The 71,139-nt window shown below is 49.0% G+C and overlaps 9 non-coding genes across 9 annotated transcripts; all 9 read left to right on the forward strand.

Moving 5' to 3' along the window:
- The first annotated feature begins 1,365 nt into the window (after window positions 1-1,365).
- On the forward strand, window positions 1,366-1,438 carry Trnat-ggu (transfer RNA threonine (anticodon GGU)). Its single transcript has one exon. It is a non-coding gene; the product is annotated as a tRNA-Thr (tRNA).
- A 3,634-nt stretch (window positions 1,439-5,072) lies between these two features.
- Window positions 5,073-5,145, forward strand: Trnat-agu (transfer RNA threonine (anticodon AGU)). The gene has a single exon. It is a non-coding gene; the product is annotated as a tRNA-Thr (tRNA).
- Window positions 5,146-5,535: 390 nt separating this feature from the next.
- On the forward strand, window positions 5,536-5,608 carry Trnan-guu (transfer RNA asparagine (anticodon GUU)). The gene has a single exon. It is a non-coding gene; the product is annotated as a tRNA-Asn (tRNA).
- Window positions 5,609-8,314: 2,706 nt separating this feature from the next.
- Window positions 8,315-8,387, forward strand: Trnat-agu (transfer RNA threonine (anticodon AGU)). Its single transcript has one exon. It is a non-coding gene; the product is annotated as a tRNA-Thr (tRNA).
- A 390-nt stretch (window positions 8,388-8,777) lies between these two features.
- Trnan-guu (transfer RNA asparagine (anticodon GUU)) lies at window positions 8,778-8,850 on the forward strand. Its single transcript has one exon. It is a non-coding gene; the product is annotated as a tRNA-Asn (tRNA).
- A 20,771-nt stretch (window positions 8,851-29,621) lies between these two features.
- Trnat-ggu (transfer RNA threonine (anticodon GGU)) lies at window positions 29,622-29,694 on the forward strand. Its single transcript has one exon. It is a non-coding gene; the product is annotated as a tRNA-Thr (tRNA).
- Window positions 29,695-33,331: 3,637 nt separating this feature from the next.
- Window positions 33,332-33,404, forward strand: Trnat-ggu (transfer RNA threonine (anticodon GGU)). Its single transcript has one exon. It is a non-coding gene; the product is annotated as a tRNA-Thr (tRNA).
- A 3,618-nt stretch (window positions 33,405-37,022) lies between these two features.
- Window positions 37,023-37,095, forward strand: Trnat-ggu (transfer RNA threonine (anticodon GGU)). The gene has a single exon. It is a non-coding gene; the product is annotated as a tRNA-Thr (tRNA).
- A 14,579-nt stretch (window positions 37,096-51,674) lies between these two features.
- Window positions 51,675-51,747, forward strand: Trnat-agu (transfer RNA threonine (anticodon AGU)). Its single transcript has one exon. It is a non-coding gene; the product is annotated as a tRNA-Thr (tRNA).
- Window positions 51,748-71,139: the final 19,392 nt, after the last annotated feature.

Below are 71,139 nucleotides of genomic sequence, written 5' to 3' on the forward strand. Positions count from 1 at the left end.
ACCAGACCAGTATTCTGGAGGTCATGGGTTCGGATGCCACCCGGCGGGCATTTGTTTACCACTTTCTTTTCGACTCAAAAAATTCTTCATCTCTTTCTATGACCCACCACAACCTCCCCTTTGCTTTCCGAGGTTTTCTTGACTGCCAAGCCTTATTTTCTGTCTTATTTCACGGAGCCCCTCATTTCCCATTTTCTGATTCGCTACATGCTTAGCGAGGGCCCCTGTTCTGGCAGTCTTGGTGCCAAAGGGAGCTTAAGAGGGTTCAACGCTGGTCGACCACTCTCGACATGTCGTAGACACTCGAGTCACGGCCCGGGGAATAAAAAGAAGGTTCCCTTCACCCCGACTGGTGCGAGTGGTGCTGGTACCACCCCCAAGTGCAGGAAACAAAAATACCTTAACATAAATACCCCAGAAAGTGCTGGGGAAACAGCCCCGTCAGTAGCATAGTGGTTATCGCACCAGACCGGTATTCTGGAGGTCGTGGGTTCGGATCCCACCCGGCGGGCATTTGTTCACCACTTTCTTTTCGACTCAAAATATTTTTCATCTCTTTCTATGACCCACCACAACCTCCCCTTTGCTTTCCGAGGTTTTCTTGACTGCCAACCCTTATTTTCTGTCTTTATTCACGGAGCCCCTCATTTCCCATTTTCTGATTCGCTACATGCTTAACGAGGGCCTCTGTTCTGGCAGTCTTGGTGCCAAAAGGAGCTTAAGAGGGTTCAACGCTGGTCGACCACCCTCGACATGTCGTAGACACTCGAGTCACGGCCCGGGGGTTAAAAAGAAGGTACCCTTCACCCCGAGTGGTCCGAGTGGCGCAGGCTACCACCCCCAAGTGCAGGAAACACAAATACCTTAACATAAATACACGAGAAAGTGATGGGGATACAGCCCCGCCGGTAGCGTAGTGGTTATCGCACCAGACCAGTATTCTGGAGGTCGCATGTTCGGATCCCACCCGGCGGGCATTTTTTCACCACTTGCTTTTCGACTCAAAAAATTCTTCATCTCTTTCTATGACCCACCACAACCTCCCCTTTGCTTTCCAAGGTTTTTTTGACTTCCAACCCCTATTTTCTGTCTTATTTCATGGAGCCCTCATTTCCCATTTTTTGATTCGCTACATGCTTAGCGAGGGCCTCTGTTTGGGCAGTCTTGGTGCCAAAGGGAGCTTAAGAAGGTTCAACACTGGTCGACCACTCTCGACATGTCGTAGACACTCGAGTCACGGCCTGGGGGTTAAAAAGAAGGTCCCCTTCACCCCGAGTGGTCCGAGTGGCGCAGGCTACCACCCCCAAGTGCAGGAAACAAAAATACCTTAACATAAATACCCCAGAAAGTGATTGGGAAACAGCCCCGCCGGTAGCGTAGTGGTTATCGCACCAGACCGGTATTCTGGAGGTCGTGGGTTCGGATCCCACCCGGCGGGCATTTTTTCACCACTTTCTTTCGACTCAAAAAAATTCTTCATCTCTTTCTATGACCAACCACAACCTCCGCTTTCCTTTCCGAGGTTTTCTTGAATGCCAACCCTTATTTTCTGTCTTATTTCACGGAGCGACTCATTTCCCATTTTCGGATTCGCTACATGCTTATGGAGGGCCTCTGTTCTGGCAGTCTGGGTGCCAAAGGGAGCTTAAGAGGGTTTAACGCTAGTCGAACACTCTCGACATGTCGTAGACACTCGAGTCACGGCCCGGGGGTTAAAAAGAAGGTCCCCTTCACCCCGAGCGGTCCGAATGGCGCTGGTTACAACCCCCAAGTGCAGGAAACAAAAATACTTTAACATAAATACCCGAGAAAGTGCTGGGAAAACAGCCCCGCTGGTAGCGTAGTGGTTATCGCACCAGACCGGTATTCTGGAGGTCGTGGGTTCGGATCCCACCCGGCGGGCTTTTGTTCACCACTTTCTTTTCGACTCAAAAAATTCTTCATCTCTTTCTATGACCCACCACAACCTCCCCTTTGCTTTCCGATGTTTTTTTGACTGCCAACCCTTATTTTCTGTCCTATTTCACGGATCCTCTCATTTCCCATTTTCTTATTCGCTACATGCTTAGCGAGGGCCTCTGTTCTTGCAGTCTTGGTGCCAAAGGGAGCTTAAGAGGGTTCAACACTGGTCGACCACTCTCGACATGTCGTAGACACTCGAGTCACGGCCCGGGCATTAAAAAAAAGGTTCCCTCCACCCCGACTGGTGCGAGTGGCGCTGGCTACCACCCCCAAGTGCAGGAAACAAAAATACCTTAACATAAATACCCGAGAAAGTGCTGGGGAAACAGCCCCGTCAGTAGCGTAGTGGTTATCGCACCAGACCGGTGTTCTGGAGGTCGTGGGGTCGGATCCCACCCGGCGGGCATTTGTTCACCACTTCCTTTTCGACTCAAAATATTTTTCATCTCTTTCGATGACCCACCACAACCTCCGCTTTGCTTTCCGAGGTTTTCTTGACTGCCAACCCTTATTTTGTGTCTTATTTCACGGAGCCCCTCATTTCCCATTTTCTGATTCACTACATGCTTACCGAGGGCCTCTGTTCTGGCAGTCTTGGTGCCAAAGGGAGCTTAAGAGAGTTCAACGCTGGTCGACCACCCTCGACATGTCGTAGACACTCGAGTCACGGCCCGGGGGTTAAAAAGAAGGTCCCCTTCACACCGAGTGGTCCGAGTGGCGCAGGCTACCACCCCCAAGTGCAGGAAACAAAAATTCCTTAACAATATTACTCGAGAAAATGCTGGGGAAACAGCCCCGTCAGTAGCGTAGTGGTTATCGCACCAGACCGGTATTCTGGATTTCGTGGGTTCGGATCCCACCCGGCGGGCATTTGTTCACCACTTTCTTTTCGACTCAAAACATTTTTCATCTCTTTCTATGACCCACCACAACCTCCCCTTTGCTTTCCCAGGTTTTCTTGACTGCCAAGCCTTATTTTCTGTCTTATTTCACGGAGCCCCTCATTTCCCATTTTCCGATTCGCTACATGCTTACCGAGGGCCTCTGTTCTGGCAGTCTTGGTGCCAAAGGGAGCTTAAGAGGGTTCAACGCTGGTCGACCACCCTCGACATGTCGTAGACACTCGAGTCACGGCCCGGGGGTTAAAAAGAAGGTACCCTTCACCCCGAGTGGTCCGAGTGGCGCAAGGTACCACCCCCAAGTGCAGGAAACAAAAATACCTTAACATAAATACACGAGAAAGTGATGGGGAAACAGCCCCGCCGGTAGCGTAGTGGTTATAGCACCAGACCGGTATTCTGGAGGTCGCGTGTTCGGATCCCACACGGCGGGCATTTTTTCACCACTTGCTTTTCGACTAAAAAAATTCTTCATCTCTTTCTATGACCCACCACAACCTCCCCTTTGCTTTCCGAGGTTTTTTTACTGCCAACCTTTATTTTCGGTCTTATTTCACGGAGCCCCTCATTTCCCATTTTTTGATTCGCTACATGCTTAGCGAGGGCCTCTGTTCTGGCCGTCTTGGTGCCAAAGGGAGCTTAAGAGGGTTCAACGCTGGTCGACCACTCTCGACATGTCGTAGACACTCGAGTCACGGCCCGCGGGTTAAAAAGAAGGTCCCCTTCACCCCGAGTGGTCCGAGTGGCGCAGGCTACCACCCCCAAGTGCAGGAAACAAAAATACCTTAACATAAATACCCGAGAAAATGCTGGGGAAACAGCCCCGTCAGTAGCGTAGTGGTTATCGCACCAGACCGGTATTCTGGAGGTCGTGGGTTCGGATCCCACCCGGCGGGCATTTGTTCACCACTTTCTTTTCGACTCAAAATATTTTTCATCTCTTTCTATGACCCACCACAACCTCCCCTTTGCTTTCTGAGGTTTTCTTGACTGCCAAGCCTTATTTTCTGTCTTATTTCACGGCGCCTCTCATTTCCCATTTTCTGATTCGCTACATGCTTAGCGAGGGCCTCTGTTCTGGCAGTCTTGGTGCCAAAGGGAGCTTAAGAGGGTTCAACGCTGGTCGACCACTCTCGACATGTCGTAGACACTCGAGTCACGGCCCGGGGGTTAAAAAGAAGGTCCCCTTCACCCCGAGTGGTCCGAATGGCGCTGGTTACCACCCCCAAGTGCAGGAAACAAAATACTTTAACATAAATACCCGAGAAAGTGCTGGGGAAACAGCCCCGCTGGTAGCGTAGTGGTTATCGCACCAGACCGGTATTCTGGAGGTAGTGGTTTCGGATCCCACCCGGCGGGCATTTTTTCACCACTTTCTTTCGACTCAAAAAATTCTTCATGTCTTTCTATGGCCCACCACAACCCCAGCTTTGCTTTCCGATGTTTTCTTGAATGCCAACCCTTATTTTCTGTCTTATTTCACGGAGCCACTCATTTCCCATTTTCTGATTCGCCACATGCTTAGCGAGGGACCCTGTTCTGGCAGTCTTGGTGCCAAAGGGAGCTTCAGAGGGTTCAACGCTGGTCGACCACTCTCGACAAGTCGTAGACACTCGAGTCACGGCCCGGGGGTTACAAAGAAGGTCCCCTGCACCCCGAGTGGTCTGACTGGCGCAGGCTACCACCCCCAAGTGCAGGAAACAAAAATACCTTAACATAAATTCCCGAGAAAGTGATGGGAAACAGCCCCGCCGGTAGCGTAGTGGTTATCGCGCCAGACCGGTATTCTGGAGGTCGTGGGATCGGATCCCACCCGGCGGGCATTTGTTCACCACTTTCTTTTTGACTCAAAAAATTTTTCATCTCTTTCTATGACCCACCACAACCTCCGCTTTGCTTTCCGAGGTTTTCTTGACTGCCAACCCTTATTTTCTGTCTTATTTCACGGAGCCACTCATTTCCCATTTTCTGATTCGGTACATGCTTAGCAAGGGCCTCTGTTCTGGCAGTCTTGGTGCCAAAGGGAGCTTAAGAGGGTTCAACGCTGGTCGACCACTCTCGACATGTCGTAGACACTCGAGTCACGGCCCGGGAGTTAAAAAGAAGGTCCCCTTCACCCCGAGCGGTCCGAATGGCGCTGGTTACCACCCCCAAGTGCAGGAAACAAAAATACTTTAACATAAATACCGAGAAAGTGCTGGGGAAACAGCCCCGCTGGTAGCGTAGTGGTTATCGCACCAGACCAGTATTCTGGAGGTCGTGGGTTCGGATGCCACCCGGCGGGTATTTGTTCACCACTTTCTTTTCGACTCAAAAAATTCTTCATCTCTTTCTATGACCCACCACAACCTCCCCTTTGCTTTCCGAGGTTTTCTTGACTGCCAAGCCTTATTTTCTGTTTTATTTCACGGAGCCCCTCATTTCCCATTTTCTGATTCGCTACATGCTTAGCGAGGGTCCCTGTTCTGGCAGTCTTGGTGCCAAAGGGAGCTTAAGAGGGTTCAACGCTGGTCGACCACTCTCGACATGTCGTAGACACTCGAGTCACGTCCCGGGGATTAAAAAGAAGGTTCCCTTCACCCCGACTGGTGCGAGTGGCGCTGGTACCACCCCCAAGTGCAGGAAACAAAAATACCTTAACATAAATACCCCAGAAAGTGCTGGGGAAACAGCCCCGTCAGTAGCGTAGTGGTTATCGCACCAGACCGTTATTCTGGAGGTCGTGGGTTCGGATCCCACCCGGCGGGCATTTGTTCACCACTTTCTTTTCGACTCAAAATATTTTTCATCTTTTTCTATGACCCACCACAACCTCCCCTTTCCTTTCCAAGGTTTTTTTTACTTCCAACCCTTATTTTGTGTCTTATTTCACGGAGCCCCTCATTTCCCATTTTCTGATTCACTACATGCTTACCGAGGGCCTCTGTTCTGGCAGTCTTGGTGCCAAAGGGAGCTTAAGAGAGTTCAACGCTGGTCGACCACCCTCGACATGTCGTAGACACTCGAGTCACGGCCCGGGGGTTAAAAAGAAGGTCCCCTTCACACCGAGTGGTCCGAGTGGCGCAGGCTACCACCCCCAAGTGCAGGAAACAAAAATTCCTTAACAATATTACTCGAGAAAATGCTGGGGAAACAGCCCCGTCAGTAGCGTAGTGGTTATCGCACCAGACCGGTATTCTGGAGTTCGTGGGTTCGGATCCCACCCGGCGGGCATTTGTTCACCACTTTCTTTTCGACTCAAAACATTTTTCATCTCTTTCTATGACCCACCACAACCTCCCCTTTGCTTTCCGAGGTTTTCTTGACTGCCAAGCCTTATTTTCTGTCTTATTTCACGGAGCCCCTCATTTCCCATTTTCTGATTCGCTACATGCTTACCGAGGGCCTCTGTTCTGGCAGTCTTGGTGCCAAAGGGAGCTTAAGAGGGTTCAACGCTGGTCGACCACCCTCGACATGTCGTAGACACTCGAGTCACGGCCCGGGGGTTAAAAAGAAGGTACCCTTTACCCCGAGTGGTCCGAGTGGCGCAAGGTACCACCCCCAAGTGCTGGAAACAAAAATACCTTAACATAAATACACGAGAAAGTGATGGGGAAACAGCCCCGCCGGTAGCGTAGTGGTTATAGCACCAGACCGGTATTCTGGAGGTCGCGTGTTCGGATCCCACACGGCGGGCATTTTTTCACCACTTGCTTTTCGACTCAAAAAATTCTTCATCTCTTTCTATGACCCACCACAACCTCCCCTTTGCTTTCCGAGGTTTTTTTACTGCCAACCTTTATTTTCGGTCTTATTTCACGGAGCCCCTCATTTCCCATTTTTTGATTCGCTACATGCTTAGCGAGGGCCTCTGTTCTGGCCGTCTTGGTGCCAAAGGGAGCTTAAGAGGGTTCAACGCTGGTCGACCACTCTCGACATGTCGTAGACACTCGAGTCACGGCCCGCGGGTTAAAAAGAAGGTCCCCTTCACCCCGAGTGGTCCGAGTGGCGCAGGCTACCACCCCCAAGTGCAGGAAACAAAAATACCTTAACATAAATACCCGAGAAAATGCTGGGGAAACAGCCCCGTCAGTAGCGTAGTGGTTATCGCACCAGACCGGTATTCTGGAGGTCGTGGGTTCGGATCCCACCCGGCGGGCATTTGTTCACCACTTTCTTTTCGACTCAAAATATTTTTCATCTCTTTCTATGACCCACCACAACCTCCCCTTTGCTTTCTGAGGTTTTCTTGACTGCCAAGCCTTATTTTCTGTCTTATTTCACGGCGCCTCTCATTTCCCATTTTCTGATTCGCTACATGCTTAGCGAGGGCCTCTGTTCTGGCAGTCTTGGTGCCAAAGGGAGCTTAAGAGGGTTCAACGCTGGTCGACCACTCTCGACATGTCGTAGACACTCGAGTCACGGCCCGGGGGTTAAAAAGAAGGTCCCCTTCACCCCGAGTGGTCCGAATGGCGCTGGTTACCACCCCCAAGTGCAGGAAACAAAATACTTTAACATAAATACCCGAGAAAGTGCTGGGGAAACAGCCCCGCTGGTAGCGTAGTGGTTATCGCACCAGACCGGTATTCTGGAGGTAGTGGTTTCGGATCCCACCCGGCGGGCATTTTTTCACCACTTTCTTTCGACTCAAAAAATTCTTCATGTCTTTCTATGGCCCACCACAACCCCAGCTTTGCTTTCCGATGTTTTCTTGAATGCCAACCCTTATTTTCTGTCTTATTTCACGGAGCCACTCATTTCCCATTTTCTGATTCGCCACATGCTTAGCGAGGGACCCTGTTCTGGCAGTCTTGGTGCCAAAGGGAGCTTCAGAGGGTTCAACGCTGGTCGACCACTCTCGACAAGTCGTAGACACTCGAGTCACGGCCCGGGGGTTACAAAGAAGGTTCCCTGCACCCCGAGTGGTCTGACTGGCGCAGGCTACCACCCCCAAGTGCAGGAAACAAAAATACCTTAACATAAATTCCCGAGAAAGTGATGGGAAACAGCCCCGCCGGTAGCGTAGTGGTTATCGCGCCAGACCGGTATTCTGGAGGTCGTGGGATCGGATCCCACCCGGCGGGCATTTGTTCACCACTTTCTTTTTGACTCTAAAAATTTTTCATCTCTTTCTATGACCCACCACAACCTCCGCTTTGCTTTCCGAGGTTTTCTTGACTGCCAACCCTTATTTTCTGTCTTATTTCACGGAGCCACTCATTTCCCATTTTCTGATTCGGTACATGCTTAGCAAGGGCCTCTGTTCTGGCAGTCTTGGTGCCAAAGGGAGCTTAAGAGGGTTCAACGCTGGTCGACCACTCTCGACATGTCGTAGACACTCGAGTCACGGCCCGGGAGTTAAAAAGAAGGTCCCCTTCACCCCGAGCGGTCCGAATGGCGCTGGTTACCACCCCCAAGTGCAGGAAACCAAAATACTTTAACATAAATACCGAGAAAGTGCTGGGGAAACAGCCCCGCTGGTAGCGTAGTGGTTATCGCACCAGACCAGTATTCTGGAGGTCGTGGGTTCGGATGCCACCCGGCGGGTATTTGTTCACCACTTTCTTTTCGACTCAAAAAATTCTTCATCTCTTTCTATGACCCACCACAACCTCCCCTTTGCTTTCCGAGGTTTTCTTGACTGCCAAGCCTTATTTTCTGTTTTATTTCACGGAGCCCCTCATTTCCCATTTTCTGATTCGCTACATGCTTAGCGAGGGTCCCTGTTCTGGCAGTCTTGGTGCCAAAGGGAGCTTAAGAGGGTTCAACGCTGGTCGACCACTCTCGACATGTCGTAGACACTCGAGTCACGTCCCGGGGATTAAAAAGAAGGTTCCCTTCACCCCGACTGGTGCGAGTGGCGCTGGTACCACCCCCAAGTGCAGGAAACAAAAATACCTTAACATAAATACCCCAGAAAGTGCTGGGGAAACAGCCCCGTCAGTAGCGTAGTGGTTATCGCACCAGACCGTTATTCTGGAGGTCGTGGGTTCGAATCCCACCCGGCGGGCATTTGTTCACCACTTTCTTTTCGACTCAAAATATTTTTCATCTCTTTCTATGACCCACCACAACCTCCCCTTTCCTTTCCAAGGTTTTTTTTACTTCCAACCCCTATTTTCTGTCTTATTTCATGGAGCCCCTCATTTCCCATTTTTTGATTCGCTACATGCTTAGCGAGGGCCTCTGTTTGGGCAGTCTTGGTGCCAAAGGGAGCTTAAGAAGGTTCAACACTGGTCGACCGCTCTCGACATGTCGTAGACACTCGAGTCACGGCCTGGGGGTTAAAAAGAAGGTCCCCTTCACCTCGAGTGGTCCGAGTGGCGCAGGCTACCACCCCCAAGTGCAGGAAACAAAAATACCTTAACATAAATACCCCAGAAAGTGATTGGGAAACAGCCCCGCCGGTAGCGTAGTGGTTATCGCAACAGACCGGTATTCTGGAGGTCGTGGGTTCGGATCCCACCTGGCGGGCATTTTTTCACCACTTTCTTTCGACTCAAAAATTTCTTCATCTCTTTCTATGACCCACCACAACCTCCGCTTTGCTTTCCGAGGTTTTCTTGACTGCCAAGCCTTATTTTCTGTCTTATTTCACGGAGCCACTCATTTCCCATTTTCGGATTCGCTACATGCTTATGGAGGGCCTCTGTTCTGGCAGTCTGGGTGCCAAAGGGAGCTTAAGAGGGTTTAACGCTGGTCGAACACTCTCGACATGTCGTAGACACTCGAGTCACGGCCCGGGGGTTAAAAAGGAGGTTCCCTTCACCCCGACTGGTGCAAGTGGTGCTGGCTACCACCCCCAAGTGCCGGAAACAAAAATACCTTAACATAAATACCGGAGAAAGTGCTGGGGAAACAGCCCCGTCAGTAGCGTAGTGGTTATCACCCCAGACCGGTATTCCGGAGGTCGTGGGTTCGAATCCCACCCGGCTGGCATTTGTTCACCACTTTCTTTTCGACTCAAAATATTTTTCATCTCTTTCTATGACCCACCACAACCTCTCCGTTGCTTTCCGAGGTTTTCTTGACTGCCAACCCTTATTTTCTGTGTTATTTTACGGAACCCCTCATTTCCCATTTTCTGATTCGCTACATGCTTAGCGAGGGCCTCTGTTCTGGTAGTCTTGGTGCCAAAGGGAGCGTAAGAGGGTTCAACGCTGGTCGACCACTCTCGACGTGTCGTAGACACTCGAGTCACGGCCCGGGGGTTAAAAAGAAGGTTCCCTTCACCCCGAGTGGTCCGAGTGGCGCAGGCCACCACCCCCAAGTGCAGGAAACAAAAATACCTTAACATAAATACCCGAGAAAATGATGGGGAAACAGCCCCGCCGGTAGAGTAGTGGTTATCACACCGGACCGGTATTCTGGAGGTCGTGGGTTCGGATCCCACCCGGCGGGCATTTTTTCACCACTTTCTTTCGACTCAAAAAATTCTTCATCTCTTTCTGTGACCCACCACAACCTCCGTTTTGCTTTGCGATGTTTTCTTGACTGCCAACCCTTATTTTCAATCATATTTCACGGAGCCACTCATTTCCCATTTTCTGATTCGCTACATGCTTAGCGAGGGACCCTGTTCTGGCAGTCTTGGTGCCAAAGGGAGCTTAAGAGGGTTCAACGCTGGTCGACCACCCTCGACATGTCGTAGACACTCGAGTCACGGACCGGGGGTTAAAAACAAGGTTCCTTCACCCCGAGTGGTCCGAGTGGCGCAGGCTACCACCCCCAAGTGCAGGAAACAAAAATACTTTAACATAAATACACGAGAAAGTGATGTGGAAACAGCCCCGCCGGTAGCGTAGTGGTTATCGCACCAGACCGGTATACTAGAGGTTGCGTGTTCGGATCCCACCCGGCGGGCATTTTTCACCACTTGCTTTTCGACTCCAAAAATTCTTCATCTCTTTCTATGACCCACCACAACCTCCCCTTTGCTTTACGAGGTTTTTTTGACTGCCAACCCTTATTTTCTGTCTTATTTCACGGAGCCCCTCATTTCCCATTTTCTGATTCGCTACATGCTTAGCTAGGGCCTCTGTTCTGGCAGTCTTGGTGCCAAAGGGAGCTTAAGAGGGTTCAACGCTGGTCGACCACTCTCGACATATCGTAGACACTCGAGTCACGGCCCGGGGGTTAAAAAGAAGGTCTCCTTCACCTAGAGTGGTCCGAGTGGCGCAGGCTACCACCCCCAAGTGCACGAAACAAAAATACCTTAACATATATACCCGAGAAAGTGATGGGGAAACAGCCCCGCCTGTAGCGTTGTGGTTATCGCACCAGACCGGTATTCTGGAGGTCGTGGGTTCTGATCCCACCCGGCGGGCATTTTTTCACCACTTTCTTTCGACTCAAAAATTTCTTCATCTCTTTCTATGACCCACCACAACCTCCGCTTTGCTTTCCGAGGTTTTCTTGACTGCCAAGCCTTATTTTCTGTCTTATTTCACGGAGCGCCTCATTTCCCATTTTCTGATTCGCTACATGCTTAGCGAGGGCCCCTGTTCTGGCAGTCTTGGTGCCAAAGGGAGCTTAAGAGGGTTCAAAGCTGGTCGACCACTCTCGACATGTCGTAGACACTCGAGTCACGGCCCGGGAGTTAAAAAGAAGGTCCCCTTCACCCCGAGTGGTCCGAGTGGCGCTGGCTACCACCCCCAAGTGCAGGAAACAAAAATACCTTAGCATAAATACCCGAGAAAGTGATGGGGAAACAGCCCCGCCGGTCACGTAGTGGTTATCGCACCAGACCGGTATTCTGGAGGTCGTGGGTTCGGATCCCACGCGGCGGGCATTTTTTCACCACTTTCTTTCGACTCAAAAAATTCTTCATCTGTTTCTGTGACCCACCACAACCTCCGCTTTGCTTTCCGTTGTTTTCTTGACTGCCAACCCTTATTTTCACTCATATTTCACGGAGCCACTCATTTCCCATTTTCTGATTCGCTACATGCTTAGCGAGGGACCCGGTTCTGGCAGTCTTGTTGCCAAAGGGAGCTTAAGAGAGTTCAACGCTGGTCGACCACTCTCGACATGTCGTAGACACTCGAGTCACGGCCCGGGGGTTAACAAGAAGGTCCCCTTCACCCCGAGTGGTCCGAGTGGCGCAGGCTACCACCCCCAAGTGCAGGAAACAAAAATACCTTAACATAAATACCCGAGAAAGTGATGGGGAAACAGCCCCGCCGGTAGCGTAGTGGTTATCGCACCAGACCGGTATTCTGGATGTCGTGGCTTCGGATCCCACACGGCGGGCATTTTTTCACCACTTTCTTTCGACTAAAAAAATTATTCATGTCTTTCTATGACCCACCACAACCTCCGCTTGGCTTTCCGATGTTTTCTTGACTGCCAACCCTTATTTTCTGTCTTACTTCACGGAGCCACTCATTTTCCATTTTCTGATTCGCCACATGCTTAGCGAGGGACCCTGTCTGGCAGTCTTGGTGCCAAAGGGAGCTTCAGAGGGTTCAACGCTGGTCGACCACTCTCGACATGTCGTAGACACTCGAGTCACGGCCCGGGGGTTACAAATAAGGTCCCCTGCACACCGAGTGGTCCGAGTGGCGCAGGCTACCACCCCCAAGTGCAGGAAACAAAAATACCTTAACATAAATACCCGAGAAAGTGATGGGAAACAGCCCCGCCGGTAGCGTAGTGGTTATCGCGCAGGACCGGTAATCTGGAGGTCGTGAGTTCGGATCCCACCCGGCGGGCATTTGTTCACCACTTCGTTTTTCACTCAAAAAATTTTTCATCTCTTTCTATGACCCACCACAACCTCCGCTTTGCTTTCCGAGGTTTTCTTGACTGCCAACCCCTATTTTCTGTCTCATTTCACGGAGCCACTCATTTCCCATTTTCTGATTCGCTACATGCTTAGCGAGGGCATCTGTTCTGGTAGTCTTGGTGCCAAAGGGAGCTTAAGAGGGTTCAACGCTGGTCGACCACTCTCGACAACTCGTAGACACTCGAGTCACGGCCCGGCGGTTAAAAAGAATGTCCCCTTCACCCCGAGTGGTCCGAGTGGCGCAGGCTACCACCCCCAAGTGCAGGAAACAAAAATACCTTAACATAAATACCCGAGAAAGTTATGGGGAAACAGCCCCGCCTGTAGCGTAGTGGTTATCGCACCAGACCGGTATTCTGGAGGTCGTGGGTTCTGATCCAACCCGGCGGGCATTTTTTCACCACTTTCTTTCGACTCAAAAATTTCTTCATCTCTTTCTATGACCCACCACAACCTCCGCTTTGCTTTCCGAGGTTTTCTTGACTGCCAAGCCTTATTTTCTGTCTTATTTCACGGAGCGCCTCATTTCCCATTTTCTGATTCGCTACATGCTTAGCGAGGGCCCCTGTTCTGGCAGTCTTGGTGCCAAAGGGAGCTTAAGAGGGTTCAAAGCTGGTCGACCACTCTCGACATGTCGTAGACACTCGAGTCACGGCCCGGGAGTTAAAAAGAAGGTCCCCTTCACCCCGAGTGGTCCCAGTGGCGCTGGCTACCACCCCCAAGTGCAGGAATCAAAAATACCTTAGCATAAATACCCGAGAAAGTGATGGGGAAACAGCCCCGCCGGTCACGTAGTGGTTATCGCACCAGACCGGTATTCTGGAGGTCGTGGGTTCGGATCCCACCCGGCGGGCATTTTTTCACCACTTTCTTTCGACTCAAAAAATTCTTCATCTGTTTCTGTGACCCACCACAACCTCCGCTTTGCTTTCCGTTGTTTTCTTGACTGCCAACCCTTATTTTCAATCATATTTCACGGAGCCACTCATTTGCCATTTTCTGATTCGCTACATGCTTAGCGAGGGACCCGGTTCTGGCAGTCTTGTTGCCAAAGGGAGCTTAAGAGAGTTCAACGCTGGTCGACCACTCTCGACATGTCGTAGACACTCGAGTCACGGCCCGGGGGTTAACAAGAAGGTCCCCTTCACCCCGAGTGGTCCGAGTGGCGCTGGCTACCACCCCCAAGTGCAGGAAACAAAAATACATTAACATAAATACCCGAGAAAGTGCTGGGGAAACAGCTCCGCCAGTAGCGTAGTGGTTATCGCACCAGACCGGTATTCTGGAGGTCGTGGGTTCGGATCCCACCCGGCGGGCATTTGTTCACCACTTTCTTTTCGAATCAAAAAATTTTTCATCTCTTTCTATGACCCACCACAACCTCCCCTTTGCTTTCCGAGGTTTTCTTGACTGCCAACCCTTATTTTCTGTCTTATTTCACGGAGCCCCTCATTTCCCATTTTCTGATTCGCTACATGCTTAGCGAGGGCCTCGGTTCTGGTAGTCTTGGTGCCAAAGGGAGCTTAAGAGGGTTCAACGCTGGTCAACCACTCTCGGCGTGTCGTAGACACTCGAGTCACGGCCCAGGGGTTAAAAAGAAGGTCCCCTTCACCCCGAGTGGTCCGAGTGGCGCAGGCTACCACCCCCAAGTGCAGGAAACAAAAATACCTTAACATAAATACCCGAGAAAGTGATGGGGAAACAGCCCCGCCGGTAGCGTAGTGGTTATCGCACCAGACCGGTATTCTGGATGTCGTGGCTTCGGATCCCACCCGGCGGGCATTTTTTCACCACTTTCTTTCGACTAAAAAAATTATTCATGTCTTTCTATGACCCACCACAACCTCCGCTTGGCTTTCCGATGTTTTCTTGACTGCCAACCCTTATTTTCTGTCTTACTTCACGGAGCCACTCATTTCCCATTTTCTGATTCGCCACATGCTTAGCGAGGGACCCTGTCTGGCAGTCTTGGTGCCAAAGGGAGCTTCAGAGGGTTCAACGCTGGTCGACCACTCTCGACATGTCGTAGACACTCGAGTCACGGCCCGGGGGTTACAAATAAAATCCCCTGCACACCGAGTGGTCCGAGTGGCGCAGGCTACCACCCCCAAGTGCAGGAAACAAAAATACCTTAACATAAATACCCGAGAAAGTGATGGGAAACAGCCCCGCCGGTAGCGTAGTGGTTATCGCGCAGGACCGGTAATCTGGAGGTCGTGAGTTCGGATCCCACCCGGCGGGCATTTGTTCACCACTTCGTTTTTTACTCAAAAAATTTTTCATCTCTTTCTATGACCCACCACAACCTCCGCTTTGCTTTCCGAGGTTTTCTTGACTGCCAACCCCTATTTTCTGTCTCATTTCACGGAGCCACTCATTTCCCATTTTCTGATTCGCTACATGCTTAGCGAGGGCATCTGTTCTGGTAGTCTTGGTGCCAAAGGGAGCTTAAGAGGGTTCAACGCTGGTCGACCACTCTCGACAACTCGTAGACACTCGAGTCACGGCCCGGCGGTTAAAAAGAATGTCCCCTTCACCCCGAGTGGTCCGAGTGGCGCAGGCTACCACCCCCAAGTGCAGGAAACAAAAATACCTTAACATAAATACCCGAGAAAGTTATGGGGAAACAGCCCCGCCTGTAGCGTAGTGGTTATCGCACCATACCGGTATTATGGAGGTCGTGGGTTCGGATTCCACCCGGCGGGCATTTTTTCACCACTTTCTTTCGACTCAAAAAATTCTTCATCTCTTTTTATGACCCACCACAACCTCCGCTTTGCTTTCCGAGGTTTTCTTGACTGCCAACCCTAATTTCTGTCTTATTTCACGGAGCAACTTATTTCCCATTTTCTGATTCGCTACATGCTTACCGAGGGCCTCTGTTCTGGCAGTCTTGGTGCCAAAGGGAGCTTAAGAGGGTTCAACGCTGGTCGACCGCCCTCGACATGTCGTAGACACTCGAGTCACGGCCCGGGGTAAAAAGAAGGTCCCCTTCACCCCGAGTGGTCCGAATGGCGCAGGCTACCACCCCCAAGTGCAGGAAACAAAAATACTTTATCATAAATACACGAGAAAGTGATGGGGGAAAAGCCCCGCCGGTAGCGTAGTGGTTATCGCACCAGACCAGTGTTCTGTAGGTCGCGTGTTCGGATCCCACCCGGCGGGCATTTTTTCACCACTTTCTTTCGACTCAAAAAAATTCTTCATCTCTTTCTATGACCCACCACAACCTCCCCTTTGCTTTCCGAGGTTTTCTTGACTGCCAACCCTTTTTTTCTGTCTTATTTCACGGAGCCCCTCATTTCCCACTTTCTGAATCGCTACATGCTTAGCGAGGGCCTCGGTTCTGGCAGTCTTGGTGCCAAAGGGAGCTTAAGAGGGTTCAACGCTGGTCGACCACTCTCGGCGTGTCGTAGACACTCGAGTCACGGCCCAGGGGTTAAAAAGAAGGTCCCCTTCACCCCGAGTGGTCCGAGTGGCGCAGGCTACCACCCCCAAGAGCAGGAAACAAAAATACCTTAACATAAATATTCGACATAGTGCTGGGGAAACAGCCCCGTCAGTAGCGTAGTGGTTATCACACCAGACCGGTATTCTGGAGGTCGTGGGTTCGGATGCCGCCCGGCGGGCATTTGTTCACCACTTTCTTTTCGACTCAAAATATTTTTCATCTCTTTCTATGACCCACCACAACCTCCCCTTTGCTTTCCAAGGTTTTTTGACTTCCAACCCTTATTTTCTGTCTTATTTTACGGAGCCCCTCATTTCCCATTTTCTGATTCGCTACATGCTTAGCGAGGGCCTCTGTTGGGGCAGTCTTGGTGCCAAAGGGAGCTTAAAAGGGTTCAACGCTGGTCAACCATTCTCGACATGTCGTAGACACTCGAGTCACTGCCCGGGGGTTAAAAAGGTCCCCTTCACCCCGAGTGGTCCGAGTGGCGCAGGCTACCACCCCCAAGTGCAGGAAACAAAAATACCTTAACATAAATACCCGAGAAAGTGATGGGGAAACAGCCCCGCCGGTAGCGTAGTGGTTATCGCACCAGACCGGTATTATGGAGGTCGCGTGTTCGGATCCCACGCGGCGGGCATTTTTTCACTACTTGCTTTTCGACTCAAAAAATTCTTCTTCTCTTTCTATGACCCACCACAACCTCCCCTTTGCTTTCCGAGGTTGTTTTTGACTGCCAACCCTTGTTTTCGGTCTTATTTCACGGAGCCCCTCATTTCCCATTTTTTGATTAGCTACATGCTTAGCGAGGCCTCTTTTCTGGCAGTCTTGGTGCCAAAGGGAGCTTAAGAGGGTTCAACTCTGGTCGACCACTCTCGACATGTCGTAGACACTCGAGTCACGGCCCGGTGATTAAAAAGAAGGTTCCCTTCACCCCGACTGGTGCGAGTGGCGCTGGCTACCACCCTCAAGTGCAAGAAACAAAAATACCTTAACATAAATACCCGAGAAAGTGCTGGGGAAACAGCCCCGTCAGTAGCGTAGTCGTTATCGCACCAGACCGGTATTATGGAGGTCGTGGGTTCGGATGCCGCCCGGCGGGCATTTGTTCACCACTTTCTTTTCGACTCAAAATATTTTTCATCTCTTTCTATGACCCACCACAACCTCTCCTTTGCTTTCCGAGGTTTTCTTGACTGCCAACCCTTATTTTCTGTCTTATTTCACGGAGCCCCTCATTTCCCATTTTCTGATTCGCTACATGTTTACCGAGGGCCTCTGTTCTGGCATTCTTGGTGCCAAAGGGAGCTTAAGAGGGTTCAACGCTGGTCGACCACCCTCGACATGTCGTAGACACTCGAGTCATTGCCCGGGGGTTAAAAAGAAGGTCCCCTTCACCTAGAGTGGTCCGAGTGGCGCAGGCTACCACCCCCAAGTGCAGGAAACAAAAATACCTTAACATAAATACACGAGAAAGTGATGGGGAAACAGCCCCGCCGGTAGCGTAGTGGTTATCGCACCAGACCGGTATTCTGGAGGTTGCGTGTTCGGATCCCACCCGGAGGGCATTTTTCACCACTTGCTTTTCGACTCAAAAAATTCTTCATTACTTTCTATGACCCACCACAACCTCCCCTTTGCTTTCCGAGGTTTTTTTGACTGCCAACCCTTATTTTCTGTCTTATTTCACGGAGCCCCTCATTTCCCATTTTCTGATTCGCTACATGCTTAGCGAGGGCCTCTGTTCTGGCAGTCTTGGTGCCAAAGGGAGCTTAAGAGGGTTCAACGCTGGTCGACCACTCTCGACATGTCGTAGACACTCGAGTCACGGCCCAGGGGTTAAAAAGAAGGTCCCCTTCACCCCGAGTGATCCGAGTGACGCAGGCTACCACCCCCAAGTGCAGGAAACAAAAATACCTTAACATAAATACCCGAGAAAGTGAGGGGGAAACAGCCCCGCCAGTAGCGTAGTGGTTATCGCACCAGACCGGTATTCTGGAGGTCGTGCTTTCGGATCCCACCCGGCGGGCATTTTTTCACCACTTTCTTTCGACTCAAAAAATTCTTCATCTCTTTCTATGACCCACCACAACCTCCGCTTTGCTTTCCGTGGTTTTCTTGACTGCCAACCCTTATTTTCTGTCTTATTTCACGGAGCCCCTCATTTCCCATTTTCTGATTCGCTACATGCTTAGCGAGGGCCTCTGTTGGGGCAGTCTTGGTGCCAAAGGGAGCTTAAAAGGGTTCAACGCTGGTCAACCATTCTCGACATGTCGTAGACACTCGAGTCACTGCCCGGGGGTTAAAAAGAAGGTCCCCTTCACCGCGAGTGGTCCGAGTGGCGCAGGCCACTACCCCCAAGTGCAGGAAACCAAAATACCTTAACATAAATACCCGAGAAAGTGATTGGGAAACAGCCCCGCCGGTAGCGTAGTGGTTGTCGCACCAGACCGGTATTATGGAGGTCGTGGGTTCGGATCCTACCCGGCGGGCATTTTTTCACCACTTTCTTTCGACTCAAAAAAATTCTTCATCTCTTTCTATGACCCACCACAACCTCCGCTTTGCTTTCCGAGGTTTTCTTGAATGCCAACCCTTATTTTCTGTCTTATTTCACGGAGCCACTCATTTCCTATTTTCGGATTCGCTACATGCTTAGCGAGGGCCTCTGTTCTGCAGTCTTGGTGCCAAAGGGAGCTTAAGAGGTTTCAACGCTTGTCGAACACTCTCGACATGTCGTAGACACTCCAGTCACGGCCCGGGATTTAAAAAGAAGGTCCCCTTCACCACGAGCGGTCCGAATGGCGCTGGTTACCACCCAGAAGTACAGGAAACAAAAATACTTTAACATAAATACCCGAGAAAGTGCTGGGGAAACAGCCCCGTCAGTAGCGAAGTCGTTATCGCACCAGACCGGTATTCTGGAGGTCGTGGGTTCGGATCCCACCCGGCGGGCATTTGTTCACCACTTTCTTTCGACTCAAAAAAATTCTTCATCTCTTTCTATGACCCACCACAACCTCCGCTTTACTTTCCGAGGTTTTCTTGACTGCCAACCCTTATTTTCTGTCTTATTTCTTGGAGCCACTCATTTCCTATTTTCGGATTCGCTACATGCTTAGCGAGGGCCTCTGTTCTGGCAGTCTTGGTGCCAAAGAGAGCTTAAGAGGTTTCAACGCTGGTCGAACACTCTCGACATGTCGTAGACACTCGAGTCACGGCCCGGGGGTTAAAAAGAAGGTTCCCTTCACCCCGACTGGTGCAAGTGGCGCTGACTACCACCCTCAAGTGCAGGAAACAAAAATACCTTAACATAAATACCCGAGAAAGTGCTGGGGAAACAGCCCCGTCAGTAGCGTAGTCGTTATCGCACCAGACCGGTATTATGGAGGTCGTGGGTTCGGATCCTACCCGGCGGGCATTTTTTCACCACTTTCTTTCGACTCAAAAAAATTCTTCATCTCTTTCTATGACCCACCACAACCTCCGCTTTGCTTTCCGAGGTTTTCTTGACTGCCAACCCTTATTTTCTGTCTTATTTCACGGAGCCCCTCATTTCCCATTTTCTGATTCGCTACATGTTTACCGAGGGCCTCTGTTCTGGCATTCTTGGTGCCAAAGGGAGCTTAAGAGGGTTCAACGCTGGTCGACCACCCTCGACATGTCGTAGACACTCGAGTCACGGCCCGGGGGTTAAAAAGAAGGTCCCCTTCACCTAGAGTGGTCCGAGTGGCGCAGGCTACCACCCCCAAGTGCAGGAAACAAAAATACCTTAACATAAATACCCGAGAAAGTGATGGGGAAACAGCCCCGCCAGTAGCGTAGTGGTTATCGCACCAGACCGGTATTCTGGAAGTCGTGCTTTCGGATCCCACCCGGCGGGCATTTTTTCACCACTTTCTTTCGACTCAAAAAATTCTACATCTCTTTCTATGACCCACCACAACCTCCGCTTTGCTTTCCGAGGTTTTCTTGACTGCCAACCCTTATTTTCTGTCTTATTTAACGGAGCCCCTCATTTCCCATTTTCTGATTCGCTACATGCTTAGCGAGGGCCTCTGTTGGGGCAGTCTTGGTGCCAAAGGGAGCTTAAGAGGTTTCAACGCTGGTCAACCATTCTCGACATGTCGTAGACACTCGAGTCACTGCCCGGGGGTTAAAAAGAAGGTCCCCTTCACCGCGAGTGGTCCGAGTGGTGCAGGCTACCACCCCCAAGTGCAGGAAACAAAAATACCTTAACATAAATACCCGAGAAAGTGATTGCGAAACAGCCCCGCTGGTAGCGTAGTGGTTATCGCACCAGACCGGTATGATGGAGGTCGTGGGTTCGGATCCTACCCGGCGGGCATTTTTTCACCACTTTCTTTCGACTCAAAAAAATTCTTCATCTCTTTCTATGACCCACCACAACCTCCGCTTTACTTTCCGAGGTTTTCTTGACAGCCAACCCTTATTTTGTGTCTTATTTTACGGAGCCCCTCATTTCCCATTTTCTGATTCGCTACATGCTTAGCGAGGGCCTCTGTTCTGGTAGTCTTGGTGCCAAAGGGAGCGTAAGAGGGTTCAACGCTGGTCGACCACTCTCGACGTGTCGTAGACACTCGAGTCACGGCCCGGGGGTTAAAAAGAAGGTCCCCTTCACCCCGAGTGGTCCGAGTGGCGCAGGCCACCACCCCCAAGTGCAGGAAACAAAAATACCTTAGCATAAATACCCGAGAAAATGATGGGGAAACAGCCCCGCCGGTAGCGTAGTGGTTATCGCACCAGAACGGTATTCTGGAGGTCGTGGGTTCGGATCCCACCCGGCGGGCATTTTTTCACCACTTTCTTTCGACTCAAAAAATTTTTCATCTCTTTCTGTGACCCACCACAACCTCCGTTTTGCTTTCCGATGTTTTTATCACTGCCAACCCTTATTTTCAATCATATTTCACGGAGCCACTCATTTCCCATTTTCTGATTCGCTACATGCTTAGCGAGGGACCCTGTTCTGGCAGTCTTGGTGCTAAAGGGAGCTTAAAAGGGTTCAACGCTAGTCGACCACCCTCGACATGTCGTAGACACTCGAGTCACGGCCCGGGGGTTAAAAACAAGGTCCCCTTCACCCCGAGTGGTCCGAGTGGCGCAGGCTACCACCCCCAAGTGCAGGAAACAAAAATACCTTAATATAAATACCCGAGAAAGTGCTGGGGAAACAGCCCCGTCAGTAGCATAGTGGTTATCACCCCAGACCGGTATTCCGGGGGTCGTGGGTTCGGATCCCACCCGGCTGGCATTTGTTCACCACTTTCTTTTCGACTCAAAATATTTTTCATCTCTTTCTATGACCCACCACAAGCTCTCCGTTGCTTTCCGAGGTTTTCTTAACTGCCAACCCTTATTTTCTGTCTTATTTCACGGAGCCCCTCATTTCCCATTTTCTGATTCGCTACATGTTTACCGAGGGCCTCTGTTCTGGCATTCTTGGTGCCAAAGGGAGCTTAAGAGGGTTCAACGCTGGTCGACCACCCTCGACATGTCGTAGACACTCGAGTCACGGCCCGGGGGTTAAAAAGAAGGTCCCCTTCACCTAGAGTGGTCCGAGTGGCGCAGGCTACCACCCCCAAGTGCAGGAAACAAAAATACCTTAACATAAATACACGAGAAAGTGATGGGGAAACAGCCCCGCCGGTAGCGTAGTGGTTATCGCACCAGACCGGTATTCTGGAGGCCGCGTGTTCGGATCCCACGCGGCGGGCATTTTTTCACTACTTGCTTTTCGACTCAAAAAATCCTTCATCTCTTTCTATGACCCACCACAACCTCCCCTTTTCTTTCCGAGGTTTTTTTGACTGCCAACCAATATTTTCGGTCTTATTTCACGGAGCCCCTCATTTCCCATTTTTTGATTAGCTACATGCTTAGCGAGGGCCTCTTTTCTGGCAGTCTTGGTGCCAAAGGGAGCTTAAGAGGGTTCAACGCTGGTCGACCACTCTCGACATGTCGTAGACACTCGAATCACGGCCCGGTGGTTAAAAAGAAGGTTCCCTACACCCCGACTGGTGCGAGTGGCGCTGGCTACCACCCTCAAGTGCAGGAAACAAAAATACCTTAACATAAATACCCGAGAAAGTGCTGGGGAAACAGCCCCGTCAGTAGCGTAGTCGTTATCGCACCAGACCGGTATTATGGAGGTCGTGGGTTCGGATCCTACCCGGCGGGCATTTTTTCACCACTTTCTTTCGACTCAAAAAAATTCTTCATCTCTTTCTATGACCCACCACAACCTCCGCTTTGCTTTCCGAGGTTTTCTTGACTGCCAACCCTTATTTTCTGTCTTATTTCACGGAGCCACTCATTTCCTATTTTCGGATTCGCTACATGCTTAGCGAGGGCCTCTGTTCTGCAGTCTTGGTGCCAAAGGGAGCTTAAGAGGTTTCAACGCTGGTCGAACACTCTCGACATGTCGTAGACACTCCAGTCACGGCCCGGGGGTTAAAAAGAAGGTCCCCTTCACCACGAGCAGTCCGAATGGCGGTGGTTACCACCCAGAAGTACAGGAAACAAAAATACTTTAACATAAATACCCTAGAAAGTGCTGGGGAAACAGCCCCGCTGGTAGCGTTGTGGTTATCGCACCAGACCGGTATTCTGGAGGTCGTGGGTTCCGATGCCGCCCGGCGGGAATTTGTTCACCACTTTCTTTTGGACTCAAAATATTTTTCATCTCTTTCTATGACCCACCACAACCTCCGCTTTGCTTTCCGAGGTTTTCTTGACTGCCAACCCTTATTTTCTGTCTTATTTCACGGAGCCACTCATTTCCCATTTTCTGATTCGCTACATGCTTAGCGAGGGCCTCTGTTCTGGCAGTATTGGTGCCAAAGGGAGCTTAAGAGGGTTCAACGCTGGTCGACCACTCTCGACATGTCGTAGACACTGGAGTCACGGCCCGGGGGTTAAAAATAAGGTCCCCTTCACCCCGAGCGGTCGGAATGGCGCTGGTTACCACCCCCAAGTGCAGGAAACAGAAATACTTTAACATAAATACCCGAGAAAGTGCTGGGGAAACAGCCCCGCTGGCAGCATAGTGGTTATCGCACTAGACCGCTATTCTGGAGGTCGTGGGTTCGGATCCCACCCGGCGGGCATTTGTTGACCACTTTCTTTTCGACTCAAAAAATTTTTCATCTTTTTCTATGACCCACCACAACCTCCCCTTTGCTTTCCGAGGTTTTCTTGACAGCCAACCCTTATTTTGTGTCTTATTTTACGGAGCCCCTCATTTCCCATTTTCTGATTCGCTACATGCTTAGCGAGGGCCTCTGTTCTGGTAGTCTTGGTGCCAAAGGGAGCGTAAGAGGGTTCAACGCTGGTCGACCACTCTCGACGTGTCGTAGACACTCGAGTCACGGCCCGGGGGTTAAAAAGAAGGTCCCCTTCACCCCGAGTGGTCCGAGTGGCGCAGGCCACCACCCCCAAGTGCAGGAAACAAAAATACCTTAACATAAATACCCGAGAAAATGATGGGGAAACAGCCCCGCCGGTAGCGTAGTGGTTATCGCACCAGAACGGTATTCTGGAGGTCGTGGGTTCGGATCCCACCCGGCGGGCATTTTTTCACCACTTTCTTTCGACTCAAAAAATTTTTCATCTCTTTCTGTGACCCACCACAACCTCCGTTTTGCTTTCCGATGTTTTCTTCACTGCCAACCCTTATTTTCAATCATATTTCACGGAGCCACTCATTTCCCATTTTCTGATTCGCTACATGCTTAGCGAGGGACCCTGTTCTGGCAGTCTTGGTGCTAAAGGGAGCTTAAGAGGGTTCAACGCTAGTCGACCACCCTCGACATGTCGTAGACACTCGAGTCACGGCCCGGGGGTTAAAAACAAGGTCCCCTTCACCCCGAGTGGTCCGAGTGGCGCAGGCTACCACCCCCAAGTGCAGGAAACAAAAATACCTTAATATAAATACCCGAGAAAGTGCTGGGGAAACAGCCCCGTCAGTAGCGTAGTGGTTATCACCCCAGACCGGTATTCCGGGGGTCGTGGGTTCGGATCCCACCCGGCTGGCATTTGTTCACCACTTTCTTTTCGACTCAAAATATTTTTCATCTCTTTCTATGACCCACCACAAGCTCTCCGTTGCTTTCCGAGGTTTTCTTAACTGCCAACCCTTATTTTCTGTCTTATTTCACGGAGCCCCTCATTTCCCATTTTCTGATTCGCTACATGTTTACCGAGGGCCTCTGTTCTGGCATTCTTGGTGCCAAAGGGAGCTTAAGAGGGTTCAACGCTGGTCGACCACCCTCGACATGTCGTAGACACTCGAGTCACGGCCCGGGGGTTAAAAAGAAGGTCCCCTTCACCTAGAGTGGTCCGAGTGGCGCAGGCTACCACCCCCAAGTGCAGGAAACAAAAATACCTTAACATAAATACACGAGAAAGTGATGGGGAAACAGCCCCGCCGGTAGCGTAGTGGTTATCGCACCAGACCGGTATTCTGGAGGCCGCGTGTTCGGATCCCACGCGGCGGGCATTTTTTCACTACTTGCTTTTCGACTCAAAAAATCCTTCATCTCTTTCTATGACCCACCACAACCTCCCCTTTTCTTTCCGAGGTTTTTTTGACTGCCAACCAATATTTTCGGTCTTATTTCACGGAGCCCCTCATTTCCCATTTTTTGATTAGCTACATGCTTAGCGAGGGCCTCTTTTCTGGCAGTCTTGGTGCCAAAGGGAGCTTAAGAGGGTTCAACGCTGGTCGACCACTCTCGACATGTCGTAGACACTCGAATCACGGCCCGGTGGTTAAAAAGAAGGTTCCCTACACCCCGACTGGTGCGAGTGGCGCTGGCTACCACCCTCAAGTGCAGGAAACAAAAATACCTTAACATAAATACCCGAGAAAGTGCTGGGGAAACAGCCCCGTCAGTAGCGTAGTCGTTATCGCACCAGACCGGTATTATGGAGGTCGTGGGTTCGGATCCTACCCGGCGGGCATTTTTTCACCACTTTCTTTCGACTCAAAAAAATTCTTCATCTCTTTCTATGACCCACCACAACCTCCGCTTTGCTTTCCGAGGTTTTCTTGACTGCCAACCCTTATTTACTGTCTTATTTCACGGAGCCACTCATTTCCTATTTTCGGATTCGCTACATGCTTAGCGAGGGCCTCTGTTCTGCAGTCTTGGTGCCAAAGGGAGCTTAAGAGGTTTCAACGCTGGTCGAACACTCTCGACATGTCGTAGACACTCCAGTCACGGCCCGGGGGTTAAAAAGAAGGTCCCCTTCACCACGAGCGGTCCGAATGGCGGTGGTTACCACCCAGAAGTACAGGAAACAAAAATACTTTAACATAAATACCCTAGAAAGTGCTGGGGAAACAGCCCCGCTGGTAGCGTTGTGGTTATCGCACCAGACCGGTATTCTGGAGGACGTGGGTTCCGATGCCGCCCGGCGGGAATTTGTTCACCACTTTCTTTTCGACTCAAAATATTTTTCATCTCTTTCTATGACCCACCACAACCTCTCCTTTGCTTTCCGAGGTTTTCTTGACTGCCAACCCTTATTTTCTGTCTTATTTCACGGAGCCCCTCATTTCCCATTTTCTGATTCGCTACATGCTTAGCGAGGGCCTCTGTTCTGGCAGTCTTGGTGCCAAAGGGAGCTTAAGAGGGTTCAACGCTGGTCGACCACTCTCGACATGTCGTAGACACTCGATTCACGGCCCAGGGGTTAAAAAGAAGGTCCCCTTCACCCCGAGTGATCCGAGTGACGCAGGCTACCACCCCCAAGTGCAGGAAACAAAAATACCTTAACATAAATACCCGAGAAAGTGATTGGGAAACAGCCCCGCCGGTAGCGTAGTGGTTATCGCACCAGACCGGTATTATGGAGGTCGTGGGTTCGGATCCTACCCGGCGGGCATTTTTTCACCACTTTCTTTCGACTCAAAAAAATTCTTCATCTCTTTCTATGACCCACCACAACCTCCGCTTTGCTTTCCGAGGTTTTCTTGAATGCCAACCCTTATTTTCTGTCTTATTTCACGGAGCCACTCATTTCCTATTTTCGGATTCGCTACATGCTTAGCGAGGGCCTCTGTTCTGCAGTCTTGGTGCCAAAGGGAGCTTAAGAGGTTTCAACGCTTGTCGAACACTCTCGACATGTCGTAGACACTCCAGTCACGGCTCGGGATTTAAAAGAAGGTCCCCTTCACCACGAGCGGTCCGAATGGCGCTGGTTACCACCCAGAAGTAAAGGAAACAAAAATACTTTAACATCAATACCCGAGAAAGTGCTGGGGAAACAGCCCCGTCAGTAGCGAAGTCGTTATCGCACCAGACCGGTATTCTGGAGGCCGTGGGTTCGGATCCCACCCGGCGGGCATTTGTTCACCACTTTCTTTCGACTCAAAAAAATTCATCTCTTTCTATGACCCACCACAACCTCCGCTTTACTTTCCGAGGTTTTCTTGACTGCCAACCCTTATTTTCTGTCTTATTTCTTGGAGCCACTGATTTCCTATTTTCGGATTCGCTACATGCTTAGCGAGGGCCTCTGTTCTGGCAGTCTTGGTGCCAAAGAGAGCTTAAGAGGTTTCATTGCTGGTCGAACACTCTCGACATGTCGTAGACACTCGAGTCACGGCCCGGGGGTTAAAAAGAAGGTTCCCTTCACCCCGACTGGTGCAAGTGGCGCTGGCTACCACCCCCAAGTGCAGGAAACAAAAATACCTTTACATAAATACCCGAGAAAGTGCTGGGGAAACAGCCCCGTCAGTAGCGTAGTGGTTATCACCCCAGACCGGTATTCCGGAGGTCGTGGGTTCGGATCCCACCCGGCTGGCATTTGTTCACCAACTTTCTTTTCGACTCAAAATATTTTTCATCTCTTTCTATGACCCACCACAAGCTCTCCGTTGCTTTCCGAGGTTTTCTTGACTGCCAACCCTTATTTTCTGTCTAATTTCACGGAGCCCCTCATTTCCCATTTTCTGATTCGCTACATGTTTACCGAGGGCCTCTGTTCTGGCATTCTTGGTGCCAAAGGGAGCTTAAGAGGGTTCAACGCTGGTCGACCACTCTCGACATGTCGTAGACACTCGAATCACGGCCCGGTGGTTAAAAAGAAGGTTCCCTTCACCCCGACTGGTGCGAGTGGCGCTGGCTACCACCCTCAAGTGCAGGAAACAAAAATACCTTAACATAAATACCCGAGAAAGTGCTGGGGAAACAGCCCCGTCAGTAGCGTAGTCGTTATCGCACCAGACCGGTATTATGGAGGTCGTGGGTTCAGATCCTACCCGGCGGGCATTTTTTCACCACTTTCTTTCGACTCAAAAAAATTCTTCATCTCTTTCTATGACCCACCACAACCTCCGCTTTGCTTTCCCAGGTTTTCTTGACTGCCAACCCTTATTTTCTGTCTTATTTCACGGAGCCACTCATTTCCTATTTTCGGATTCGCTACATGCTTAGCGAGGGCCTCTGTTCTGCAGTCTTGGTGCCAAAGGGAGCTTAAGAGGTTTCAACGCTGGTCGAACACTCTCGACATGTCGTAGACACTCCAGTCACGGCCCGGGGGTTAAAAAGAAGGTCCCCTCCACCTCGAGCGGTCCCAATGGCGGTGGTTACCACCCAGAAGTACAGGAAACAAAAATACTTTAACATAAATACCCGAGAAAGTGATTGGGAAACAGCCCCGCCGGTAGCGTTGTGGTTATCGCACCAGACCGGTATTATGGAGGTCGTGGGTTCGGATCCTACCCGGCGGGCATTTTTTCACCACTTTCTTTCGACTCAAAAAAATTCTTCATCTCTTTCTATGACCCACCACAACCTCTGCTTTGCTTTCCGAGGTTTTCTTGAATGCCAACCCTTATTTTCTGTCTTATTTCATGGAGCCCCTCATTTCCCATTTTCTGATTCGCTATATGTTTACCGAGGGCCTCTGTTCTGGCATTCTTGGTGCCAAAGGGAGCTTAAGAGGGTTCAACGCTGGTCGACCACCCTCGACATGTCGTAGACACTCGAGTCACGGCCCGGGGGTTAAAAAGAAGGTCCCCTTCACCTAGAGTGGTCCGAGTGGCGCAGGCTACCACCCCCAAGTGCAGGAAACAAAAATACCTTAACATAAATACCCGAGAAAGTGATGGGGAAACAGCCCCGCCAGTAGCGTAGTGGTTATCGCACCAGACCGGTATTCTGGAGGTCGTGCTTTCGGATCCCACCCGGCGGGCATTTTTTCACCACTTTCTTTCGACTCAAAAAATTCTACATCTCTTTCTATGACCCACCACAACCTCCGCTTTGCTTTCCGAGGTTTTCTTGACTGCCAACCCTTATTTTCTGTCTTATTTCACGGAGCCCCTCATTTCCCATTTTCTGATTCGCTACATGCTTAGCGAGGGCATCTGTTGGGGCAGTCTTGGTGCCAAAGGGAGCTTAAGAGGTTTCAACGCTGGTCAACCATTCTCGACATGTCGTAGACACTCGAGTCACTGCCCGGGGGTTAAAAAGAAGGTCCCCTTCACCGCGAGTGGTCCGAGTGGTGCAGGCTACCACCCCCAAGTGCAGGAAACAAAAATACTTTAACATAAATACCCGAGAAAGTGATTGGGAAACAGCCCCGCTAGTAGCGTAGTGGTTATCGCACCAGACCGGTATGATGGAGGTCGTGGGTTCGGATCCTACCCGGCGGGCATTTTTTCACCACTTTCTTTCGACTCAAAAAAATTCTTCATCTCTTTTAATGACCCACCACAACCTCCGCTTTACTTTCCGAGGTTTTCTTCACTGCCAACCCTTATTTTCTGTCTTATTTCACGGAGCCACTCATTTCCTATTTTCGGATTCGCTACATGCTTAGCGAGGGCCTCTGTTCTGGCAGTCTTGGTGCCAAAGGGAGCTTATGAGGTTTCAACGCTGGTCGAACACTCTCGACATGTCGTAGACACTCGAGTCACGGCCCGGGGGTTAAAAAGAAGGTTCCCTTCACCCCGACTGGTGCAAGTGGCGCTGGCTACCACCCCCAAGTGCAGGAAACAAAAATACCTTAACATAAATACCCGAGAAAGTGCTGGGGAAACAGCCCCGTCAGTAGCGTAGTGGTTATCACCCCAGACCGGTATTCCGGAGGTCGTGGGTTCGGATCCCACCCGGCTGGCATTTGTTCACCACTTTCTTTTCGACTCAAAATATTTTTCATCTCTTTCTATGACCCACCACAAGCTCTCCGTTGCTTTCCGAGGTTTTCTTGACTGCCAACCCTTATTTTCTGTCTTATTTCACGGAGCCCCTCATTTCCCATTTTCTGATTCGCTACATGTTTACCTAGGGCCTCTGTTCTGGCATTCTTGGTGCCAAAGGGAGCTTAAGAGGGTTCAACGCTGGTCGACCACCCTCGACATGTCGTAGACACTCGAGTCACGGCCCGGGGGTTAAAAAGAAGGTCCCCTTCACCCCGAGTGGTCCGAGTGGCGCAGGCCACCACCCCCAAGTGCAGGAAACAAAAATACCTTAACATAAATACCCGAGAAAATGATGGGGAAACAGCCCCGCCGGTAGCGTAGTGGTTATCGCACCAGACCGGTATTCTGGAGGTCGTGGGTTCGGATCCCACCCGGCGGGCATTTTTTCACCACTTTCTTTCGACTCAAAAAATTTTTCATCTCTTTCTGTGACCCACCACAACCTCCGTTTTGCTTTGCGATGTTTTCTTCACTGCCAACCCTTATTTTCAATCATATTTCACGGAGCCACTCATTTCCCATTTTCTGATTCGCTACATGCTTAGCGAGGGACCCTGTTCTGGCAGTCTTGGTGCTAAAGGGAGCTTAAGAGGGTTCAACGCTGGTCGACCACCCTCGACATGTCGTAGACACTCGAGTCACGGCCCGGGGGTTAAAAACAAGGTCCCCTTCACCCCGAGTGGTCCGAGTGGCGCAGGCTACCACCCCCAAGTGCAGGAAACAAAAATACCTTAATATAAATACCCGAGAAAGTGCTGGGGAAACAGCCCCGTCAGTAGCGTAGTGGTTATCACCCCAGACCGGTATTCCGGGGGTCGTGGGTTCGGATCCCACCCGGCTGGCATTTGTTCACCACTTTCTTTTCGACTCAAAATATTTTTCATCTCTTTCTATGACCCACCACAAGCTCTCCGTTCCTTTCCGAGGTTTTCTTGACTGCCAACCCTTATTTTCTGTCTTATTTCACGGAGCCCCTCATTTCCCATTTTCTGATTCGCTACATGTTTACCGAGGGCCTCTGTTCTGGCATTCTTGGTGCCAAAGGGAGCTTAAGAGGGTTCAACGCTGGTCGACCACCCTCGACATGTCGTAGACACTCGAGTCACGGCCCGGGGGTTAAAAAGAAGGTCCCCTTCATCTAGAGTGGTCCGAGTGGCGCAGGCTACCACCCCCAAGTGCAGGAAACAAAAATACCTTAACATAAATACCCGAGAAAGTGATGGGGAAACAGCCCCGCAAGTAGCGTAGTGGTTATCGCACCAGACCGGTATTCTGGAGGTCGTGCTTTCGGATCCCACCCGGCGGGCATTTTTTCACCACTTTCTTTCGACTTAAAAAATTCTACATCTCTTTCTATGACCCACCACAACCTCCGCTTTGCTTTCCGAGGTTTTCTTGACTGCCAACCCTTATTTTCTGTCTTATTTCACGGAGCCCCTCATTTCCCATTTTCTGATTCGCTACATGCTTAGCGAGGGCCTCTGTTGGGGCAGTCTTGGTGCCAAAGGGAGCTTAAGAGGTTTCAACGCTGGTCAACCATTCTCGACATGTCGTAGACACTCGAGTCACTGCCCGGGGGTTAAAAAGAAGGTCCCCTTCACCGCGAGTGGTCCGAGTGGTGCAGGCTACCACCCCCAAGTGCAGGAAACAAAAATACCTTAACATAAATACCCGAGAAAGTGATTGGGAAACAGCCCCGCTGGTAGCGTAGTGGTTATCGCACCAGACCGGTATGATGGAGGTCGTGGGTTCGGATCCTACCCGGCGGGCATTTTTTCACCACTTTCTTTCGACTCAAAAAAATTCTTCATCTCTTTCTATGACCCACTACAACCTCCGCTTTACTTTCCGAGGTTTTCTTGACTGCCAACCCTTATTTTCTGTCTTATTTCACAGAGCCACCCATTTCCCATTTTCTGATTCGCTACATGGTTAGCGAGGGACCCTGTTCTGGCAGTCTTGGTGCTAAAGGGAGCTTAAGAGGGTTCAACGCTGGTCGACCACCCTCGACATGTCGTAGACACTCGAGTCACGGCCCGGGGGTTAAAAACAAGGTCCCCTTCACCCCGAGTGGTCCGAGTGGCGCAGGCTACCACCCCCAAGTGCAGGAAACAAAAATACCTTAATATAAATACCCGAGAAAGTGCTGGGGAAACAGCCCCGTCAGTAGCGTAGTGGTTATCACCCCAGACCGGTATTCCGGGGGTCGTGGGTTCGGATCCCACCCGGCTGGCATTTGTTCACCACTTTCTTTTCGACTCAAAATATTTTTCATCTCTTTCTATGACCCACCACAAGCTCTCCGTTGCTTTCCGAGGTTTTCTTGACTGCCAACCCTTATTTTCTGTCTTATTTCACGGAGCCCCTCATTTCCCTTTTTCTGATTCGCTACATGTTTACCGAGGGCGTCTGTTCTGGCATTCTTGGTGCCAAAGGGAACTTAAGAGGGTTCAACGCTGGTCGACCACCCTCGACATGTCGTAGACACTCGAGTCACGGCCCGGGGGTTAAAAAGAAGGTCCCCTTCACCTAGAGTGGTCCGAGTGGCGCAGGCTACCACTCCCAAGTGCAGGAAACAAAAATACCTTAACATAAATACACGAGAAAGTGATGGGGAAACAGCCCCGCCGGTAGCGTAGTGGTTATCGCACCAGACCGGTATTCTGGAGGTCGCGTGTTCGGATCCCACGCGGCGGGCATTTTTTCACTACTTGCTTTTCGACTCAAAAAATTCTTCATCTCTTTCTATGACCCACCACAACCTCCCCTTTTCTTTCCGAGGTTTTTTTGACTGCCAACCATTATTTTCGGTCTTATTTCACGGAGCCCCTCATTTCCCATTTTTTGATTAGCTACATGCTTAGCGAGGGCCTCTTTTCTGGCAGTCTTGGTGCCAAAGGGAGCTTAAGAGAGTTCAACGCTGGTCGACCACTCTCGACATGTCGTAGATACTCGAGTCATGGCCCGGTGGTTAAAAAGAAGGTTCTCTTCACCCCGACTGGTGCGAGTGGCGCTGGCTACCACCCTCAAGTGCAGGAAACAAAAATACCTTAACATAAATACCCGAGAAAGTGCTGGGGAAACAGCCCCGTCAGTAGCGTAGTTGTTATCGCACCAGACCGGTATTCTGGAGGTCGTGGGTTCGGATGCCGCCCGGCGGGCATTTGTTCACCACTTCCTTTTCGACTCAAAATATTTTTCATCTCTTTCTATGACCCACCACAACCTCTCCTTTGCTTTCCGAGGTTTTCTTGACTGCCAACCCTTATTTTCTGTCTTATTTCACGGAGCCCCTCATTTCCCATTTTCTGATTCGCTACATGTTTACCGAGGGCCTCTGTTCTGGCATTCTTGGTGCCAAAGGGAGCTTAAGAGGGTTCAACGCTGGTCGACCACCCTCGACATGTCGTAGACACTCGAGTCACGGCCCGGGGGTTAAAAATAAGGTCCCCTTCACCCCGAGCGGTCGGAATGGCGCTGGTTACCACCCCCAAGTGCAGGAAACAGAAATACTTTAACATAAATACCCGAGAAAGTGCTGGGGAAACAGCCCCGCTGGCAGCATAGTGGTTATCGCACTAGACCGCTATTCTGGAGGTCGTGGGTTCGGATCCCACCCGGCGGGCATTTGTTGACCACTTTCTTTTCGACTCAAAAAATTTTTCATCTTTTTCTATGACCCACCACAACCTCCCCTTTGCTTTCCGAGGTTTTCTTGACAGCCAACCCTTATTTTGTGTCTTATTTTACGGAGCCCCTCATTTCCCATTTTCTGATTCGCTACATGCTTAGCGAGGGCCTCTGTTCTGGTAGTCTTGGTGCCAAATGAAGCGTAAGAGGGTTCAACGCTGGTCGACCACTCTCGACGTGTCGTAGACACTCGAGTCACGGCCCGGGGGTTAAAAAGAAGGTCCCCTTCACCCCGAGTGGTCCGAGTGGCGCAGGCCACCACCCCCAAGTGCAGGAAACAAAAATACCTTAACATAAATACCCGAGAAAATGATGGGGAAACAGCCCCGCCGGTAGCGTAGTGGTTATCGCACCAGACCGGTATTCTGGAGGTCGTGGGTTCGGATCCCACCCGGCGGGCATTTTTTCACCACTTTCTTTCGACTCAAAAAATTTTTCATCTCTTTCTGTGACCCACCACAACCTCCGTTTTGCTTTCCGATGTTTTCTTCACTGCCAACCCTTATTTTCAATCATATTTCACGGAGCCACTCATTTCCCATTTTCTGATTCGCTACATGCTTAGCGAGGGACCCTGTTCTGGCAGTCTTGGTGCTAAAGGGAGCTTAAGAGGGTTCAACGCTGGTCGACCACCCTCGACATGTCGGAGACACTCGAGTCACGGCCCGGGGGTTAAAAACAAGGTCCCCTTCACCCCGAGTGGTCCGAGTGGCGCAGGCTACCACCCCCAAGTGCAGGAAACAGAAATACTTTAACATAAACACCCGAGAAAGTGCTGGGGAAACAGCCCCGCTGGCAGCGTAGCGGTTATCGCACTAGACTGCTATTCTGGAGGTCGTGGGTTCGGATCTTACCCGGCGGGCATTTTTCACCACTTGCTTTTCGACTAAAAAAATTCTTCATCTCTTTCTATGACCCACCACAACCTCCCCTTTGCTTTCCGAGGTTTTTTGACTGCCAACCCTTATTTTCTGTCTTATTTCACGGAGCCCCTCATTTCCCATTTTCTGATTCGCTACATGCTTAGCGAGGGCCTCTGTTCTGGCAGTCTTGGTGCCAAAGGGAGCTTAAGAGGGTTCAACGCTGGTCGACCACTCTTGACATATCGTAGACACTCGAGTCATGGCCCGGGGGTTAAAAAGAAGGTCTCATTCACCTAGAGTGGTCCGAGTGGCGCAGGCTACCACCCCCAAGTGCACGAAACAAAAATACCTTAACATATATACCCGAGACAGTGATGGGGAAACAGCCCCGCCGGTAGCGTTGTGGTTATCGCACCAGACCGGTATTCTGGAAGTCGTGGGTTCTGATCCCACCCGGCGGGTATTTTTTCACCACTTTCTTTCGGCTCAAAAATTTTTTCATCTCTTTCCATGACCCACCACAACCTCCGCTTTGCTTTCCGAGGTTTTCTTGACTGCCAACCCTAATTTTCTGTCTTATTTCACGGAGCCACTCATTTCCCATTTTCTGATTCGCTACATGCTTAGCGAGGGCCTCTGTTCTGGCAGTCTTGGTGCCAAAGGGAGCTTAAGAGGGTTCAACGCAGGTCGACCACTCTCGACATGTCGTAGACACTCGAGTCACGGCCCGGGGGTTAAAAAGAAGGTCCCCTTCACCCCGACCGGTCCGAATGGCGCTGGTTACCACCCCCAAGTGCAGGAAGCAAAAATACTTTAACATAAATACCCGAGAAAGTGCTGGCGAAACAGCCCCGCTGGTAGAGTAGTGGTTATCGCACCAGACTGGTATTCTGGAGGTCGTGGGTTCGGATCCCACCCGGCGGGCATTTGTTCACCACTTTCTTTTCGACTCAAAAAATTCTTCATCTCTTTCTATGACCCACCACAACCTCCCCTTTGCTTTCCGAGGTTTTCTTGACTGCCAAGCCTTATTTTCTGTCTTATTTCACGGAGCGCCTCATTTCCCATTTTCTGATTCGCTACATGCTTAGCGAGGGCCCCTGTTCTGGCAGTCTTGGTGCCAAAGGGAGCTTAAGAGGGTTCAAAGCTGGTCGACCACTCTCGACATGTCGTAGACACTCGAGTCACGGCCCGGGGGTTAAAAAGAAGGTCCCCTTCACCCCGAGTGGTCCGAGTGGCGCTGGCTACCACCCCCAAGTGCAGGAAACAAAAATACCTTAGCATAAATACCCGAGAAAGTGATGGGGAAACAGCCCCGCCGGTCACGTAGTGGTTATCGCACCAGACCGGTATTCTGGAGGTCGTGGGTTCGGATCCCACCCGGCGGGCATTTTTTCACCACTTTCTTTCGACTAAAAAAATTATTCATGTCTTTCTATGACCCACCACAACCTCCGCTTGGCTTTCCGATGTTTTCTTGACTGCCAACCCTTATTTTCTGTCTTACTTCACGGAGCCACTCATTTCCCATTTTCTGATTCGCCACATGCTTAGCGAGGGACCCTGTCTGGCAGTCTTGGTGCCAAAGGGAGCTTCAGAGGGTTCAACGCTGGTCGACCACTCTCGACATGTCGTAGACTCTCGAGTCACGGCCCGGGGGTTACAAAGAAGGTCCCCTGCACACCGAGTGGTCCGAGTGGCGCAGGCTACCACCCCCAAGTGCAGGAAACATAAATACCCGAGAAAGTGATGGGAAACAGCCCCGCCGGTAGCGTAGTGGTTATCGCGCAGGACCGGTATTCTGGAGGTCGTGAGTTCGGATCCCACCCGGCGGGCATTTCTTCACCACTTTGTTTTTTACTCAAAAAATTTTTCATCTCTTTCTATGACCCACCACAACCTCCGCTTTGCTTTCCGAGGTTTTCTTGACGGCCAACCCCTATTTTCTGTCTCATTTCACGGAGCCACTCATTTCCCATTTTCTGATTCGCTACATGCTTAGCGAGGGCCTCTGTTCTGGCAGTCTTGGTGCCAAAGGGAGCTTAAGAGGGTTGAACGCTGGTCGGCCACTCTCGACATGTCGTTGACACTCGAGTCACGGCCCGGGGTTTAAAAAGAAGGTCCCCTTCACCCCGAGCGGTCCAAATGGCTCTGGTTACCACCCCCAAGTGCAGGAAACAAAAATACTTTAACATAAATACCCGAGAAAGTGCTGGGGAAACAGCCCCGCTGGTAGCGTAGTGGTTATCGCACCAGACCGGTATTCTGGAGGTCGTGGCTTCGGATCCCACCCTTCTGGCATTTGTTCACCACTTTCTTTTCGAATAAAAAAATTTTTCATCTCTTTCTATGACCCACCACAACCTCCCCTTTGCTTTCCGAGGTTTTCTTGACTGCCAACCCTTATTTTCCGTCTTATTTCACGGAGCCCCTCATTTCCCATTTTCTTATTCGCTACATGCTTAGCGAGGGCATCTGTTCTGGTAGTCTTGGTGCCAAAGGGAGCTTAAGAGGGTTCAACGCTGGTCGACCACTCTCGACATCTCGTAGACACTCGAGTCACGGCCCGGGGGTTAAAAAGAAGGTCCTCTTCACCCCCAGCGGTCCGAATGGCGCTGGTTACCACCCCCAAGTGCAGGAAACAAAAATACTTTAACATAAATACCCGAGAAAGTGCTGGGGAAACAGCCCCGCAAGTAGCGTAGTGGTTATCGCACCAGACCGGTATTCTGGAGGTCGTGGGTTCGGATCCCACTCGGCGGGCATTTGTTCACCACTTTCTTTTCGACTCAAAAAATTCTTCATCTCTTTCTATGACCCACCACAAACTCCCCTTTGCTTTCCGAGGTTTTCTTGACTGCCAACCCTTATTTTCTGTCTTATTTCACGGAGCCCCTCATTTCCCATTTTCTGATTCGCTACATGCTTAGCGAGGGCCTCTGTTCTGGTAGTCTTGGTGCCAAGGGGAGCTTAAGAGGGTTCAAAGCTGGTCGACCACTCTCGACATGTCGTAGACACTCGAATCACGGCCCGGGGGTTAAAAAGAAGGTCCCCTTCACCCCGAGTGGTCCGAGTGGCGCAGGCTACAGCCCCCAAGTGCAGGAAACAAAAATACCCTAACATAAATACCCGAGAACGTGATGGGGAAACAGCCCCGCCGGTAGCGTAGTGGTTATCGCACCAGACCGGTATTCTGGAGGTCGTGGGTTCGGATCCCACCCGGCGGGTATTTGTTCACCACTTTCTTTTCGACTCAAAAAATTCTTCATCTCTTTCTACGACCCAGTACAAACTCCCCTTTGCTTTCCGAGGTTTTCTTGACTGCCAAGCCTTATTTTCTGTCTTATTTGATGGAGCCCCTCATTTACCATTTTCTGATTCGCTACATGCTTAGCGAGGGCCCCTGTTCTGGCAGTCTTGGTGCCAAAAGGAGCTTAAGAGGGTTCAACGCTGGTCGACCACTCTCGACATGTCGTAGACACTCGAGTAATGGCCCGGGGGTTAAAAAGAAGGTCCCTTTCAGCCCGAGTGGTGCGAGTGGCGCTGGCTACCACCCCCAAGTGCAGGAAACAAAAATACCTTAACATAAATACCCGAGAAAGTGCTGGGGAAACAGCCCCGCTGGTAGCGTAGTGGTTATCGCACCAGACCGGTATTCTGGAGGTCGTGGGTTCGGATCCCACCCAGCGGGCATTTGTTCACCACTTTCTTTTCGACTCAAAAAATTTTCATATCTTTCTATGACCCACCACAACCTCCCCTTTGCTTTCCGAGGTTTTCTTGACTGCCAACCCTTATTTTCTGTCTTATTTCACGGAGCCCCTCATTTCCTATTTTCTGATTCGCTACATGCTCACCGAGGGCCTCTGTTCTGGCAGTCTTGGTGCCAAAGGGAGCTTAAGAGAGTTCAACGCTGGTCGACCACCCTAGGCATGTCGTAGACACTCGAGTCACGCCCCGGGGGTTAAAAAGAAGGTCCCCTTCACCCCGAGTGGTCCGAGTGGCGCAGGCTACCACCCCCAAGTGCAGGAAACAAAAATACCTTAACATAAGTACACGACAAAGTGTTGGGGAAACAGCCCCGCCGGTAGCTTAGTGGTTATCGCACCGGACCGGTTTTCTGGAGGTCGCGTGTTCGAATCCCACCAGGCGGGCATTTTTTCACCACCTGCTTTTCGACTCAAAAAATTCTTCATCTCTTTCTATGACCCACCACAGCCTCCCCTTTGCTTTCCAAGGTTTTTTTGACTGCCAACCCTTATTTTCTGTCTTATTTCACGGAGCCCCTCATTTCCGAATTTCTGATTCGCTACATGCTTAGCGAGGGCCTCTGTTCTGGTAGTCATGGTGGTAAAGGGAGCTTAAGAGGGTTCAACGCTGGTCGACCACTCTCGACATGTCGTAGACACTCGAGTCACGACCCGGAGGTTTAAAAGAAGTCCCCCTTCACCCCGAGCGGTCCGAACGGCGCTGGTTATAACCCCCAAGTGCAGGAAAAAAAAATACTTTAACATAAATAGCCGACAAAGTGCTGGGGAAAGAGCCCCGCTGGTAGCGTAGTGGTTATCGCACCAGACCGGTATTCTAGAGGTCGTGGGTTCGGATCCCACCCAGCGGGCATTTGTTCACCACTTTCTTTTCGACTCAAAAAATTCTTCATCTCTTTCTATGGCCCACCACAACCTCCCCTTTGCTTTCCGAGGTTTTCTTGACTGCCAAACCTTATTTTCTGTCTTATTTCATGGAGCCCCTCATTTCCCATTTTCTGATTCGCTACATGCTTACCGAGGGCCTCTGTTCTGGCAGTCTTGGTGCCAAAGGGAGCTTAAGAGGGTTCAACGCTGGTCGACCGCCCTCGACATGTCGTAGACACTCGAGTCACGGCCCGGGGGTTAAAAAGAAGGTCCCCTTCACCCCGAGTGGTCCGAGTGGCGCAGGCTACCACCCCCAAGTGCAGGAAACAAAAATACTTAACATAAGTACACGAGAAAGTGATGGGGAAACAGCCCCGCCGGTAGCATAGTGGTTATCGCACCGGACCGGTATTCTGGAGGTCGCGTTTTTGGATCCCACCCGGCGGGCATTTTTTCACCACCTGCTTTTCGACTAAAAAAATTCTTCATCTCTTTTTATGACCCACCACAGCCTCCCCTTTGCTTTCCAAAGTTTTTTTGACTGCCAACCCTTATTTTCTGTCTTATTTCACGGAGCCCCTCATTTCCCAATTTCTGATTCGCTACATGCTTAGCGAGGGCCTCTGTCCTGGTAGTCATGGTGGTAAAGGGAGCTTAAGAGGGTTCAACGCTGGTCGACCACTCTCGACATGTCGTAGACACTCGAGTCACGGCCCGGAGGTTTAAAACAAGTCCCCCTTCACCCCGAGCGATCCGAATGGCGCTGGTTACCACCCCCAAGTGCAGGAAACAAAAATACTTTAACATAAATACCCGAGAAAGTGCTGGGGAAACAGCCCCGCTGGTAGCGTAGTGGTTATCGCACCAGACCGGTATTCTAGAGGTCGTGGGTTCGGATCCGACCCAGCGGGCATTTGTTCACCACTTTCTTTTCGACTCAAAAAATTCTTCATCTCTTTCTAAGGCCCACCACAACCCCCCCTTTGCTTTCCGAGGTTTTCTTGACTGCCAAACCTTATTTTCTGTCTTATTTCATGGAGCCCCTCATTTCCCATTTTCTGATTCGCTACATGCTTACCGAGGGCCTCTGTTCTGGCAGTCTTGGTGCCAAAGGGAGCTTAAGAGGGTTCAACGCTGGTCGACCGCCCTCGACATGTCGTAGACACTCGAGTCACGGCCCGGGGGTTAAAAAGAAGGTCCCCTTCACCCCGAGTGGTCCGAGTGGCGCAGGCTACCAGCCCCAAGTGCAGGAAACAAGAATACCTTAACATAAATACCCGAGAAAGTGATGGGGAAACAGCCCCGCTGGTAGCGTAGTGGTTATCGCACCAGACCGGTATTCTGGAGGTCGTGGCTTCGGATCCCACCCGGTGGGCATTTGTTCACCACTTTCTTTTCGACTCAAAAAATTTTTCATCTCTTTCTATGACCCACCACAACCTCCCCTTTGCTTTCCGAGATTTTCTTGACTGCCAACCCTTATTTTCTGTCTTATTCCTCGGAGCCACTCATTTCCCATTTTCTGATTCGCTACATGCTTAGCGAGGGACCCTGTTCTGGCAGTCTTGGTGCCAAAGGGAGCTTAAGAGGGTTCAACGCTGGTCGATCACTCTCGACATGTCGTAGACACTCGAGTCACGGCCCGGGGGTTAAAAAGAAGTTCCCTTCACCCCGAGTGGTCCGAGTGGCGCTGGCTACCACCCACATGTGCAGGAAACAAAAATACCTTAACATAAATACCCGAGAAAGTGCTGGGGAAACAGCCCCGCCAGTAGCTTAGTGGTTTTCGCACCAGACCAGTATTCTGGAGGTCGTGGGTTCGGATCCCACCCGGCGGGTATTTGTTCACCACTTTCTTTTCGACTCAAAAAATTCTTCATCTCATTCTATGACCCAGTACAAACTCCCCTTTGCTTTCCGAGGTTTTCTTGACTGCCAAGCCTTATTTTCTGTCTTATTTGATAGAGCCCCTCATTTCCCATTTTCTGATTCGCTACATGCTTAGCGAGGGCCCCTGTTCTGGCAGTCTTGGTGCCAAAAGGAGCTTAAGAGGGTTCAACGCTGGTCGACCACTCTCGACATGTCGTAGACACTCGAGTAATGGCCCGGGGGTTAAAAAGAAGGTCCCTTTCAGCCCGAGTGGTGCGAGTGGCGCTGGCTACCACCCCCAAGTGCAGGAAACAAAAATACCTTAATATAAATACCCGAGAAAGTGCTGGGGAAACAGCCCCGCCAGTAGCGTAGTGGTTATCGCACCAGACCGGTATTCTGGAGGTCGTGCGTTCGGATCCCACCCAGCGGGCATTTGTTCACCACTTTCTTTTCGACTCAAAAAATTTTCATCTCTTTCTATGACCCACCACAACCTCCCCTTTGCTTTCCGAGGTTTTCTTGACTGCCAACGCTTATTTTCGTCTTATTCCTCGGAGCCACTCATTTCCCATTTTCTGATTCGCTACATGCTTACCGAGGGCCTCTGTTCTGGCAGTCTTGGTGCCAAAGGGAGCTTAAGAGGGTTCAACGCTGGTCGACCGCCCTCGACATGTCGTAGACACTCGAGTCACGGCCCGGGGGTTAAAAAGAAGGTCCCCTTCACCCCGAGCGGTCGGAACGGCGCTGGTTACCACCCCCAAGTGCAGGAAACAAAAATACTTTAGCATAAATACCCGAGAAAGTGCTGGGGAAACAGCCCCGCTGGTAGCGTAGTGGTTATCGCACCAGACCGGTATTCTAGAGGTCGTGGGTTCGGATCCCACCCAGCGGCCATTTGTTCACCACTTTCTTTTCGACTCAAAAAATTCTTCATCTCTTTCTATGGCCCACCACAACTTCCCCTTTGCTTTCCGAGGTTTTCTTGACTGCCAAACCTTATTTTCTGTCTTATTTCATGGAGCCCCTCATTTCCCATTTTCTGATTCGCTACATGCTTACCGAGGGCCTCTGTTCTGGCAGTCTTGGTGCCAAAGGGAGCTTAAGAGGGTTCAACGCTGGTCGACCGCCCTCGACATGTCGTAGACACTCGAGTCACGGCCCGGGGATTAAAAAGAAGGTCCCCTTCACCCCGAGTGGTCCGAGTGGCGCAGGCTACCACCCCCAAGTGCAGGAAACAAAAATACCTTAACATAAATACCCGAGAAAGTGATGGGGAAACAGCCCCGCTGGTAGCGTAGTGGTTATCGCACCAGACCGGTACTCTGGAGGTCGTGGCTTCGGATCCCACCCGGTGGGCATTTGTTCACCACTTTCTTTTCGACTCAAAAAATTTTTCATCTCTTTCTATGACCCACGACAACCTCCCCTTTGCTTTCCGAGATTTTCTTGACTGCCAACCCTTATTTTCTGTCTTATTCCTCGGAGCCACTCATTTCCCATTTTCTGATTCGCTACATGCTTAGCGAGGGCCTCTGTTCTGGCAGTCTTGGTGCCAAAGAGAGCTTAGGAGGGTTTATTTATTTGTTTATTTATTTATTAGAGTACCCTCACGGCCGTTACGGCGTTACAGAGGGGGTGGGTACAGTGCATGAAAAAAGGCAACAGTGTAGAAGTACAGGCAGTATGTAAACGCAAGCATATTTCCGGGAACCAGGTTACTGCATTACACGTACAGAAAGTGCGTTCTTGAATGATGCCGGATCTTCAATGGACACAATGTGGTGGGGAAGGTGGTTCCATTCCTATGACGTTTTGGGGAGAAATGAATCGGAGTATGCGTTGGTGCGGCCAGATGGAACGGCAACCTTGAACGGATGGTCGATGCGGGATGATATGTACGTGGGCCGTGAGAAAAGGTCGCGTCTCATAGATGGGTTGGAAATAGGTTTTGTGAAACAGAGAAAGTCGAGAAATTTTTCTGCGTTTGTGTAAACTTGGTAGAACCAGGTTATTTTTCATTAGTGAAACACTGGAGGTACGGGAGTAGTCGGAAAGTATAAATCGAGCTGAGCGGTTTTGTACAGATTCCAGAAGAGAAATTAGGTTTTGTTGAGCAGGGTCACAGATAGCCGAGGCATACTCTAGTTTAGGGCGGATTAGTGTCCGATAAAGTGTTAACCTAAGGGAAGATGAATCATGAGAGAAATTACGGCGAATATATCCTAAGGTACGGTTTGTGCTGCTGCAGACATAATTAATGTGTGTGTGCCATGTTAAGTCATTGCTGATATGAACACCAAGATACTTGTAGGATGTAACGTATTCGAGAGTGGCTCCGGAATTTTTGTAATTAAAGGGCTGCTGGGAATAACGTTTGCGCAGAACGGTCATGCTTTTGTATTTGTTTGTGTTAAGTGTCTTGTGCCATTTGCTGCACCATTTGGAGACAGTATCGAGGTCGGCTTGTAAATTAAAGTTGTCCGTTCGGTCACGAATTTCGCAATAAATTACGCAGTGTTCAGCGAATAATTTTATGGAGGAATTTATATCATTAGGAAGGTCGTTAATAAATATTAAAAAGAGCAGAGGACCTAACACCGAACCCTGCGGTACATCGGATTTAACATCAGTAGGGGGAGAATTGCATTCGTTAGCAGTCACGAATTGGGTGCGATTGGTCAGAAAGCATTCTATCCACTTAAACACATTAGCGTCAATGTTTAGGGTACTGAGCTTAAGTAATAATTGATGAGACACTTTGTCAAACGCTTTTTGAAAATCTACAAAAATGCAATCTACAGATGAACCGCGATTCAGAGCTGATGCAACGTCGTGTGTGAATGTTAGAAGCTGAGTTTCGCATGAGTAATTTTTTCGAAAGCCATGTTGAAATGGGCTGAAAAAGGAGTTGGATTCCAGGAATGATACAAGGTTAGAATAAATGACATGCTCTAAAAGTTTACAGGAAATAGACGTTAACGATATTGGCCGGTAATTTAATGGAGAGCTTTGGATACCGGAGTTGAAAACAGGGACGACCTTCCTCACCTTCCAATCAATTGGCACAGCATAGCACTGAAGGGGTTGAAAAAAGATGTGTGACAAGATTATTGACGAATAAACTTCGGTGTTTTTTAAGAACTTGGCATTATTTCGTCTACGCCACAACTGGAAGAAGGTTTTAGGTCACGAATCAGCTTCATAATTCCAACAGGGTCTACTAAAATAGGATCCATAGGAAAAAAGTTGTAATCACATAATTGCGGCACAACATCAGGAGGACAATTCGAAAACGACTTGGCGAACACTTGATTTAGAACGCGACAACATTCGTCACTGCGCATGACCTGGTTGTCAGCATATCTAAGCGATATAAGTTCTTTTTATTAGGTCTAATTGTCTTCCAAAATGTTTTTGGGTTACTTTGGAGAAGCGAGGGGAGAGTGTTTGTAAAAAAGACGTCCTTTGCTTTTTGTATGGCTGCACGATAAGCGTCGGAAATATTTTTGTAAGCAAACTAGCGGGATGTCTCATTTGTGCGTTTGGCTACACGAAATGAGCATTTCTTTCGGTTTTGCAGTCGTTTTAGATCATATGTAAACCAAGGTGAGCGTTGCTTGCCAGAGATAACAACTAAAGGAATATATTTGTTATTCAAATACGTAACTTTTTCTTTAAACAAGTGCCAATTGTGTTCAACCGTGCGATCAAAAAAGCCTACCATGTAGGTATCGATAAAACATTCGAGTTCTGTATTAATTGAAGCGTAGTCTCCTTTGGCGTAATTTCTGATTGTTTTGCTGTGTGTTAGCCGGCGCGAAACCTCAGCTTCTAAGGTAAAATGAATGAAACAATGATCGCGTAAACCAGGATGGAAAATTAGGTGCCGCACAAGATCTGGAACATTTTTCAGGACCAGATCTAGTATGTTAGCGGACGTCAGACCCACTCTGGTTGGTTTGTCAACTAGCTGAGTCAAATTAAAGTCGAGACACATGTTAAAAAATGTAGTACTATCTCCTGATAGATTACTGTAAGCAGAGCAGGGCACTGACCAGTTTATTTTGGGGAAGTTAAAGTCCCCGAGCAAGAACAACGGCGCATGGGGAAATTTCAAGACCAGGTTGTTAAGGACATCAAGTATTTTGTCACAAAAGTCAGATGTAGCATTCGGCGGACGATAACAGGCGCAAAACAGGGCAATTTGATTATTTAAGTGTACCGAAACACAGATAATTTCTAAGACTGACTTTGTTATCACCATACTGGAAGTGAGACAATCAGCTACAGCAATCAATACACCGCCCCCAGGTTGATTACAACGATCAGCTCGGTATACAACGTAATTTTTATCGCAACAAAACAGTTCCGAGTTTGCCGTTTCATTAGACAACCAAGTTTCCGTTACGACTACTATGTCTGCAGCGCAGTCATCAAAAAGGGAAGACAAGGCATCGCGCTTGTTAGTGACACTGCGCACATTTGAAAATTAGCTTCAACGCTGGTCGACCACTCTCGACATGTTGTAGACACTCGAGTCACGGCCCTGGGGTTAAAAAGAAGGTCCCCTTCACCCCGAGTGGTCCGAGTGGCGCAGCCTACCACCCCCAAGTGCAGGAAACAAAAATACCTTAACATAAGTACACGAGAAAGTGATGGGGAAACAGCCCCGCCGGTAGCATAGTGGTTATCGCACCGGACCGGTATTCTGGAGGTCGCGTTTTTGGATCCCACCCGGCGGGCATTTTTTCACCACCTGCTTTTCGACTCAAAAAATTCTTCATCTCTTTCTATGACCCACCACAGCCTCCCCTTTGCTTTCCAAAGTTTTTTTGACTGTCAAACCCTTATTTTCTGTCTTATTTCACGGAGCCCCTCATTTCCCAATTTCTGATTCGCTACATGCTTAGCGAGGGCCTCTGTTCTGGTAGTCATGGTGGTAAAGGGAGCTTAAGAGGGTTCAACGCTGGTCGACCACTCTCGACATGTCGTAGACACTCGAATCACGGCCCGGAGGTTTAAAACAAGTCCCCCTTCACCCCGAGCGGTCCGAATGGCGCTGGTTACCACCCCCAAGTGCAGGAAACAAAAATACTTTAACAAAAATACCCGAGAAAGTGCTGGGGAAACAGCCCCGCTGGTAGCGTAGTGGTTATCGCACCAGACCGGTATTCTAGAGGTCGTGGGTTCGGATTCCACCCAGCGGGCATTTGTTCACCACTTTCTTTTCGACTCAAAAAATTCTTCATCTCTTTCTAAGGCCCACCACAACCTCCCCTTTGCTTTCCGAGGTTTTCTTGACTGCCAAACCTTATTTTCTGTCTTATTTCATGGAGCCCCTCATTTCCCATTCTCTGATTCGCTACATGCTTACCGAGGGCCTCTGTTCTGGCAGTCTTGGTGCCAAAGGGAGCTTAAGAGGGTTCAACGCTGGTCGACCGCCCTCGACATGTCGTAGACACTCGAGTCACGGCCCGGGGGTTAAAAAGAAGGCCCCCTTCACCCCGAGTGGTCCGAGTGGCGCTGGCTACCACCCACAAGTGCAGGAAACAAAAATACCTTAACATAAATACCCGAGAAACTGCTGGGGAAACAGCCCCGCCAGTAGCTTAGTGGTTATCGCACCAGACTGGTATTCTGGAGGTCGTGGGTTCGGATCCCACCCGGCGGGTATTTGTTCACCACTTTCTTTTCGACTCAAAAAATTCTTCATCTCATTCTATGACAAACTCCCCTTTGCTTTCCGAGGTTTTCTTGACTGCCAAGCCTTATTTTCTGTCTTATTTGATGGAGCCCCTCATTTCCCATTTTCTGATTCGCTACATGCTTAGCGAGGGCCCCTGTTCTGGCAGTCTTGGTGCCAAAAGGAGCTTAAGAGGGTTCAACGCTGGTCGACCACTCTCGACATGTCGTAGACACTCGAGTAATGGCCCGGGGGTTAAAAAGAAGGTCCCTTTCAGCCCGAGTGGTGCGAGTGGCGCTGGCTACCACCCCCAAGTGCAGGAAACAAAAATACCTTAACATAAATACCCGAGAAAGTGCTGGGGAAACAGCCCCGCCAGTAGCGTAGTGGTTATCGCACCAGACCGGTATTCTGGAGGTCGTGGGTTCGGATCCCAACCAGCGGGCATTTGTTCACCACTTTCTTTTCGACTCAAAAAATTTTCATCTCTTTCTATGACCCACCACAACCTCCCCTTTGCTTTCCGAGGTTTTCTTGACTGCCAACCCTTATTTTCAGTCTTATTCCTCGGAGCCACTCATTTCCCATTTTCTGATTCACTACAGGCTTAGCGAGGGACCCTGTTCTGGCAGTCTTGGTGCCAAAGGGAGCTTAAGAGGGTTCAACGCTGGTCGATCACTCTCGACATGTCGTAGACACTCGAGTCACGGCCCGGGGGTTAAAAAGAATGCCCCCTTCACCCCGAGTGGTCCGAGTGGCGCTGGCTACCACCCACAAGTGCAGGAAACAAAAATACCTTAACATAAATACCCGAGAAAGAGCTGGGGAAACAGCCCCGCCAGTAGCTTAGTGGTTATCGCACCAGACCGGTATTCTGGAGGTCGTGGGTTCGGATCCCACCCGGCGGGTATTTGTTCACCCCTTTCTTTTCGACTCAAAAAATTCTTCATCTCTTTCTATGACCCAGTACAAACTCCCCTTTGCTTTCCGAGGTTTTCTTGACTGCCAAGCCTTATTTTCTGTCTTATTTGATGGAGCCCCTCATTTTCCATTTTCTGATTCGCTACATGCTTAGCGAGGGCCCCTGTTCTGGCAGTCTTGGTGCCAAAAGGAGCTTAAGAGGGTTCAACGCTGGTCGACCGCCCTCGACATGTCGTAGACACTCGAGTCACGGCCCGGGGGTTAAAAAGAAGGTCCCCTTCACCCCGAGCGGTCCGAACGGCGCTGGTTACCACCCCCAAGTGCAGGAAACAAAAATACTTTAGCATAAATACCCGAGAAAGTGCTGGGGAAACAGCCCCGCTGGTAGCGTAGTGGTTATCGCACCAGACCGGTATTCTAGAGGTCGTGGGTTCGGATCCCACCCAGCGGCCATTTGTTCACCACTTTCTTTTCGACTCAAAAAAATCTTCATCTCTTTCTATGGCCCACCACAACCTCCCCTTTGCTTTCCGAGGTTTTCTTGACTGCCAAACCTTATTTTCTGTCTTATTTCATGGAGCCCCTCATTTCCCATTTTCTGATTCGCTACATGCTTACCGAGGGCCTCTGTTCTGGCAGTCTTGGTGCCAAAGGGAGCTTAGGAGGGTTCAACGCTGGTCGACCACCCTCGACATGTCGTAGACACTCGAGTCACGGCCCGGGGATTAAAAAGAAGGTCCCCTTCACCCCGAGTGGTCCGAGTGGCGCAGGCTACCACCCCCAAGTGCAGGAAACAAAAATACCTTAACATAAATACCTGAGAAAGTGATGGGGAAACAGCCCCGCTGGTAGCGTAGTGGTTATCGCACCAGACCGGTACTCTGGAGGTCGTGGCTTCGGATCCCACCCGGTGGGCATTTGTTCACCACTTTCTTTTCGACTCAAAAAATTTTTCATCTCTTTCTATGACCCACGACAACCTCCCCTTTGCTTTCCGAGATTTTCTTGACTGCCAACCCTTATTTTCTGTCTTATTCCTCGGAGCCACTCTTTTTCCATTTTCTGATTCGCTACATGCTTAGCGAGGGCCTCTGCTCTGGCAGTCTTGGTGCCAAAGAGAGCTTAGGAGGGTTTATTTATTTATTTATTTATTTATTTATTAGAGTACCCTCACGGCCGTTACGGCGTTACAGAGGGGGTGGGTACAGTGCATGAAAAAAGGCAACAGTGTAGAAGTACAGGCAGTATGTAAACGCAAGCATATTTCCGGGAACCATGTTACTGCATTACACGTACAGAAAGTGCGTTCTTGAATGATGCCGGATCTTCAATGGACACAATGTGGTGGGGAAGGTGGTTCCATTCCTATGACGTTTTGGGGAGAAATGAATCGGAGTATGCGTTGGTGCGGCCAGATGGAACGGCAACCTTGAACGGATGGTCGATGCGGGATGATATGTACGTGGGCCGTGAGAAAAGGTCGCGTCTCATAGATGGGTTGGAAATAGATTTTGTGAAACAGAGAAAGTCGAGAAATTTTTCTGCGTTTGTGTAAACTTGGTAGAACCAGGTTATTTTTCATTAGTGAAACACTGGAGGTACGGGAGTAGTCGGAAAGTATAAATCGAGCTGAGCGGTTTTGTACAGATTCCAGAAGAGAAATTAGGTTTTGTTGAGCAGGGTCACAGATAGCCGAGGCATACTCTAGTTTAGGGCGGATTAGTGTCCGATAAAGTGTTAACCTAAGGGAAGATGAAGCATGAGAGAAATTACGGCGAATATATCCTAAGGAACGGTTTGTGCTGCTGCAGACATAATTAATGTGTGTGTGCCATGTTAAGTCATTGCTGATATGAACACCAAGATACTTGTAGGATGTAACGTATTCGAGAGTGGCTCCGGAATTTTTGTAATTAAAGGGCTGCTGGGAATAACGTTTGCGCAGAACGGTCATGCTTTTGTATTTGTTTGTGTTAAGTGTCTTGTGCCATTTGCTGCACCATTTGGAGACAGTGTCGAGGTCGGCTTGTAAATTAAAGTTGTCCATTCGGTCACGAATTTCGCAATAAATTACGCAGTGTTCTGCGAATAATTTTATGGAGGAATTTATATCATTAGGAGGGTCGTTAATAAATATTAAAAAGAGCAGAGGACCTAACACCGAACCCTGCGGTACATCGGATTTAACATCAGTAGGGGGAGAATTGCATTCGTTAGCAGTCACGAATTGGGTGCGATTGGTCAGAAAGCATTCTATCCACTTAAACACATTAGCGTCAATGTTTAGGGTACTGAGCTTAAGTAATAATTGATGAGACACTTTGTCAAACGCTTTTTGAAAATCTACAAAAATGCAATCTACAGATGAACTGCGATTCAGAGCTGATGCAACGTCGTGTGTGAATGTTAGAAGCTGAGTTTCGCATGAGTAATTTTTTCGAAAGCCATGTTGAAATGGGCTGAAAAAGGAGTTGGATTCCAGGAATGATACAAGGTTAGAATAAATGACATGCTCTAAAAGTTTACAGGAAATAGACGTTAACGATATTGGCCGGTAATTTAATGGAGAGCTTTGAATACCGGAGTTGAAAACAGGGACGACCTTCCTCACCTTCCAATCAATTGGCACAGCATAGCACTGAAGGGGTTGAAAAAAGATGTGTGACAAGATTATTGACGAATAAACTTCGGTGTTTTTTAAGAACTTGGCATTATTTCGTCTACGCCACAACTGGAAGAAGGTTTTAGGTCACGAATCAGCTTCATAATTCCAACAGGGTCTACTACAATAGGATCCATAGGAAAAAAGTTGTAATCACATAATTGCGGCACAACATCAGGAGGACAATTCGAAAACGACTTGGCGAATACTTGATTTAGAACGCGACAACATTCGTCACTGCGCATGACCTGGTTGTCAGCATATCTAAGCGATATAAGTTCTTTTTATTAGGTCTAATTGTCTTCCAAAATGTTTTTGGGTTACTTTGGAGAAGCGAGGGGAGAGTGTTTGTAAAAAAAACGTCCTTTGCTTTTTGTATGGCTGCACGATAAGCGTCGGAAATATTTTTGTAAGCAAACTAGCGGGATGTCTCATTTGTGCGTTTGGCTACACGAAATGAGCATTTCTTTCGGTTTTGCAGTCGTTTTAGATCATATGTAAACCAAGGTGAGCGTTGCTTGCCAGAGATAACAACTAAAGGAATATATTTGTTATTCAAATACGTAACTTTTTCTTTAAACAAGTGCCAATTGTGTTCAACCGTGCGATCAAAAAAGCCTACCATGTAGGTATCGATAAAACATTCGAGTTCTGTATTAATTGAAGCGTAGTCTCCTTTGGCGTAATTTCTGATTGTTTTGCTGTGTGTTAGCCGGCGCGAAACCTCAGCTTCTAAGGTAAAATGACTGAAACAATGATCGCGTAAACCAGGATGGAAAATTAGGTGCCGCACAAGATCTGGAACATTTTTCAGGACCAGATCTAGTATGTTAGCGGACGTCAGACCCACTCTGGTTGGTTTGTCAACTAGCTGAGTCAAATTAAAGTCGAGACACATGTTAAAAAATGTAGTACAATCTCCTGATAGATTACTGTAAGCAGAGCAGGGCACTGACCAGTTTATTTTGGGGAAGTTAAAGTCCCCGAGCAAGAACAACGGCGCATGGGGAAATTTCAAGACCAGGTTGTTAAGGACATCAAGTATTTTGTCACAAAAGTCAGATGTAGCATTCGGCGGACGATAACAGGCGCAAAACAGGGCAATTTGATTATTTAAGTGTACCGAAACACAGATCATTTCTAAGACTGAATTTGTTATCACCATACTGGAAGTGAGACAATCAGCTACAGCAATCAATACACCGCCCCCAGGTTGATTACAATGATCAGCTCGGTATACAACGTAATTTTTATCGCAACAAAACAGTTCCGAGTTTGCCGTTTCATTAGACAACCAAGTTTCCGTTACGACTACTATGTCTGCAGCGCAGTCATCAAAAAGGGAAGACAAGGCATCGCGCTTGTTAGTGACACTGCGCACATTTGAAAATTAGCTTCAACGCTGGTCGACCACTCTCGACATGTCGTAGACACTCGAGTCACGGCCCGGGGGTTAAAAAGAAGGTCCCCTTCACCCCCAGCGGTCCGAATGGCGCTGGTTACCACCCCCAAGTGCAGGAAACAAAAATACTTTAACATAAATACCCGAAAAGGTGCTGGGGAAACAGCCCCGCAGGTAGCGTAGTGGTTATCGCACCAGACCGGTATTCTGGAGGTCGTGGGTTCGGATCCCACTCGGCGGGCATTTGTTCACCACTTGCTTTACGACTCAAAAAATTCTTCATCTCTTTCTATGACCCACCAAAACCTCCGCTTTGCTTTCCGAGGTTTTCTTGACTGCCAACCCTCATTTTCTGTCTTATTTCACGGAGCCACTCATTTTCCATTTTCTGATTCGCTACATGCTTAGCGAGGGACCCTGTTCTGGCAGTCTTGGTGCCAAAGGGAGCTTAAGAGGGTTCAAAGCTGGTCGACCACTCTCGACATGTCGTAGACACTCGAGTCACGGCCCGGGAGTTAAAAAAAAGGTTCCCTTCACCCCGAGTGGTCCGAGTGGCGCAGGCTACCACCCTCAAGTGCAGGAAACAAAAATACCCTAACATGAATACCCGAGAACGTGATGGGGAAACAGCTTCGCCGGTAGCGTAGTGGTTATCGCAACAGACCAGTATTCTGGAGGTCGTGGGTTCGGATCCCACCCGGCGGGCATTTTTTCACCACTTGCTTTACGACTCAAAAAATTCTTCATATCTTTCTATGACCCACCAAAACCTCCGCTTTGCTTTCCGAGGTTTTCTTGACTGCCAACCCTCATTTTCTGTCTTATTTCACGGAGCCACTCATTTTCCATTTTCTGATTCGCTACATGCTTAGCGAGGGACCCTGTTCTGGCAGTCTTGGTGCCAAAGGGAGCTTAAGAGGGTTCAACGCTGGTCGATCACTCTCGACATGTCGTAGACACTCGAGTCACGGCCCGGGGGTTTAAAAGAAGTCCCCCTTCACCCCGAGCGGTCCGAATGGCGCTGGTTACCACCCCCAAGTGCAGGAAACAAAAATACTTTAACATAAATACCCGAGAAAGTGCTGGGGAAACAGCCCCGCTGGTAGCGTAGTGGTTATCGCACCAGACCGGTATTCTAGAGGTCGTGGGTTCGGATCCCACCCAGCGGGCATTTGTTCACCACTTTCTTTTCGACTCAAAAAATTCTTCATCTCTTCCTATGGCCCACCACAACCTCCCCTTTGCTTTCCGAGGTTTTCTTGACTGCCAAGCCTTATTTTCTGTCTTATTTCATGGAGCCCCTCATTTCCCATTTGCTGATTCGCTACATGCTTAGCGAGGGCCCCTGTTCCGGCAGTCTTGGTGCCAAAGGGAGCTTAAGAGGGTTCATCGCTGGTCGACCACTCTCGACATGTCGTAGACACTCGAGTCACGGCCCGGGGGTTAAAAAGGTCCCCTACACCACGAGTGGTGCGAGTGTCGCTAGCTACCACCCCCAAAAGCAGGAAACAAAAATACCTTAACATAAATACCCGAGAAAGTGCTGGGGAAACAGCCCCGCCAGTAGCGTAGTGGTTATCGCACCAGACCGGTATTCTGGAGGTCGTGGGTTTGGTTCCCACCCAGCGGGCATTTGTTCACCACTTTCTTTTGGACTCAAAAAATTTTTCATCTCTTTTTATAACCCACCACAACCTCCCCTTTGCTTTCCAAGGTTTTCTTGACTGCCAACCCTAACTTTCTGTCTTATTTCACGGAGCCCCTCAATTCCCATTTTCTGATTCGCTACATGCTTAACGAGGGCCTCGGTTCTGGCAGTCTTGGTGTCAAAGGGAGCTTAAGAGGGTTCAACGCTGGTCGACCACCCTCGACATGTCGTAGACACTCGAGTCAGGGCCCGGGGGTAAAAAGAAGGTTCCCTTCACCCCGAGTGGTCCGAGTGGCGCAGGCTACCACCCCCACGTGCAGGAAAGAAAAATACCTTAACATAAATACACGAGAAAGTGATGGGAAAACAGCCCCGCCGGTAGCGTAGTGGTTATCGCACCGGACTGGTATTCTGGAGGTCGCGTGTTCGGATCCCACCCGGCGGGCATTTTTTCACCACTTGCTTTTCGACTCAAAAAATTCTTCATCTCTTTCTATGACCCACCACAACCTCGCCTTTGCTTTCCGAGGTTTTGTTTACTGCCAACCCTTATTTTCTGTCTTATTTCACGGAGCCCCTCATTTCCCATTTTTTGATTCGCTACATGCTTACCGAGGGCCTCTGTTCTGGCAGTCTTGGTGCCAAAGGGAGCTTAAGAGGGTTCAACGCTGGTCGACCACCCTCGACATGTCGTAGACACTCCAGTCACGGCCCGGGGGTTAAAAACAAGGTCCCCTGCACCCCGAGTGGTCCGAGTGGTGTTGGCTACCACCCCCAAGTGCAGGAAACAAAAATACATTAACATAAATAACCGAGAAAGTGCTCGGGAAACAGCTCCGCCGATAGCGTAGTGGTTATCGCACGAGGCCCGTATTCTTGAGGTCGTTGGTTCGGATCCCACCCGGCGGGCATTTTCTCACCACTTTCTTTTCGACTCAAAAAATTCTTCATCTCTTTCTATGACCCACCACAACCTCCCCTTTGCTTTCCGAGGTTTTCTTGACTGCCAACCCTTATTTTCTGTCTATATATATATATATATAAATATATATATATATATATATATATATATATATATATATATATATATATATATATATATATATATATATATATATATATATATATATATATAAATATATATATATATATATATATATATATATATATATATATATATATATATATATATATATATATATACATATATATACATATATACATATATACATATTTATATATATATATAAATATATATATATATTGAGAGGCTTCTAGAGGCGCCATTCAGGAGACTTTATTCGTGCGGTCACAGCGCTAGGGAGACCCAGCATGATAGACGATGTCGATGACATTGTCGCCGCCGAGATGAAGGTGATGCGATGAGGATAGGGTGCACACCCAGAAGAGGGCGATTGTCCACATGCTAACAGATAGCCTATACCCCTTCTCACACTTATCCTGCCCCTTCGGAAAAAGCGGTCACTGGGCCGCTGCCTAGGGCGTCTCGGAACGATGAACGTATGGCTTTAACCGAGAAACGTGAACAATTTTAGTCCCGCAGCAGTGACGATCGGTGACGGCGTTGTTCGGAGCCACGCGATAATTGACCGGGGACGTTTGTTGAAGCACGGTATAAGAACGGGTGAATCGCGAATGCAGCTTTTCTGACACACCACGTTGGCGTACGGGCGTTCACAGCAAAACGTGGTCCCCTGGCTGAAAAGGGACACTGCGGTGAGTCGCATCGTAGTGAGACTTGCGGAGATTCTGACTAGCTTCAGTATTCGCCATGGCCAATTAACGGCAGTAGCAGCGCGAGTAACGAATTGTGCGGGAAAATTCGCTGTGCAGTCAACAGGTGCAAAAAAGAAAGTTGAATCTAGAACGGAAGGTGGTGGGCGCCCATAGAAAAGATAATACGGCGAAAAACCAGTGGTGCGTTGAACTGCAGAATTATATGCGTATGTCACAAAACGCAGAATAGTGTAACAATTGCTGTGATCTGGTCGGATGTAGGTAGAAAGCATATCAGAAAGTGTCCGATGAAAGCGCTGAGTCAACCCGTATGTTTGAGGGTGATAACTCGAGGTCGATTTATGGGCGGTTTCGGCGCACGAAGAATTTCCAAAACGATTGCTGTCAGAAACGTCTTCCCGCGGTCGCTTAGAAGAGTGCTTGGTGGACCATGGCACAAAAATAGGGACTGTAAGAAAAACTCGGCGACCTCTACAGCGCAACCGCTTCGCAGAGGGGCGGTTTCAGCATAGCGGGTGAGGTGGTCAACAGCAGTTACTGCCCACCGATGACCGGCTGGGGTAACGGGAAACGGGCGATATAAGTCGATGCCCACAACATCGAATGGTGCTGACAAACAAGGTAGTAGTTGTAGCAGTCCGGCAGGTGCTGTGGTTGGCCGTTTACGGTGCTGGCAGGGCGCGCAGGAAGCGACAAATTTGGAAACACTTCTAGAAAGCCCAGAGCAGAAGAAACGACTTTTGATCTGCTAGTAGGTCTTGTAAAAGCCTAAATGTCCGGCCGTAGCTTCGTCGTGAAAAACGCTCAGTATCTGTGGTTGAAGAGCTCGCGGAACGATGGGAACCCACTTGTCACCGGTAGGGTCGTAATTATAACGATGCAGGATACCACTAAAGAGACGAAACTTCTGAAGCTGACGACGTAAGCGGTTGTTCGACGGCTCTGCCAAACCGTTCACTTGATCGATGACCTTTCGACAATAATGGTCTGCCCGCTGAAGTGCAACCAAATCTTCGGGACAGTCTAGTTTCACGACGCCCAAAGGCGCCATTGGCTGGGTGACTTGAGCTGCAGGAGCTAATGAAAAACTTTGTGACAAGACAGGACAACGCAAAAGGGCGTCTGCATCCACACGCTTTTTGTCACATTGGTAAGTCACAGTGAAATCATACTGGTGCAGCCGCAAGACCCAGCAGCCGAGCCGTCCGATCAGATTCTAGAGCGACGAGAGCCAACATAAAGCATGGTGGTCAGTGACCACCGTAAAATGACGTCCGTACAGCTATGGACGAAATTTTTGTACTGCCAAAACAACTGCGAGACACTCTTGTTCTGTGTGTAGGATAGTGGTCACCGTTTGGTCAAAATGATTGAGCATCGGCGCAGAAGTGAGAGCTTTCTTTAGATTTTCGAACGCTGCTTCGCAGTCATCAGACCATGTGTAAGAGGTGCCAGATGCGAGAAGTTTATGGAGGAGTGAAGCAAGCGAGGCAAAGTTTCGTATGAAACGCCGGAAATACGAAGCTAAGCCAATGAAACTGCGGAGGTCTTTGAGAAGGGTCGGCCGGGAATAGTGTTGTACGGCATTATTTTGTCGGGGTCCGGGCGAATTCTGTCTTTGCTCACCGCGTGTCCGAGCACCTTGAAGGATTTGCTCGCGAATCGGAATTTTTTCGTGTTTAGTTGAAGTCCGGCGTTGGCAAGGAATGTAAGTACTTCATCTAGGCGGTGTAGGTGATCAGCAAAAGTGGAGAAAAAAACAACAATGTCATCCAGATAACATAGGTAGGTTCTCCATTTAAGGCCACGAACGGTGGTGTCAATCATTCGATCAAATGTGGCCAGAACATTAAACAGCCTGAATGGCATCACGTTGAAATCGTAAAGACCATCGGGAATGGCGAAAGCTGTTTTTCTCTTTATCGGCTTCGTGCCTGGGAACCTGCAAATATCCAGAGCAAAGATCGAGGCTTGTAAAGTACTCGACACCTTGCAAAGTGTCCAGGGCGTCATCAATGCGGGGCATCGGGTAGGCGTCTTTACGAGCTATTTTGTTCAGCGCCCGATAGTCGACGCAAAAGCATACGAAACCGTCCTTTTTTGCACTAACACAACAGCCGAAGACCAGGGACTCGATGTAGGACGAATGATATTCCGCTTGAGCATATCGTTGACGTTATCTTGTATAACCCTCCGTTCGGATGAGAAACGCGGTATGGGCGGCGGCGAACAATAGACTATGCATCTGTATCGATGCGATGTTCCGCAGCAGATGTCCTTCCCAGAACAGACAAAAAAACGTCGAAGGAACGCGGGTGTTTTCATAGAAAGACTTGTAATGCTTGCTTCTGCTCTTGTGGGCGATCAGAACTTATTGCCGTGTCGCAAGCAGAGGCTGGGGTTGGTGACTTGGAGGCTTGTTGATCTGTCGAAAGTGTAGACAGTGGGAGCACAGACACTGCCTCATCGTCAAAAACGGAAGCGACCGTGGCACTTTGCGGTAGCAAAATTGTTTCGGCAGGCGTATTTACCTGCAGCAAGGAGAGCTGAACCAGACGAAAACCAGACCAGGCAAGAAGGTATGAACTGCAATAAGGTACGCATTTGGGCTGGTTGGTTTATGATTACGAGTGAAAAAACAGCGCTAAACAGACAGGACAAGAAAGAACACAGGACCACGGCGCTGACTAACAACCAAATGTGTTTTATTTCTACACCTTTCTACGCCTTTCTACGCCTTTTATTCTACGCCTTTCAAAATAAAATTCCCAGCTTGTTCAATCAACACATCACCGCCAGTGACTGTGGTCGAGGAGACGGACAAAATTGTTTCCTCACCTCGGGACAATATATAATCTGTCCTCGCTACTAAGCGGCGTTGCTTCGGTTTTTCGGAAACACTGGCAATAGAGGTATCGGCGATATGAATGGGGGGTAGTCGACAGGTGATGACCGCTGAGGCCGATGATAGAAAATCTCAACCCAAAATGAGTTGATGTGCACATGAGGACAACACCGCGAAGTGTATGTGATGACGTATGGAATTGAAGACATGAGCTGTGCAGAATCCGGAGGGTCAAATCATAACACCGTTGGCTCCGCGGAGAGTCGGACCGTCATAGGGTGTTGTAGCCTTTCATAGCCTACAGCACAAATCTGCATGTAAGACGGAAACACTGGCACCTGTACCGACTAAAGCTTCGGCCTCAACTCCTTCTATGAAATCAGTCAATGTGTTTAATGGGGACTTAGCGGGACTGGCTGATTTTTCTTGTGACGCAGTTTCCCCCGAGAAAACTGCTGCTTTCAGTTTTCCGAGAGCCGGTCGGCAGCGTGAGAGGCAGGGCGAAGAGGAGACGACGACCGGCGGTAAGGCGAAGGTAACCGACGTCGGGGCGAGTGTTGTGTGCGGAGCGGGTCACAGGAGTCAGGATGGGGCGAAGAGCGACGGGTAGCTGGTGCAAACAAGGGTTGTCCATAACGGCGTGGGCTGTTATCACGGTGTGCGTTCATAGTGTAAAAGTATCGCTCGTCCTGCTGGCGCCGTCGACAGAAACGTGAAATATGGCTCGGGATGCCACAGTAGTAACCAACCGGCCATGAAGGGCGCCAGATGGAATAAAACTGCAGAGTTGAAGAGTCCGCAGAAACGGGAGCCACCTGCGCGCAGGATGACCCTACGTGCGTTAGCGGTGTCGATGTTTGCATGACCAACGGCAGTGTGGAAGCAGAAGCCGCTGGACGTGTGCAGGATTGCTCAGCCTTGTACGGAGGATCGGATTTAATAGCGGCCAGCTCATCCCTGATCAGATCACGCAGGCCGGGAACCAAGCTTTCTTGTGGAGGTGCGAGCACTGTAGTACTCGGAGGCTGGTGGCGATTGTATGGGAGATTGTGTGAGACGTGTCCTTCAAGCTCCTCTCGAATGATCAGCCGAGTCAAGGCGCGCAACTCAATGTGCTTGGAGAAGCCGTCGCACTACATGACTGGCTGCACCCTCATAGATTGCAGGTCTTCGAGTCGTTTGCTTGTGGATATGACGTCCTGCACGCGTGAATGGTTCTGCAGGGCAAGTGACTGGAAAGCAAACGGGGTAATTCCCTTCAGAATATGCCGAACCTGGTCTTCTTCCGACATGCTGCCGTCCACTCGTCGACACAGGGCCAAGACATCCTCGATGTAGGACGTATAGGTCTCCATGGGATGTTGCACGCGCTCATTGAGTTTCTTCTTGGCAGCTTCAGCGCACGTGGAGGATGCGCCGAAAATTCGACGCAAGTCAGTGGTAAATTTGTCAAAATCGGTGAAATCTTCGCGGTGATTAAAAAACCAAGTTTGAGCCACCTTGGTCAGATGGAAGGACCCCTCCAGTAGCTTGAAAGAGTCATCCCATCGATTGAAAGCACTCACGCGGTTGTAGAAGTCGAGCCACTCTTCGACGTCGTCACCGCGGAGGCCAGCGAAAGATGGATGATCGCGCTGGGGGCTAGTGATAGTAAAGGTGGACTGGATCGGAGCTGCAGCGTTGCTGCCCGAGCGGCTGCTCTTGTGCTGCATGGTGCTGGTGGCCAGTAGTAATCAACGACCTGATCGTAGCTCCAGTGGTGCGGAAGGGAGAGGTAGACTGCGGGATCAAAGCTCCCTCCACCACTTGAGAGGCTCTGGAAGTCGCCAGGCCGGAGACTTTATTCGTGCGGTCTCAGCGCTAGGAAGACCCAGCAAAAAAGACGATGTCGATGACACTGTCGCCGCCGAGATAAAGATGATGCGATGATGATAGGGTGCACACCCAGAAGAGGGCGATTTCCCACGTGCTAACAGATAGCCTGTACAGCTTATCAGAATATATATATATATATATATATATATGTGTGTATATATATATATATATATATATATATATATATATATATATATATATATATATATATATATATTTATATATATATATATATATATATATATATATATATTGTTGGACCTCTGGGTCCTCCAGCTGCGGCGCGATGCTCAGGAAGGGGAGCGACACGTCGTGATCCGATGAGGCTTTAATGGAAAACTAGAAGAAGAGCGCGAGCCGGCGCAGCCACGCGAGCATGCGACAGCTCGTGAAAAGCAGCATGAATGATGATGATCAGTGTCGTCTGCAAGCAGCGAGGAAGTCCGAACAGTCTCCCCCGCCGACAGATGACGCTAGGTCCATGGCTTCCGAAGGGTGGATGCTGGACTGAAGTGCTGCTGGGCAAACGTAGAGAGCAAGTCCTGATACTTCGTCCCGTCGATCGATCGACTCTTCTAATCGCTGCGTCAAGGTCCACAGTTTTCTATGACAACGTTTTTCGCCGAGTAGAATGACTCTGTCCTTCCATAAGTGTCTTTTTCTTGGCTAGATTTGAGATTCCCGTGCATCAGTCGTCCGCCGTCAAGAGAGCGCTTCCTCCGCCATCGGTGTTTCCACTGCCTAACCTGTCGCTTCTTGCAATTTGTCCACAGTGTTTTGGAAGCCAGAGTCGATTCATGAAGGTAGGAGCAGGAAAGTTTTCTAAACCTAAACAAGGGAAAGTTGCTGCAAACGGAAAACTTCTCTTGCAGGTGTCGGACCTTCGGGGAGGGCGTGCTTTTGCTGCCTTTTCTCTGTGCTTTCCTCCGCGGACGTATTGGCGCTTCTGTTTTTGTTCTGTTTTGTTCTTCTGTTTTGTTCCGTGTCTGCAGCGCCACAATTTTCGCTTGATGCCTCACTTTTGGCTCGGAATGGCGTCTTCTGGCTCGTTCCTTGTTTTGGCGTTCGTGTCCTTTTGACTCGGTCTGCTTTACAGACGTTCGCTGAAGAAGGTATCCTGCATCCTTTGAAGCCTGTTCCCGGTAGTACTGGATTATCTGGGGCGTGAAGGGAAAGATGTCCGACTCTTTGTTGCAATGAAGTCCTGCCACTTTTGAGGTTCCAGAAGGCGACCAAATTGATTTTTCCGGTGAAGTCAGTACTTCTTCTGAGGCGTTAGATACAACAGGGTCGTTGCTGGCCAATATACATGTAGTCATTGAAGCTTCTCGGAAGATCATCTCATTATTGAGCATCTCGATGGCTTCTTCAGTAGTGGACTCCGCTTCAACGAGGGGATAGTTCATACACTTGGACTCCGCTTCCACGAGGGGATAGTTCACAGTGGAGTCTTGTGGTAGTGGGGCTGTCGTTGTGTGCCACTTTTCCACGGATTAAAGCTGGTGGTTCAAAGTAGCCGTTAAAATGACAAGACTCGAACTATCTCCAAAGGGTACCCGAGGTAATTTCCATGCGTCCAAGTCCTGTAGTGGATGGTCTGTTTGTGAGGATGTGTACTTGCCCTGTGTTTGTGAATGAATGGTCGCCGGGCGTAGCGTCGAAGACCGGCATTCCTGAATCTTGAAACGCAGACTAGCCGTCAAGGTGACAACCTTGTCGCGGTACTTTCCGGCGTCTAACGTCTCACTTTCTAGCAAGTCGTCTGGTGTCTCCTCAAAAATCACGTCATCCACTTTCTCAATCTGTGCATAAAATGCGCTGATTCGGTCGAGCAGTACACTTACTGCAGATGGTGTCACCTCTAGATTTCCTCTGAAGTGGCCTTCCGCTTCCGCTAGAAGGCCATCTAGTTGCGCCCGTAGTCTGAGGCGTCGTCGAAGTTGCCGCTCCATTCGGTCGCACGCAGCTGGGACCTTTCGCCAAGATCGCAGGCGCCGCGTCATTTCCTCTGCTTTCGCGGCTCCGTGCGTCGATGTGCTTGACGTCGGCTAGAAGTCCCGGGTTTCGGCACCATGTGTTGGACCTCTGGGTCCTCCAGCTGCGGCGCGATGCTCAGGAAGGGGAGCGACACGTCGTGATCCGATGAGGCTTTAATGGAAAACTAGAAGAAGAAGAAGAGCGCGAGCCGGCGCAGCCACGCGAGCATGCGACAGCTCGTGAAAAGCAGCATGAATGATGATGATCAGTGTCGTCTGCAAGCAGCGAGGAAGTCCCAACATATATATATATATATATAAATCTAGAGAAACATAAACTCACAAAGCGCGCAGAAATAGTATAAGTAAAGAGTCTGATACACAGCAAGAACAATAACAAACAATGTTTACTTACGTAGCGGCAACGGGACTTGCCTTCATCAGAGTAAAGTTACATGATTTTGCTGTCGCAAACATTTTGAACACATTTCTTGTATAGGTTTGCATAAAACTGTGAGAAAGAGCGGAAAATGTTTCGAAAATGGGGAGTGTGCATACAGACAGACTACGCCTATGTCACAACATCAACAAACAAACAAAAAAAATAAAAAGGGGGGTTGGGGGAGCGAGAGAGAGAAAAAGAGATCGTGTTAACAATGCAGCGTTCAAGGTTGCACCATGACGAGTCAACGTATGCCGCGCGGGCTGCAAGTTCAGACAATGGGGGAAACTGGACAACCGCGGTTTGAAAAGAAAGGGAAGAGTATACACTGAGGTATTCAGTGACTGCTGAGACTGGTTCGGGGGGAAGCGAAGATGGGTGTGCCCCCCGCGGGTCAAGAGAATAGATAGGGGGCACAAAAGAGCATTTCACAGAAGCTAGCAATTGAACAGGAAATAGGTAGGGTCACAAAAGGTTAAACATGAATAGATCACAAAGAATTAAACATTCTTAAGTGATGGTGGGAACGAGGCCTCCTCCCCAGGACAAATAGCATTGTTGAGCCGCATTAGGCTAATAAAGCTGCTGTATTAGGAGAGTTTCTGCGAATTCTGATGGCAAACTCGAGGGTAGGAATAATGAACATAGTTTTAAAAATTATGAAGCCGCTGATTTTAATCGAGGGATAAGCACGTTAGTTTTCCGTAACTTTCAATATTTCCAAGCGTGGCTGACCCAAACTTATAAATGAGATAAGATTCCCGAACCTCGCGGTCGTTGTGCGTTTTGAAGGCGGATTCTAAAATCGTTGCTTTAAGATGTTCAAATGCATGCCCGGGACTGTTCACATGTCTTGACAGGGGCAAATAAGGGCAGCTTTTTGCATGAGAGCGGTGATTATTGAACCGCACTCGGAAGGGCGTTTCAGTTTGGCCGATATATTGTTGCCTACAAACAGTGCACTCTACAAGATATACGACATTAGCGGAGTCACAGTTAAAGTTACCTTTTATATTTACGTAGTAGTCTGAAGCCGTGCTGGTTGCGCGCTGTGTAGTGGTCATGTTGGGCATACTTTACATCGGGGTTTATTGCAGGGCATGCAGCCAGTAGTTGCCGGTCGGTTGATACGAGAGTTAGTAAGAAAGTCACCTAAATTCTTACTACGCCGGTAGACAACGCGTGGTGGTTCGGGGAATATGCTTTTTAAGCGGTCACTTTGCATTAGCATATTGTGATGTTTTTTTAACACGGTTCACACTCTTGGAGAGGAGGATGAGTGGGTTAAAACTAAGTTAGTTTGCGGGTTCCCGTTCGGGGCTTTTTTCTTACAGATTTCGTTACGGTCTAATTGGTTGGCTCGCACAATAGCGTCGTCGATACCTTTTTCCGGGTATTTTTATTCAGGAGGGCGGTCTTGAGTTCTCGACAGTTTGAGTCAAAGTCGGCTTGGTTTGAGCAAATTCTCCTAAATGGGTGGGCTTGGCTGTAAGGTATTCCTGTCTTGCAGTGTCTGACATGGCTACTTCGGAAGTGCAAATACTGCCGCGTGTCTGTCCTGTTCCTATACAGTTTAGTTTGAAGCCGACCTTGGAAGGTAGTAACGGTGACGTCCAGAAAGTTTTACACTGTGTTCCTAATAGGAATGAGCAAGGGAAATACTAGGATGGGCTAGGTTAAACGCCTCAATGAAGGTGAGGAGCTCCGCCTCACCGTGTTGCCAGATCATGAATATGTCATCAATATACCTTTTATAGTACATTGGCTTTAAATTTTGGGTGTCAAGAAAGTTTGATTCGAGGTGAGCCATAAAGATATTAGCGTAGTTAGGTCCGATTCGAGTTCCCGTTGACGTTCCGCTGACTTGCACGTAACGAACTCCGTCGAACTCAAAATTGTTAAGTTCAAGAATAAGCCTAAGGAATGTTTCGAGAAGAGAAGAATCAATAGGTTTGTCGCACGATGACGGCTCATACGCAAGGGATACAGCGGCGATGCCATCTTCATGGGGGATGTTAGTGTACAGTGACGCAACATCAAGGGTGACTAGAAGGCAGTTATCAGGAATTTCAATTTTTGAGATGTCTGAGAGAAAGTCATTGGTATCCTTAATGAAGGAGGGAGAGCTGGGCGGAATGTCGCAAATGAGATTATCCACATAGCGCGAGAGGTTTTCGGTAACCGTGCCAATGCCAGAAACAATGGGGCGCCCTAGGTTGTTCACCTTGTCAATCTTTGGGCGAACATAGAATTTACCGGCTACTGGGCTTAAGGGGATCAGGGAACGAGCCGTGGTTTCATTTATTGTTTTACTTTTAACAAGCTCAGCAAGTTTATCTTTGACAATTTGCTTATAATCTTGAGTTGGATCATTGGGTAGTGTTTTATAGAACGTCGATACTGATAGTTGCTTATTGGCCTCATTAACATAGTCGGTTTTGTCAAGTATTACGATTGCGCCTCCCTTGTCGGCAGGTTTAAAAATTATGTCGGGACAGCTTGCGAGTTCCTCTAGGGCTTTCTTTTCGTTGGTAGTCATGTTGTGGTGCAAAGAAATTTGTGTTTGGTATGCTTTTCACACATCGCGTTGGACAGCTTTGATGTACATGTCGAGGCAACTATCACGCTGTGTGGGAGGGGTCCAGTGCTTAGAGCTAGGTAGGGTTCTGCGGGCTTCTTCCGTCGCGGGGTGATCGTAGAAGTATTCTCGTAGCCTCATGTTTCTGGCGAAGTTATCTAAGTCCTTAAAAAGTTGAAATTCATCAAAACCACCAGTAGCCGGGCAAAAGTTTAGGCCCTTTGACAAGACGTTCATCTGAGCTGGGGAGAGGGTTATACTTGAAAGGTTCATTACATTTCCGGTAAGGTTTTCTTTTGTGACGGCAGGCGAGGGAAAAATATTAGGACAGGTGTTTAACTGAACTGTTTGGGGTGCAGTAGTCGAAGCATTTATTACAGTCGTAGTGACATTATCGGCCGTATTGTCAGAGTTGGGGCAGTTACTAGTGCCGGAGCTTGTTAGATTCTTACGCATGTGGGCAGTGTTAGAAATCTTATCTCGGTTAAACTTTCGGTCTTTTGTTCGGGATATGGCGGAGGCCGTCTTCGATTCGTAGTTGCTCAAAAGGTTCAACTCTCTTTTGCTTAGTTCTTGACTAAGTATTTCCTCTTTCTTTCGGAGAGAATGGGCCGTAGTTTCCTAGTGATTGAGGATTATTTGAGTTAATTGTAAAGATGCTTTATCGAGTACCTGTTTCCACTTATTCATGTTGGACGGGGAGAGTTCCGTAGTAGCAGGTTTTATTCTAATCCTGAGACCCCTGGGAGCGACCGCGGCAGTCCAGTACTGTGCAAGAGCGGAAACGTGCAATTCGGAACGTATGCGCTTTTCCGTGATTTTTCTTAGCTTTAAAAACTGTCTTGAAACGGGGAAGGAGGCCGCGTTACCTGTTTCTTTGTGTTGTAGTCAGTTGCTGCTATGCCGATTCTTTCGAAGGTTGTAAGGGCATGTGGCACGGAGGGCTGGATTTTGGACCCCGGAAGGTCCGGCGGACGCGCTGCTGTTGGTTTTCGTGGGCTCGGCGGTCGCTGAAGATGCGGAGGTTGGTGCGGCGCCGGTCAGGGAGCGTCTTAGTGTCGCCACGAGCGTTCCCTCGGGGCGTTGTGGCGGCTGCAGGTTTGCCAGTAGGGGTTGGCATGTATATATATATATATACATACATATTTAGTGGAAGCTACTAAACTGTATGAGGAGTGATAAACTGTTATAATAAGAAGGACATCCCATAGCAACTCACAGTACCTTCTCTTACTCCGTGCTGCCTATCTGCAGCCTAGGACCGCCAGGGACCGTTACCGCTGCCTGTGACTTCACTAACCTATTTTTTCACAGAACCCAGTCGCTACCATCAGTCGCTTAAGTGCCAGTGGTGAATGGCAGGTGTTTCTCGACATGTAATTAGTCTTTCCAGCCGGTCCTTCATTCTAACCAGTGTGTTCGCACAAGGAAGATGAGCAAAATTAAATCGCTCTAAACGCCCCCTGCCGCTCTTGATAATGGAAGCATACTCCCCCGCCGGAGAGTCCAACCAATTATTTTTCAATGCGAATTTTTTCCTCACTGCATGAAAATACCTGTGCGTGCGCGTGTGCATGTGTTTGCGGTATCCCTCTGCCACCAGAGAAGTTGCCGGCCTGCCAAAGAGGCTGTCCGCATACAAGTCATCTACCGTTCTGCCGGTCTTCCTGGCAGCCAGCAGACGAGGGGCGGCCCGTTACTAGGTGCCGGTTGAGGGGAGGGACCACAATGCCACACTACGGTGACACTCGATGGTACCAAAACACGATGGTAGGCGGACGGCTCGCATCCTAAGTGAACGAGCAGGGGAATTGGGCAGCCTGTTGAGAGGCTGCCCATTTCCAGAACATTCAGGCGTTAATGCCACAAAGGGGGTGCCGGTGAGACATAGTCAGCCCCGGGGCGCTGCAAATTGGCCAGGAGGCTGCATGCCGTCCACCGGAACACTGCGGCAAAGCGGCACCACGGCATCTACGGAGAACGATGTTTTAGACCGCAGCTTTTGAGCGCCCGCTCATCTGGTTTCTCCTCATCCCTCAGCATCAGCCTCGATTTAACCGAGAGAACGAAGAGGCCACCCGAAGATAAAGCCAACAGGAACGCGGATAATAAAACTATGGCAAAAGGTTGGTGGGGATGGCGGTATGCCGAGGTCGTGCGAAACATCCTCCGTGACCGCGACGCGCTACAGAATAATGCCAGAGTAGAGTAAGTTTTCCTGAAATTTTGATTGGCGTGAAAACAAAAACCGTTTCTTTCACGCTTTTTTTTTGAAAGATAGAAAAAGCTGAACCAGAACGATATCGCACAGATTTAGAAAATATTCGACATACTTTTGAAGCGGAAGCCTTAGATATCTCATCAAAGGGAAGAAATTCACCGTTGTTGCTCGCAAACAAAATAATGAAACCAAATAACGGCCGCTGCAAAGAGAAAATGATCATATAAACGGTCCTTTGAAACTTTTTGTGTTCGATTGAGATTTGATTCCTGGTCCCTGAGAGCCGCAACCGACTGAGGTAACTACAGCACTAACCGCGTACCGTGCTACGGTGAACAGGCATATGTGGATGCTTGCCCCATGAAAGGTGAACGTAACGGCAACGAAACACAATGCAGCAGGGAAGAATTCTTAGCTATTCGTTGTCTTCCACCTTCAAATCACTAAAAAGACAAGTGTCCATGAATTTTTCCGTTTGCACTGAAAAGAATATAACTGTTGCATGCTGCATCATCGTAGTACCAAAGCTTGCACTGTCAAAATATTCCAACGATTTCACGCAACTCATCGATTTTAGAAAGCATTTCCCGCACTGCAGATTGGCCGCCTCAGAACGAATTTCTCTGTTCTTTTGTAACGTTATCGTTTTTTGAAAAAACAAAACAAACCTGTTTTTTTTTCTCCCATTATTTTTTTTTCAACTACCACCATCTCTATGCCAGAGTATAGATCGCGCCGTCGTGCGTTCGCTGACAATTTTACCACTTCCTGAGACTCAGTATTTATGCGCCGCCGTGTAGGAGAATGCAGTTGTGCTGCACTAAAATTTCACCTGATGGAGCATCGAAATCGTGAGACAATTTTTTTATTTTTTTATGAAACGAACTACGGGGTATGAAGCTGCGAGTTGATATTCAAAAAATAAAATACAATATCTTATATAAATAAACTAAAATATTTTATTAAAAAGAAAGTTACGGGCATTTCCATTCAAATGTAAAAGCAGGCTTAAGTGTCTCTGCGAACCGTTTATTTCTGTTCAGTTATTGTCGCAATCGTCACCCTCTAATGGAAAACATTTTGCAGTGGATTTACACCTATAGCGCCTCTGCAACACCTCGGATATACGCTGTCACTCCTTCCTTCATGTCTGGAAGCACTGTGAAAGCTCCAGCTATCGCCAGGAGGGAGCAGCACTGAGTGATTGGCTCGTGGAGCACATACGCCTCTTTTTCTGCTTTTATTTTGTGGCTTTCGTTTAACACAGGAACTGCTTAAGCTTTACCTTGATACGGTGGCGTTAGCAAAAAAAATCACGTGCAAAATAACTGCGCCCCCTGGAAAGGGTGCACCACCACAAATAGTATGTTATACCACTGAACACAGTTTATGCAGCTTATCGAGTGCGAGCACAAGGGGCATATGTGTATGCGCAACTTCTCTATGCTATTTGTGAAAGTCTTTCGTTTGATAGTGTATTCATTGTGCTAACCAAACAAAACAAATGGCGCAGTTTGCACGAGTGGTGGAAGGCCAGCGAAACAACAGAGATAGGGGTCGACCTTGCTTCTTCCCCCGCCCCCCTGGGATCCACGGTCAGTGCGGTTTACCGACCGGAATGTCCTTGTAAAACCGGGTAAATTTGGCCTCGCCCGTCACCCCGTCCGCCCCGCATGAACACGGAATAAACCTAACAGAATTCAGCCAATCCTAGCGAACCTTAGCAAAACCGGAAGAAGCAAGGTCGACCCTCAACTCCGCTCTTCATCCAGTCTTACGCCACTACTGGAAGCTGCGCAAATTTGTTTTAAAATGGCTATCTAATTCGTCATTGCTGCAGCTGAAAGAAAGCCGGCCTAGGTGCTCCACCGCTGTAATGATGGCATTAGTTAGAGCCCTCGCAGAACGCCAAAGCCTGGTAAGAGAGAAAATTCTTTTTAGCAAGTTTCAAAGTAATGTGGTGGGCATAGAGCAGTAATTTTTGGTGGCTGTACGTATTTACCTCCTAATGTAAGTAATGAATGGTCTGTTTGACTACATTCTGAAAGTGTTTGAGATACCAAGAAAGTTGAAAAGATCTGTCTACTAGTGCGTAGAATTCTTAGACGCTTGTCGAGAGTGTGAGTTCTTTAAAGACAAAAATATGGGGTTTCAAAATTCTGTTGGACGAATTATTTCCATTGACGCTATTAAAACGATTACCGGTGCAGGTCTGCCAAATCTGCATCTTTGTAAAAATTGAAGGCGTTACACGGTCCTGGCTGAGGTAATACTCGGCAAAGAATGCTACGCGTTAAAAGTGTTGCCGGGGCTCATTTAATTGCCCAAGTGCAAACATTTCTACAAGGAAACCTACATTATATATTTCTTTGTATACCGACGTCACAAAGAAGCGAAATTACGCTGCACAAAAAAAGTCACATGTAATATCAGTCTTTCTTTATTGCTCTGAAGCCGTTTGAACCCTTTTAAACAGGTTCTAACTGGTTCAAACTGGAACGAACTGGTGCTCCGGAAGCGAACCAGGAACTGAACCCGGAATGCTTCAACCCGAAACAGAATAAAACCCAAAAATATTGCGGTTGGACCCTCTGGTCCGTGGTGCCGGCATTACCGTCACCAAGATTACTCAAGGTAACCCAAGCGGGGGGTCCTGCAACAGTGCTCGTCAGCTTCGCAATGGAGGAAGGTAGTGACAGCTCGATGGAGGCTTTTTTAAATAATGTTGTTTGGTACTACGAAACGATTGCCTGCCTTCCTGTTTCTCGGAGAGCCTTGTAATATCCAACAAGGATTTTTTGCTTCGTGTAAAGTTGGTAAAGATCACGACATTCCATTCGTTTGGGCCAAACGAACCGCAACTATCTCCACAAGAAGCAACGCGATGTGCGATTCGAATTCTGCAGGTAAAAAAACATTGAATAGCTAAAAGAACCATCCTGTTTTCTAACGTGTTTTGCGTTTTCATCGCCCATGACAATCTCGTAATCGGGGTATTTGATGCGCTTCAAGGCTCGTTTTTGGCCAACCCGGATGTCTATAAGTCTTAGATTTATGAAAACCATCGTAGCATTTGCAAACACTAGGTGGAACTGAATTCTTGAATTTTTCAAATTTATCCTTAGGCACCATTGTCTTTACAGAAAGAAAGGTTTGTTATCGCTGAATCGTACTGCGTTGAATCGCGGAATACTACACCCATTCATTTACAGCTTCCAAACACTTGTACAGTGGGGCTTAAATTCTTTAAACCTAAACGGCGCTCTTCTATTGACCTTACATACTTAATGGGTGCTGAATAGCTAGATTTATACTGCAGAACCCGCTCTGTCATATGGCACTACTCACTATATATCGTCCGCTTATCCAAATGCTTTCCATTTTATTGTTGAATTGAAACAATTTCATTAGCCAGCTATACATAATTTCATGATTGTTGACCTAATCTTGAACCTTTAGGAAAAGCGAAAACATTGTGTCAGATTTTCTGAGCCCTTTTGTGGACGTCGGCAGACAAGCCGCGAATAATCGTCCTAGTATCATTGACTTCTGCACGACAAAATTGTTTCTTCCCATCTTGAATGACCACGTAATGTCCGACCTGATCAGAATGACTACACAGCATGTAATGTTGAACAAAAAAAATCGGTCATTTTTTTGATGGCGGTCGGGTATTTCCTCTAGCAGTGGCTATGTAGTCCGCATCATCGCGTTCCGGATGAGTCAAAATATTTAATAGAAAGCAAATTTCCATAGAACTTTGCCATACGATTGTAATTCCTCCGCACTTCATCCGCAATTGAGGGACTTTATAACCGGGTATTGGAAGCGTTTGACTTAATTCGGGATTTCTCTGAAAACATCAGTTTGTGTGAGGCAAAGACATTTTGCGTGGCCTTGGAATAATGCGGCCCTGATATGTGCCATTACCGAGCGGTAATTGGCTTTGGCGGATTGTAAGGTTGCGCCAAAGAATAGTTATTTAGGATCACTATGCAGAACAACCCCCGATAGAATAAATGCTTTGATACACGGAGAAAAGAGCAAGCGTTGAATAGAAACCCGGGTAAAACCCGGACTACCAATAATCAACACCGAGGTAAGACTTGCATAGATGTATGCGCGGCCATCACCTATAACGACGGTGCTACTCTGTCAGGCTCGGTTACCCATTGCTTTTTTTTTTCTTTGGTGGGCAAGCATAACCTCAACATTGCCCATCCGCTAACAGGCTCCAGTCAATATCTTAATCAGCCTTTCCATGATTCTGTAGAGAAGATGACCTGCGTTGTACCTCGTTTTGTTTGAAAACATAAAGCGGCCGGTGTTAACAGCAATTCTGTTGCAGTTTTATGGAGGCATTTTCAGTGCCCCAAGTACGTATTACTCGCTATAATCAACCACATCGTTAAAACAAAATTAAATCAGCGGTGTAAAAACGGCTCTTGTAACCACAATATACAAAGATGGCTCCAACAACTGCGTTATGAACAATTGGCTAATTTCTCTTGTTCCTACCATGCACCTGATGTTCTTAATTTGCATGACGTGATATCATCCAATCAGTTCGGTGTTGTCTTCTGGCGTGGATCACGTAAAGCTCCCCAGGAACTTGTTAACACCGTCGAGAATGGCGTAGAGTAACTCACACTTGCCTGGTCCAAGTTTTTGAATGCATCAAAGGCATTCGTTCTATCGATTGCTTCTTTTTGTCAAATGAATGCTTCCAGTATGAATTCAGAGGGTCATTTTCA

This window comes from Haemaphysalis longicornis, unplaced genomic scaffold, assembly GCF_048455015.1.
Source record: "Haemaphysalis longicornis isolate Haplotype H1 unplaced genomic scaffold, Haemaphysalis longicornis Haplotype H1 scaffold_8, whole genome shotgun sequence".
NCBI lineage: Eukaryota > Metazoa > Arthropoda > Arachnida > Ixodida > Ixodidae > Haemaphysalis > Haemaphysalis longicornis.